We start from the raw sequence: 72,089 nt of genomic DNA on the forward strand, positions 1-72,089 counted from the left end.
AAGCATTCTAAAACCAAGGCACACTTTCCTATAGAAAGTAATGCAAAATGGATTAATCCGTTCCAAACTTTTAAAAACAACCTAAAACAGCAATTTAACATGAATTTTACCATCTAACGATACCATTGATCCATAAAATGAAAGCAATAAACAATGTACTGCGGTCACAAATCAATCAATCAGTAGCTGAACTGGGTTCCACACAGTCACAAAAGCAACAAAAAATTGCCTCAACAATGCAAAATAAATAGCAAAAACAGACAGACCTCAGCGTACCCCTCAAAATGGAAGTAAGGCACTGAAATCGGGAGTGTAACACTCAAAACAGAGCACGTTTGGCTTTGGAAAAAAGTTTGCAAACTTATTTACTTACTTCCGGGTCTGCAGTGCTTGGGTTCCAAGTTGCTTGAGTACCAAGGCGTTTGAGAACCATAGTACTACTGTAGTAGGACTGCATCCAGAGGTGTGTCTGCCAGGGAGATGCCCTTGCTCCTATCTGGAAATGATAGTCCAAAGCACCAGAAATGTCGCTCGGCAAAGTATGTGTCTTGGATGGTAAGACCCCATGGCAACAGCAGATTGCACTGCCCCACATTTGAGAACATAAGAAGAGGTTGGCTGGCTCGGACCAAAGATCTACCTAGTCCAGCAGCCTGTTCCCACAGATGCCAATGAGAAGTGCGCAAGTTGATCTTGCAGTCACACCTTTCAGACATGTGCCAATAGGACTGGCTCAAAGAGAAGTCCCAGTGCATATGATGTCTTGCTGGACAGACTACATGAACACTTTTCATCCCCATCATGTATGTCATGTGGATGCTCCTCAAGCCAATGCTTCCAAATTTACCAGCTCAAGAGGTTTATGGATAATGGCGGCAAAAATTATTTTGCTTTGAGACCTGTAATTCAGTAGAAGAGAGTGCTAAATAGAACAGGTAACACAATATGTTGTGGGAACTAGATAAGCTAATATAAAAGGATGGGCTTTCCCACTGGATAGTTCTCAGAGACACAAATTCTTGCTGTAGGGTTGTAATGGATGGGACCCCTTCCCATCTCATGCCGGCCCCGGAGCGTTGAGTATAATTGCCAAGTGCAAGTCAGACGTGAAGGAGCCACCGTCTCATCTGGGTCATTTTACCAGCTGGATTTACTACGTCGAAAGACACTCATTCAAAGTAAGGGTGCCTCCATTAAGATAACAGTGGTCCTAGATGACTCAGGAGGAGTCAGAAGTAAAAATTACTGATTTAGGAGGCTGGACTGGTGGTACTGCTATCTGCACAGAAAACATCTACTACATTGTTTAGATTGCTATCAACATATTCCTCAGTCAGCACTGCACTACCTTCCTTTCTCATTAGATGCAAAGGAAATACATCAGAGTGATTGCATTGTGGAATCGAGCCCATGGAATCTCCATCTCTGCACAAAGGTCTGATCTAACAAATCTGTGTCTGCAAATCAGTGTGTGTGTGTGTGTGTGGATTCTAACAAACAATCTGAGTCCACTAGATATTGGTCTCAGCTGTACTCCAAGGAAGGATTTATTATTATTATTATTTTTGAGATGGAGACATGAGACATACTGGCAGTGCCTGACAGTACTCACACCAGCACCAAGTGCTGGCACCTCTTTTTTTACTGCCCAAGTCTGCTATTTTCTGCTTTTATCAAAATATGGGTACCAGCACCTCCAGTGGCAGAGCTTCATGCTCCGGCACCGGAGGGGCTGAGAGCAGGCGGGGGTGGGCGCGTGTCCTGGGGGCATGGCACGCCACCTGCGTGTGGGTTGGGGGCAGCAGCGATGGCACACCACTGGAATCGCGCTGCCGGGGGCGGTGCACTTCCCCAGCTTTCCTGACATGCATTTGTCTGAATTTTCCTGTTGAGCCCATTTTTGTATAAAGTGTCATATAAATTTGTTAATTAAATTAATACCACCACCACCAGGACTGCCTGTTTCCAGTTTCATGACACAAAGAGAGAAATTAGGAAGCCCGTGCCTTGGAAACACTGTTATGGAAAGCAAATGGCGAAGTTTTCAAATATCTGCTTAATTTATTCTGTTGACAGAATCTGGATTTTTTTCAATTGGCAAGCGGGGAGGCAAGGGAATACAGAGTCTATGGCACCTAGGCTTGCCATATTTCAAAAAGTGAAAATCCAGACACAAAAACACACACATCAAAATGAAACTTTTGAGCTATTTTTAAGGGAAATTGCCAAAAACGGCAATGGGTTGCCATGCGTCTGGGTTTCCCTGGACATTTCCACCCAGACACTGCTATGTCTGGGAAATTCCATACATATGGCAACCCTAATGGCACCTTTAACCTCCCTGCGATGCATACAAATAACAGAAAACAATATAATGCAGTTTATAAACTATGCAGCACTAGAATGAAGTGTAGAAATGTAAGGCTATGTACACATTAGTGGCTTAAAACACAGGCTGCTTCCCCCTCCTGCTTTTCAAGTTGCATTTTTATGTTGCTGTTTACAATAGAGAGAGGGCATAAGTGTTTTTAACCCAATGCACATTGCCCAGTTTGTTTTTCCCCAGCTGTCACACACCCACACCATTTCTATTGCACAAAGCTGGCATCGTCACATGTGCACCAGATGTCTCCAGTACACACCTCAACTTAACCGTGGCTTACATTTTCAAATCAAATGGCAGCTGGCTCGAGGGGAAATGCAGTATTTCTCAAAGACCTACAGAATACATAGGGATTGTGGCTAAGGTCATGTGGGCTATGTGTACTCTGCTCGAAACACCAACAGTGGGAATGCACTGCACCTGGAGCAAAGGGTTGTGTGCGCACAGCCTAAGTCAGACTCTTGCACTGTGGAGGTGTGGAAATGCACGGGTGGAGTGGGGACACAGCATGTTCCTGGCCTCCATGTGCTCAAGGTGGTGTGTGTTTTTTTTGCACAGGGACCTATGTGAGTCCTACGCTGCAGAGGGAGGAGGAGGCAGTACAGTCATACCTCATGTTACGCTTGCTTCATGATACGTTTTTTGAGGTTGCGTCCTGCAGGAACCCAGAAGAACCGGAAAGGGTTACTTCCGGGTTTTGCCACTCTTGCATGCGCAGACCCACAAAATGATGTCACGCGCAAGTGCAGAAGCGGCGAATCGCAACCTGCGCGTGATGCGCCGCTGCAGGTTGCGTTCTGCTCATGTTGCGAACAGGCCTCCGGAATGGATCCTGTTCGCAACCAGAGGTACCACTGTATCAGGAAACAAGCAGAGAAGGCAGTGAGCTCTCCTTGCAGGCACAGATCTGCCACGCCTCCTAGCTATCTTGAGCCCTCTGTCTGAGACGACAACCTCACTGGGCCTCATGGGCTGGCTGGCCTTGAATATGAAGACACATTCTCCTCTGATTTTGTTAAATGTGAAGAAGTATGTTAACAGCAATATATCACCTTTCAAGACCAGAAAGCAATAATGGCCTGTACTTGATCAGAGAATAACAGAACTGTAGATGGTGTCCTGAGGGTCATCTAGCCCAACCCCCGGCAATGCAGGAATATAGGGATCCCATACGGGGATCAAACCTGCAGCCTTGGCATCATCAGTACCATGCTCTGACTAACTGAACCAGCCATTCACTCTAAAGCTGTACAATACAAAGCTGCCATCAAAACAGGATGGTGGAAAGTCTGCACAATAAGATCAGGGATAGAGAACCCGCATCCCTTCAGATGTTGCTGGACAACAGTTTCCATCATCGCTGACCTTTGGCCTCTATGGCTGGGGCTGATGGGAGTTGGAGTCCAACAAGATCTGGAAGGTACTAGGCTCCCTATCCCTGCAATCCCTCTAAAGATGCCTCCGCTCCATTATATAACTGCAATACTTAAACATTTACTGCTAGAGAAACGCTCGCAAAGCTTGGCCAAACCAGCAGTTGAGCAATTCCTCCCATCAGAGTGTTGTTTGGCCGAAGGATGGGGAAGACAATTTGCAGAGAGGATCAGAGGCCAGAGACAAATTCTGGAAGGAGGGAGAGGAAATGGGGCAGATAGTGGAAATCTGATGCAGTTCATCTTGCCCATAAACCATGGTGGTGGGTGGATAAGAGTCTGTTTCCCAATTCCGGGAGTTATTTTGGCACAGCAAGGTTCACATTCCAACTTCTGATGAAGAGTTATAAGATAAAGGAAAACGTACTGAGCGCATGTTTATCTCTAGGCAAAGTCCAAGAAAAGAAGTGCCAAGGGAAGGAAGGAAATGAAACACACAGCTGATGTTGGTTATGCAAAAAAAAAAAGGTATCAGACATGAGTAATACATGGAGGATATAAGGACCAGGTGTTTAAGTGAGGCAGAAGGAAAAACCCACAAGTTTCATCTACGTACATGAGTGTGAAACAAATACCAACTTGTCTTAAGCTAAATGTGGGAAACCGAAACACTGTGACCTCCCAGGAGACCCTCAAGGCTTGGTCCACACATTATGATAAAGAGGAGGAAGTGCTCTGCTTTGCTGTGCAGACAATACTACACCATATCAGAGGTACATTTCCAGGCTCAAAGGTCACAGGGGTTACTACTGTGCTGCCATGATCCAGAATTTCCCAATTCGTACGTTACCTTGACTTACGACAGAATCCATTTGGTAAGGACATAAGAAGAGCCCATCTACAGTCAAGCACCACAGGAGCCAAGCAGATGCCTGGAGAAAACCTGCAACAGTATTTGAGCACAAGAACCTTCTCCCCTCCAGTGTTTTCAAGCAACTGGCAATGACAGAAAGAGCTGCTGGGAGTGGAAGGACGGTGTGTGCCAACAGGCTTTCTCTCATTGAATTGTGAAACTGAATCGGGCACAAAGTCCTGTGGTTCGGACTGCCACAACAACAACCACAGTTTGCTGGAGATCTCTGGGCACTTCTAGAAGGTCAGTATTCTTGGGTGGGAATCTATCACATACCCTTTCTGAGTGGTTTTTATTATTATTATTGTTATTATTATTATTATTATTATTATTATTATTATTATCACCACCATCATTATGATTATCAACATCATTGTCCTCCACATACATCCCAAGACAATGTACAAAATATAACAAAGACAGACTAAAATATAATTAAAAGATTATAAAAACAGCTTTTTAAAAATTGCAGAACATTACACCCCACTCCATTAGCCACAAATGTATTAAGGCTGCTATTCTGTGCACACTTTCCTAGGAGTAACCATCATTTGACACAGTCAGACTCAGTTTCCATGCAGACACGCATAGGATTGGGCTGTAAACCTCAGACTGCTTTTTAAGTTTTGGGTTTCTAAAAAAGAGATTCATGACACCCTTTACCCCGCATGCTTCTCAGTAAAAATAGTATTTCCTTCCCATAACAGCTACGGGAAAGTCCTGCTTCCATTAGTGCACCAGGGCTGACACAGAAGCCAGATCTCCCCAGAGAAGGCTGGTGCTCTTCATAGGGGTAAAGGAGAAGCAACTACACCACTAGGTTTCATTCAGGTTTGGTCTACTTGTTATATCTGGTCCACATAAAACTGTCCATTTGGGCAATGTAAATTGTCAATGAAATTAGTTAACAAGGACACCCACCCACCCACGGTTAACGCTATATGTGAGTTCAACCCCCTGTGGTATAGAGGTAATGGGTGCTTTTCCTTTTTCTTTGTGTATTACAAAAACCAATGAGAGAGAGAGAGAGAGAGAGAGAGAGAGAGAGAGAGAGAGAGAGTTAGAGTTCAGCCCAGTTGGCATAGAGGCAATCCAAATTCAGAGATCCACTTTCTTCCTTATTTGCTACAACCAGGGAGCAGTTATTACAAATCTGCCCTCCTGTAAATGGGAGAAGGAGGCTTGTCGGGGGATTAAGGAAACAGTACAGTATTCCTTTTCTCCAGTGCATTTTGCCTTTTGAGTTCTCTCTCTCTCTCTCTCTCTCTCTCTCTCTCTCTCTCTCTCTCTCTCTCTCACACACACACACACACACACACACACACACACGAACCTTTTAATTGCTTTGCTGCCTGAAATTCCTCCAGGCTGATTGCGGCGAGATGGATTTTCAGCTACGGTATTTTAGACTTGGTGTGTGTGTGTTTAATACAATGTCCGAACAGTTGGCTTTTGCCTATATGCAGAAAAGCCACTGCGCTGGATTGTTAGGCTGAAAAACGTTCGGAACACGCACCTGACAGGAAAAAGCCATGGCACAAAACAAGGGAATTCTAGTTCGGCCCCCCTCTGCACCCCAGTCACTTCAGTGACCATGGGGAAATAAACAGGGCCAGGATGAGGACCCCAGCAGAACGGGCCGTCTTCTCCCCGCTTTCCTTCCAAGAGGGGGCTTCGAACCAACACCCACTCAGCAATGCTGTACTTGAGCGGGCGGACTCAGGCGACATCCCCGGCGCGGCGGCCCCGAGGTCGCCCTTGGCTGTCCCCGGCCGGCAGCAGGCTCCCCTTTACACCCCCAAACTCCGGGGCTAGCGAGCCTGGCAAGGAGGCACGCCCGCCTAGCAGCTGCCAGAAGCAGCCGGCATGGGCTCGGAAAAAGCGCACGGAGCCTGGCGCTTTTACGCATCCCCAGCACCCGCTCCTTTGCTGGCCACCGGGGCGGGAGGCGCGCCAGGGAGCCTCCGGCTGCAGCCAAGAGACAAATCACGTCCTTCCCGCACGCCCGAGCTTCCCTTTCTTTTGCTCGGTTACTGTACATCCACTCCACCTCCCCCCCTCTTTCTGCTGCAGTTCTGCTTTACCTTGAAGCCCAAGGCTGGGGCGGGGGTGTGGTGCATGCGCAGCTGGCTGCAGCTGCCTCCTTTCATTCATTAAAAAAAGGCAGCCCCAGCCTACCATCCATCCTTAACTCGCAACTAGTTCCCTTCCGGCCCCCCATTCATGAATGAGAGCGGAGCATGCGCTTTGGCCCTGCAATGCCCACCCATTCATAGAATTGAGAGGACGGGCATGCGCAGACGAGGGCCTTTCCCTCCCATTCATAAAATAGCCATTTTCCCAGGCAGCAGTTGTTGCAATAGCGAGGCGAAGCGGAGGGGGAAGCGGCGGCTGCTGCTGCTGCTGCTGCTGACAGCGCAGCACTTGTAAGTCGCTCCCGGAGAAGCCAGGGGTGCTCCGTGCCAAACTGCCCCCCTTGCACGCACAGCTCGCGAACTGTCTCGGATTTAGGATTAACTCGCCTGTTGAGAGATGATCTTGGCTGGATTATTTCAAGTAAGTAAGGAATTTCATCTTTGTGGATTTAAATGCACAGGGTGAAAGAGGGGGAAATAATAATGCCCCGTAGAGGAAACATTTTGCTCCCTTTCCTGGTTGACTTTTCCTGACCTTCTGCGAGGAAGGCGTGTGTCGCTCAGCCAAAATCGACCCACGTATCTCTCTCTCTCTCTTTTCTTTTTTAAAAATAAAGCCAAGTATCTCATATATATGCATATGAATGATATCTGTGATCTGATGATGATGATTGTACAATTTGGCTTGGCCATCGCCTGCTCTTCCCGTTGCCATCTGCATTTGGGCATTTAGATAAGGCATGAGTGGACGTTGTGATCCGCCTTAGAATTCTCTTCTTGTTAAATAAAAATAAAAATCTTTTAGCCGCCCCCGCTTTCCCGGTTGAGGGGGAGTTTGTCCCTTGCTCGTGTGTGCCAGAGTGGCGGCGAGGGAACCTTTCGCTGTGCCAGGGCTGGTGGAGCCCACGCGCCCCCGGCTTGACAAACGCAGCTGCCCCTGAGCGCCTTGCCGAAGGCGCTCTTCGCCTCCTTCCTCCTGCGCCTCAGCCTCGCCGGGCTGCGCAGTGGCTCCGGAGCCTCTCTCTCTCTCCATAATAGGGCACTTTAGAAAGGCGAGCCGCTGGAGTGTCGGCTCCTGGCTGCCTGACCTTTGCTCCCTCGCGTTTTATTTCATGCAACAGCCCTGCAACGACGACTACGCCTCTCTTCCTCCAACCCCACTCCCCACCGATCTTTTTTTGCTATTTTAAAGCCTCACTTCACCTTTCTGTCCATCTTGTGATGTTGAACTTGGAGAGAAACGGGGGATCAGATCTGGAATAAAACTGCGCAGGTTGGGTGCGCCAAGGGGCTCTCTCCTGGACTTGTGCGCAGCGAACCCGGAGTGTGTGTGTGTATGTGGAGGGGAGAAAAGGAGTATGAAGAAATAAAATAGCGCCTGGCTCTCTTGCTCAGGGCCTTCTCCCCCTATGGCGTAGTACAGATCTATAGGCGAGGCTGGCGTTTGTGCTGGAAGCAGCCGTGGCGTCACAGCGCCTGGCAAACCGAGAGGAGCCTAGAACCCTTCGCAGATTCTGGCCACCCAGGACCTCGAAGGCAGCAGCCCTGGTTGCTAGCGAGGAGGGCGAGCCGGCCGGTAGAGCTTGTCAGTGGGCGTGCAGAAGGGCATCACCGGGATGAATGCTACGGGGAGGGAGGAGAGGGGAGGAAATCAATCTCTTCTCCTCTCTTCTCCCCCTCCCCACCCTCATTTTTTTTCCTTGAGAGGAGAGCATGCAATGCATTGCAAGGGAGAGCCTGACGCGCCTGCAACCCAACCTTCCCATCGGGCCTGAAATGTCAATGTCAAAATCTCCTCTTGCTAAACTGAGGGGGGGGGGATAAAGGACGGTTTGCTCAGCTGATTTCCGCTCTGAGGTGATTTTGCTAGGGAGCCTCTTTTTGCAAGGGAAAGCCAGCTGTTTGCAGAGATTTCCGAGTGGGCTTCAAAGCTCCCCTTCCTCTCCCCCAACCCCTATCCTTCAGCCTTAATTAGCATGTTCAATATTTAACATAGCTTCCTTGATGTGTTTAAAAGTAGTGTCAGCTTGTGGACTGAATGGCTATGATCTCCACCACTGGCTTCCTTTTCACCAACCCACTTGTCTTCCAAACACACACTCTCTCTCTCACACACATATATATACCGGTATATGAATGGTAGAAATGGGTGTCTGGTGAGGGAGAGGCAGTTCTCAAGTTCTTGGAACCCTTCTGAGGATGTCTCCATTTGATAAATGCGCTGCTTTCTACAGCCTGCTGTGTCCCATTCATACTAGGAGCCCTAGTTTGATATTGACCCGTTAAATAAAAGCACCTTTTAAAAGGAATGTCTCCTTCCCTGGAAGAAAAAAACAAAGCTGTGGCTAATCTTTGAAAGCGTAAAAAACAAAAGTGTTTCTATTGAGTAATGACTAACTCTGTTTATGCAGGATGATGTTATCTTCGGAAGCCTGTTAGCATCGGGCTTCATAAAATGGCAGCAAGGAGCCTTTTTTCTTCCATTACAATATCTAGTTTTCCTCAAGTCTGGCTCAAATTGAGCATAAAATTCATTAGAGGTATTGAGAGCACCATTTACCAGGCCTGGATTCTTGTTAGATTTGCCTCTCGCTTTTGACAGATGGGAGTGTGGAGGTTGTGGAAACCTTAAAAGGCTGCTGGAGGTTTGATCCCAAACATACTTACTCAGAAGTAAGAACCACTGAGTTCAATGTGCCTGGTAAGCGTGCTTAGGATTGTGTACTTAGCACAGTCTCCTGTACTTTGGCATCTCAATAATTAAAAGTTTAAACAAAACGAAACCTCAGAGATGTTTGCCAATGTGAAATCAGGTATTGCTTGGTGCGTATATTAGAGGCCAACAAAAAAGGAGTTCCCAGAGATTTGGATATCCTGCCAAAAAAAAAAAGGTCTAGCCGTGTTTGAGCTGAAATAATGCACAGTTGGCCATGATTCTCCAAAAGAGTTGTTCAGTCACTTCAGGATTTCACAATCGCCAGCAACCATTTGATGTCTTGCGTTGAGCACTCAGGTGCCTTTTCTCAAGGACCTCATCCTTCTGGTCTTGCTTATTTGTTTAGTTTCTCTCCAAGAAGCCAAGGCTGCTGGGCACAAGGACCACTCGATTCCCTTGATTTAGCAGGGCTTGGAAAGGGCAAAAATGGTTGATGAAGAAATCTGATACTAGTTTGCTTTACTGTAGGGTGTTGTTTAGACCTGGTAAAATACGTGGGGTTGGAAGCAAACCTTTTAATGCATACCTGCTGATAGGTTTCAAGAAAGTGCTTTAATGTAGCTTTTTAACACTCTGGGACGTTTTGTGAAGGTGGATGCTCTATTTTCCTCCCAACCTCCCTTCCCCTTATCCCACAGTGCTTACATGTAATTTGAGTCTTGTTAACAGTGGCTCCTGTCCTACTGCTGGCCTGGTCAGTTCCTGAGAATCTGCTGCTTCCTTCCAGTGGAAGGTGAGCTGGGAAATCCTTCTGATGCCCTTTAGGGCTTTCCTGCTGTGTGATTCAGTTTTCTGCCCTTTTTATAGTCGTGTTTCAGCTTTCAAGCTCCTGTCCTCACAGTTGGAACTAGTAAAGCTAGAAGTGTCACCAGGCAACACATCACAGTGTAGTTCCAGGTAGACTTTTTGGTCCAATTCAGCAGGGGCCATTTCCTCTTTAAAGGTGCATTCCCCTGGCAACTGGAAAAACAATAACTGCATGCAGCAGTATAACTCATCAGAGCTGGGAGGGATCTTGAAGGTCATCCAGCCTAAACCCGTGCTCTGTGCAGCCTGCAACTACAGCATCTCTGACAGTTGACCTTCCTTAAAAACCTCCAGAAAAGGAGAGTCCACCACTACCAGAGGCAATCAGCTCTTGGCAAGAGGAGATTTCTCCTAAGCTTTCACCAAAATCTCTTCCTATTACCATTTCCATTCTAGTCCTGCCATCTGGGTTAGCAGAGTCTCCTCCATCTTCCGCATGCCAGCCCTCCAGGGATATAGAAATGGCTATCATGTCTCCCCTTAACCTTCTCTTTCCCCAGGCTAACTAGAGCCAGCTCTCCAACTGTTCCTCATAGGACACACAAAGTGCTGTGCAATGCAGGGAGATGGGATGTGCTTGGAAATCCAGCTGACCTTCAAGCAGGGCCCTTCTGCTTTGCTTCCAGAAGGTTTACCTGCTCAGGCATAGAAGGGAGACTACAGTCATGACCCTATCAAGAATTGTGGCTTATTGGAGTGACACCTGTTTGGTTGTGTGTGTGCGTTTTTAAAAAATGAACTCGCCATAGCATCTTTCTAGTTTGATTTTTCTCTGCAGCATGACAATTGCTTGACCCCTCTTGACAGGTAAGCTGTCTTCTGTTTTCATGACCGCACAAACAATTTGCACCCTGCATTTACTCAGAAAAGCAAAGAGCTTCTCTTCAGATTCTTTCCCTGTTGCCTTGTTCGTTTCCAGAAGTTCTTTTGTTCAAGAGGAATGAATACTTTCTTATTCCCTCTCGATTCCTGCCAGGCTTCTCTGGGACATTCAGCAAGAGCAGTTAAAAGTTCCACAGCTATTGTATGTTTGCTCCGTTCAGAAGGCTTCTGCTGCTCTTTCTTGACCTGTTCTTTTTTGGGGACAACTTACAAGTTCTCCAAGCTTCCCACGATTTACATTGCTTTACATTCAGAGGTACAGTGCACTCTGTTCCAAGGGCACAATCCACAATCCAACCACACTCAACGGGACTTGGAAGCCCTTAGCTGAATCATGCCTGCATGTGTTGTTCAAAACATAATTCTTGGCTAGTATCCTGCGAAATATGCTAGCTTCTTGCTATAGTTCGCTGTAAGGGGTGACTAAGATGGAAAAGCGTAGATAGGATGATGAGCCAGTGTGGTGTAGAGCTTAGAGCACTGGGCTAGAAAGACCCAGGTTCAAATCTGCACCCAGCAATGTCTTTCACATTGGGTCACTCACTGTCTCTGCATAATCTACCTCACAGGGTTGTTGTGAAGGTTAAACAGAGTGGGGGGGGAGAGCCATGTATGCCGTCTTGAGCTTCTTGGAGGAAAGGTGGGATATAAATGGAGTTAATAATAATAATAATTAATAATAATTAGACAGTCCACCCCTTTTTATTATGAATATGCAATAATGTCTCCTGAGCTTCTGGAAGAGGTTGAAGGGCTGGTTTCCAAAGAAATCAATCTTCTATGTGAATGTACACTCATTTTAGACTATACATCTAATGTCCCCCGCCATTCAATTGGCTCTCCTATCTGCTTGGAAATGAATCCCATTCTGTTGCACGGTATTTACCCCCAAGTATGGGTGCAAGGAAGTGCAGCCTTACTTCAGTACTTTGACCTTCCTGGAAGAAAAAGGTGGTAAGAAGAAATCCAGGGCAGTCCCAGAACAGTTTATATGGTGTTCAGAGTTCCATTTTGGTGAGCTGTTGAATGGAAGGTAACTGCGTGGAGTGGGTGGACTGATGTGTTCCTGGAGGAAGGTTCTTATTTCAAAAATCCATCTCAGACCATCGAGTGCTCCATCCATTCTGAGATGTTATCACAGCCTGATCTGCCTGAGATGTTCTCATTTGTACTTCCCCTGGCATAAGAGTGGGTGAATTTCCTCGTGATCTCTGAGCTTTGGTGCTCTCTGCCACGATTTAGAATTATACAACTCTAGAGTTAGAAGGGATCCCAAGGATCATCTAGTGTAGTATAACGTAAGTTAACCCTGCTGGATCAGGCCATTGTAGGCCCATCTAGTCCAGCATCCTGTTCTCACAGGGACTCATGGGAAACCTGCTAGCTGGGCCTGAGCACAAGTGCAGGCTCCACTCCTATAGTTTCCAACCACTGGTTTTCAGAAGGATTGCTGCCTCCAACCATAGAGGCAGATTTCCATGCATACAGAGCCATCCGTAGCCTTGGGCATTTCAGGACGACAGTCCTTTTTATTTCAATAGGCATCTCAAAGCAGTGCATAGCCTACTAGCTACCACTGTTGCACACTCAGTGTGTCTCAATAGTACACATATGCAGAAGACCCACGGAAACAAATTAAGACTCCAGGGCAGTGTGCCTGATGGGTTCCATCATTTTTGTAACTTTCCTATTGTCATCCCCCCTCCCCTTTTCCCCCTTTTGAGGTCTGGACGTCTGCAGAGGCTTTTTTATTTATTCCTAGCTCTCTTTCAGGGAACTCAAGGCATCAACACAATCTCTCCCATTTTATCCTCGCAACAGCCTTGTGGAGTAGATTCAGCTGAGAAGTAACAACTAGCCCAAGGTCACTCAGTGAGATTCATGGCTGAGCGCTTATCTGAACCCAGGTCTCCCATGTCCTAGCGCTACGTTGACTCTTGGCTAACGGTCCATTTGTAGTTTTAAACTTTTTAAAATTTAAAGCATTCCCCCCACCCACCCATAGCAGCCTCTGGAATACCAATAATAAGACAGACTTACAATTTAAATGGCATGTCACAAAAGGAAAAGGGGTTCGGAGGGAGGAAAAAACAGACTTAAGGGCTAGTCCTTTTTTTGTTAAGTTCTTGGAATGACCTGCTGGAACAGAAAGAGCTCAAGAAGAGGAGGTGCTGAAATTTGCTGGTTTATCAGGTGAGCTGGTGCAGCTCCTGCATCCCTATAGCCTGACCAGATGGCTGCTGCTAAGTGACAATTGATGGAGGAGCCTGACAATGTCAGTAGTGGTGGAACTCACTATCCTTCTGTTCTTATTGCACCCTGTGTTCATAGGCCTGGGAGCACCAAATACTTTAGCATTCTTGAAGCTAAGGAGGTGTGAACTAGACCCTTGCCTGTATGGGGGTGGGGGAGAGACCTCATGTAAGTCTTTCTAAAGGAAGTATAGGGTAAATAATGAAAAGGACTGTGGATTCTATCCTCTCACCCAACCCCACCCTTCCTCGCCTTATAGGCTAATGAAGAGTTACGTGTTTTTAATCAGAATATATTGTTGGCTCCCCCTGATTTTATTTGATGTATAGAACACAGGAAAAATACAAACAACTGATCTTCCCCAATCCCTCATTTCTTCAGAGAATATATTATTGGCTTTGGTGCAATTTGGAGAGGATTTAGGTCATCTGCGACTGACAAACCTAATATAGTAAAATATCCTGCTTTGTTCCCTTCCTACGGCACAGTAAATCTCGAGGCCATCAAATCACATTTTTCAGCAAGAAAATGTGGGTAAAATGGGAAAACAAGGATTTTAAACAGAACATCTTCTCCAAGTGCTACAGGTTTTGCGGGATGAAATCCAAACAGGCAGCTCTGTTCAAAAAATAGCAACTACCTTGGTTTTCGAACAGAATGCATTCCAGAAGTCCGTTCAACTTCTGAAACATTCAGAAACAAAGGCGTGGCTTCTGATTGGCTGCAGGAGTGTCCTGCAGCCAATCAGAAGTCACAGAAGTCATGCCGGACATTCAGCTTCCAAGGTAAAGTTTGCAAACCGGAACACCTGCTTCTGGGTTTGCGACATTTGAGTTCCAAGTTGTTCGTGAACTAAGCCATTTGAAAACCAAGGTACGACTTTATAACTAAGCAGTTTACAACTATGAAATCAATATATAATTAAAATACACAACAACAATTCTACCGGGTCACTAAAACATCCTTAATTAAGTTATACAACAAAACAAGCAATTAAAAAGCACGCCGGTCATAGTGGATATATTCTCACAAGGCATTTTGTTTTTGTTCTTTATTTGTTGTAACTGGTCTAATTCTGTTCTTTAAAGTTTATTTTTTAAGGAAAAAACATGGCCATTAAAACAGTTAAAACCAAAACCAAAAAACAGTTAAAGTAACAGAATCATTTCTGGACTCCTGTTTATAGTGCTACTTGTACTGATTTCATTTCTTAGGGACAGGATCCTTTCTCTTCTAGGTGTACTAGGATTCCATTTTCAATCAAGTTTCATTTTAAATCAGTGAGACTTGCATTGGAATACTTAAGGGCAGACAGATGTGGTCTGAAACACTTCTAGAATCTTGGGTTGCATTTCAAAAGGGGGCAAGCGTTGAACTTGACAAGCTCAGGCTGAAGCTGAGTGTGTGCTTGATTGAAATCCTGAGGTGAAAAAGTAAGTATAGATACCAGTGGCAAAGTCTGGAGAAGTGACTCAAGGTGCTAATGATTTAGATGGCGGCTGGTGTACTCTGTCCTTTCTTGCCCCATTGCACTGACGAACAATCCATTGACGACCCCCAAAGCAAGTTTGAATCACGGAATCCAAGTGCTAAAAATAGGTGGCCATGTGGTCCCTTGCAATAGCTATGCCATCCCTAAAGCTGCAGGAGTGGAGGCTTTAATATACCACTGCACTGTATGGCCCTGTTGAAGAACTCTTTTAAAACATTTCACTAGTTCTCAACTTGTGCTCTATACCTTTCAGTGTCGGAGACCTATGTGCCTAGCAGGGACACAGTTTTGTCTCCCGCATCACACACAGAGCCCAAGATCTCTGCCAGACCTTGCAAGGTGACCTAAAACACTCAGAACCTGCAAGCGATGTTAAATCTGCTTCCTCTGACTTACCAGATCAGCAAACAAATGTTTAGCTAGCAATAATGCAGTTTACAGTATGCCAGGATTTAGAATTCCTGAATAAAGCTGGGGGCTTCCAGCTGAGCTGAAACATGCAGGTGGTGAAAATGTCTAGTTTGTACTTTATATTGGAAAAGCTTATTCCACCTACATGAACATTTTATTTATCTTTTTTATTATCTTTAAAGTAGGACCTGTAATGTCTTCTATCTTATGCATCCCTTTCAGTCTTTGATGTTTCCCCACATCAGGCATGAACTGTTAGTGCCCATCTTAACACTAGATCATTGCACTCAATGTCCTGAAAGTATCTGATGTAGTTGCATCTCTTGAAGCTAAGCTGGTGCAGAATGTTCTTGAATGGGAAAAGAACACATGACTGACACCCCCTCACCCCCAAAACCACTCAGGTCAGTTTGGAGAGTTGAGTGGAATTCAGATGCAGCCTCATAAAACAATGCATTACATTTAAAATTTGAGTTGAAATGACACACCTTGTGGACAAATTTCAAGGATCTACGCTGAAAGTTGCTGAGCAAATGGAAAGACTTAATTTTAAGAAAATGGATGTATATTTGTTGCGTAGGGAGTAATTTGCTATTTTTTTCGTTGTGCATAGGTCTGCAATGCTTCTTAGTTCAGGGCCATTTCAAATGTGCAAGAATAGCATGAAGTTCAGTTCTCCAGAGTGCTGGTGGAGAATTGTATGTCTGAGCATTCAGTGCTTTAAAAAAAGCAGGACAAGATCTCTGCATGCAGAAAGCTAGCAAGTCAGGAAGAAGGCAAGGAGAAATGCACTCTGAGCTTTCCAAGTGAAGCAGAAAAAGGTTTTAGCGGGAAACATTCAAATACATATTCTCCCACTTGCCTTCTAAAGTGATATATTCTAGAATGAAGAATGACACAGAGTTGCTGCATATTTGAAATTTAGTTATAGATGACTGTTCTGAAAACCCAGTGTGCTGAGGTGGTGGTGAATAGATCTAACTATTTCAATATCTTGTCAGCCAGAGCTCTATCTGTAGTTCACCTATACATTTTGTTTCAAAAGCTATAAAATAAAATATATGTTTTCTGTCCCAGTTGAGGTTATACGCTCAACCTTTAAAATCTGGGCTGGTGATTCCATCAGCACCGAAATAAAGGGAACTGGTGGGCTTGCTTAACCTCACTCCTTTTATATATTTCTGTCAGCATTTGTACCATCAACAATCAAGGCTGAAAACTAGCTCCTCAATGGAAAAAAATCATGTTTCTAAGCTGCATAGCATAGTTCCCTAAGTTCTATTATGGCTAATACATTCTAACCTTCAGCAAATACTGCTGACATTGGGCCTTTGAGCAAAAAGAAAATGCAAATTTCCCTGAATCCATGCTTATTGACAGGTTTTGGTTGTGTGTGTGTGTTTTTAGATCTAGCATATTTTTTACCGGTTTCAGAAATTCCTAACTTTAAAAGATTAATTGACAACAAATGGGGTGGTGGTGGTTGTTTTTTAAAGGAAAATAATTATTATTATTATTATTATTATTAATAATAATAATAATAATAATATAATATCGGGTGCTTGACTTTTCCTCAAAATATTGTTAAAATCTGACATTGGCATGAAAGTCAATGCCACCAGAAGTCTAGAGATAACGTCTCTCTTGTTCTTGGACTTGCACAGCACGTGCTGTTATCAAGCTTCCAGTATAGTGAGAACTAACCCAGAAAATTAAAGTACAATATGTCCTGGCCATGGATGGAGGTTCCTCAGCTCAGTTTCATTTTAAACCTCTGCTCTGGCCCCATCTCAGAGTTGAGGAACCCTGCAGTCTAGAAGACTCCACCAAGTCACGCTGCTGTCGTGCAGGATTATTGTTCCTCACAGAAGCTCATGAAAATTACCGTATTTTTTGCTCTATAAGACTCACTTTTTCCCTCCTAAAAAGTAGGGAGAAATGTGTGTGCGTCTTATGGAGCGAATGCAGGCTGCACAGTGATCCCAGAAGCCAGAACAGCAAGAGGGATTGCTGCTTTCACTGCACAACGATCCCTCTTGCTGTTCTGGCTTCTGAGATTCAGAATATTTTTTTTTCTTGTTTTCCTCCTCCAAAAACTAGGTGCATCTTGTGGTCTGGTGCGTCTTATAGAGCGAAAAATACGGTAATTTTATTCTTAGGGTTTTTTCTCATATTCATACCGGTATGTCACAAAGGACTCCTCCAGATGTCCTTTTAATTGCACATTCATGAGGATTTGTGCTCCTGATGCACCTTCAAAAGTGTCAGGGTGGTCCCACGGTGTGGTTCCAGTCAGTGCGTACCCTGTAGCATCCTGCTGAAATTCCGTAACTCTTTATACAGCAAAGGTTCTGGCTTATTTTTGCTCCACATTTGTTGCACCGTAGCCCCTCCAGAGAGCAAGAATGTGCGGAGGAATCACAATCACCAGTCTGGAGGGCCCCTAAATTTGTAGGAGTTGTACTTGTTGATGATTAGCTAAGAATGTCATCTGTGCTTATTGCTGCTGCTACTGCAGCAGCATGGCCACCATTCTGTAGAGAGGCATAAAATTCCCTATCCAGGACCAAACTCAGGAGAAACTGCCAGTTTGTGGTAGAAACCTATTATGCTCAGCACTGATTGGCCAGTGCTTGCAGCATCACAAACCCACCAAACCCACTTGTTTTGGGTAGCTCTTTAAAATGTACTTTCTTCTTTTATAAAATAAAAAGGGCCAAATAAATGTTTAAATAAATTAATCCTACTATAATTTAAAAACAAAATAGCTGGAAAGCCTGGCTGAGGATTTTGGGAGAAGGGGTGAGGTAGACAACTGCGATCAACATCATAATTGCTGAAAAGCACATCTGCTCCAATGCATTTTGAAATGGAGAAGGGGGCAAAGGAGGAAGGCTGACTCCACAAGGCAAAAAAAAGATGAGCTCTGTTTTTAAAAGTTTATTGGTTTAACAGGGGTAGGCAACCTAAGGCCCTGGGGCTGAATGCGGCCCAATCGCTTTCTCAATCTGGTCCACAGACGGCCTGGGAATCAGCGTGTTTTTACATAAGTGGAATGTGTCCTTTTATTTAAAATGCATCTCTGGGTTATTTGTGGGGCATAGGAATTCGTTCATCCCCCCCCAAAAAAAATATAGTCTGGCCCCCCACGAGGTCTGAGGGACAGTGGACCGGCCCATGGCTAAAAAAGGTTGCTGACCCCTGGTTTAACTCTATGGACTGTGAGCCAAAATCGAGCCAAAGTAAAGCACTGCAAGTCCCACTGATTTCATGGGGAAGAGTGTTTAAGTACATGCTTTCCTATCTAAAATAAATGAGATTTTAAAAAGCATAGGGCTGCAATCCTAGATGCATGTGAGGCCCATTGAACCCCATGGGACTTATTTCTGAGTAGATTGCATATAGGATTTCACTGTTACTCTAAATGTGCTGTGTGTCTGTGTCTATATTTGGTCTTTTGAGTTATTTTTTTCTCTGTGCGTTACTTCTGATGAAGTGCACTGTGCCAGTCCTCACATTTTTTTCTGGGTTTCTGAAGCTCTAGTTTTCCTCCTCTAATTGTCTCTCTCTCAGTCCTTCTACGGATTTTAACAGCCTCCCCTCTCACCCTTAGCTAGGAATGGTTTTGGTCGGCTGCTTCTTTAAATTGTTCTTTTAAAAATATAATTAATAAATAATATAAAGGTCACAGTGAGGAAGTGGCAGCTCCACCAGAAAACAATGTGTACTCTCTAAATTTGAACCAAGCCATTTCCGCTCTTTGATTTAAGTTTAGTTGCTTCCTGTGGTTTCATGTCCTGCACTCCAGTTGAATCTCTGGATGGGCTCCAGTATAAATTGCACTCTTCCAATGAAATTAGAGACTAGCAATAGATGGGTCAGCTAGTAAACAGCATTTAAACCAAATACTATGCTGCTTGGTGTTTGGATGAAAAATAGTCTGAATATTTGAAAGGATTTTGTGCCCTCTACTCCAATTTTCAGCTAGGTCACTAAACTTTGTTTTCATCCACCCTCTCTGAAGTTAGTTTTTACCTTCTGTTACTTTTCTAGCCCTACGTCGGGGACTAGTAATAATGATTTTAGAAACTGAAACTAAGAAATCTGCTTTTAAGAAATTTGTATTCTGGTTACTGTTACTACTGGGAAGAGAAAGGTGAAAATGCAGAAAGCGTTGGCAGTTCAAAAACTTAATGCTAAATCACACCTTACAAAACTTGCACTCCCTTATGCACCACTCCCTGCTTCTCCTTCAGCACAGTCACAAGTAGGAGACCAGAAGCTTTTGCTCTTATTTTAGATTTACCATACTTTAGCTTTCAGGCTTCATGCAATCTCAGCTATGCCTTGTTGAAACAAGCCAACTTCAAACCATTGTTTATGAAGCTAACTTGCTTCAACAAAGCATAGTTAAAGCTAATCTCAGTTTAGGGTTTGGACATAGCAGTAAATTGTGGATAATCTATAATGGAAGTGGAAGTTTCCAATATGTGTTGGAGGAAAGGAGGGACAATATTGTGTGAAGATGCAGCTGTGTCCTAGTCAAATATTTACCGATCTGAAAGTAATGGATGCTTGAGGAATGTAAGTACCCATTATATAATTGCTCCAAATCTGTGCACCGTTCTGACTCTTAAGAGCAAATGGGCCAGAGCCGAAGTAAAAACGAGTTGCAAAATTGCTTATTGCTTCTGATCATTTGTTATACTTAAGTGAATATTTGGGGTGTGAGTTCATATGTGATTTCCACATATCAGAAGAAATGTTGAAAACTGCTGCTGTAAGCATTAGGGTGGTGTGTGTGTTCTTAGTTTTCTTTCCTGAGTGGATTAATAACCAACCTTTCTAACCCTAATGTTCAGGATGAGTGTATTTCATGATAAGATGGCAAAGCCTGACCAGGCTTTTAGGGAATTGTTTTATTTCATAGTTCACAAATTAAAGGTCGTCATCCCCCCATTTTGTATGGGTGCATATTTTAAATATCTGCTTTTAATTTGTTGGTCTGAAACTATTTGGCTCTCCAGGTAAAGAACGGAAAGAGTGTGACACCATCTAATTCTAGGCATGTGCAAAGACACCCCAACAGGTCTGAGTGTTCCTCTTTCTCCTTGACTAGTTAGGCATTTCAATGCCTGAAGTGGGGGAAAGTGGGTAGATAATGCTGTGTTTTTTAAAGCTAGTGTTTATAAACCCAGTTCCAGCAATGGGCAAGACTGAACAGTGTTCAGAATGAACATGTGATCTCTTTATGGACGGTCACTAGGCTTTTTGCTGGATTGGTTGCCTTGGTGTGTTTGCTTGCATGAGTGATTTGAGCGGGGGAGGGGGGAGAGACTTCACAAAGATAAGTAGTACATATCTAAAAGCAGGTGTATTCACTTATTTAAGATATTTCTGTACTGTTTTTCAGGTGGCCCTCACAAAATGGTTTACATGAAATGCTTGCAACAATAGGCATCAAAGTTCAGTAACATTCCATTTTTCGCCACGGCAGCAAACCCCAGGAGTGTCACTTGAGCTCTCGCAGCCATCCCTCCCAGAATGCCTCGCTCTGAGGAAGGACCTCCATGGCCCTTCTTGAAAAACGGGAGGAAGTGATGGAGGAAGAGAGCCTTGCTGGGCAGGTGGTGGTGGCAGTCGCAGCAGGGCCCTCTAGCGGAAGGCCTGGCCTTGCCCTTTGTGGTGGCAAGCATCGCTTGGAATGCCACCACAATACACGTAACATGGTCTATGTTACCATCGCTTCCACAGGGATGGCACTACAAAGAGTTACACTGCAACTGGCTCTTTGACCAGTGCTGGCATGGGAACAGCTGAAGCAATTAGGCTTCATTGGAACTGTGACAGCAACAGCTAATGTCTGAACTCTTCCCCCCCCTTCCTTCCTTTCTCCCTTTCCCTCAATCTCTTTCAGGACACTTAAAAGCCGCGTTTCTCGGTGCTGAAGGACAGCCTGAGCAATGGAGCCTCGGACGCCTCACAGCATTACTGGGGTTCCCAATTCCACCGTGGTGGTCCAGCCTCTCCTGGACAACCGCATCCCCTATGGCAGGCTGCAGCATCCTCTGACCATCCTTCCAATTGACCAAATGAAGACCACGCACCTGGAGAACGACTACATAGACAACCCCACCCTGGCCCAACTGGCTGCTCAGAAACATCCCCGGGGCCACCATGAGCCCGCCCACCCCCCGCGATGTGAGCAGGACATCACCCACCCGTGGATCTCTTTCAGTGGGCGGCCCAGTTCCATCAGCAGTAGCAGCAGCACATCTTCGGATCAGAGGCTTTTGGATCACATGGTTCCAGCCCCGGTAGCAGACCAGTCCTCCCCGAGGGCTGTCCGGATACAGCCCAAGGCGATTAATTGCAAGCCCTTGGACCTGAAGGGACCTGCTTCTCAGGAGATGGACAAGCACTTTTTGCTGTGCGAAGCCTGTGGGAAATGCAAATGCAAGGAGTGCGCCCTGCCCAGGACTTTGCCCTCCTGCTGGGTGTGCAACCAGGAGTGCCTGTGCTCGGCTCAGAACCTGGTCAACTACTCCACCTGCATGTGTCTGGTGAAGGGCGTCTTCTACCACTGTACCAATGAGGACGACGAGGGCTCTTGCGCAGACCACCCCTGCTCCTGCTCGCATTCGAACTGCTGCGCTCGCTGGTCTTTCATGAGCGCCCTCTCTCTGGTTCTGCCTTGCTTGCTGTGCTACCTGCCGGCCACCGGCTGCGTGAAGCTGTCGCAGCGATGCTACGACCAAGTGAGTCGGCCTGGATGCCGGTGCAAAAACACAAACAGTGTGATTTGCAAAGCATCACCTGAAGGGAAAGTTGGCAGCAGGCCAGGGAAGCCATTTTGATCTCTGGAGTGAGGAGGAGGGGCGGGTGGGGGTGAGAAGTGCCGAAAAACAACAGGAAAGGGAGTTTCATAACCTGCGTTGCGAGTGTAACGTGTCAGCCTTTTGCTTTCAACAAACGAAGGGAAATGTCTCTTTCCAGGAACTGAAGCACTTTGGGATTATTCAGGGGGTTGTGGAAGTGGTGATCTGTACTTATTATGCAGTAGGGATCTGAAGGATCTTTCTGAATATATTTTTTTTTGCAAAGCAAAGGCAGAAATCTACTATATAGGGCAATCTGAAGACTGCTTCTGTTCATTTCTTAGTCTTGGCTGCTTGCTAAGTCTACATACCACAAGAATAATTAACAGATGGGATTGGCAGGTACATCAACAGCTGAAACAGGGTTCTTATTCCTAGAAGGTGATATCCATTTCAGCCCCCTCCCCCACACTACTCCAACCTTTTATTTATTACCTGTAGACCACTGGCAATCGAGAGTTAATGTTCTCAACACTTTAGTAGGGACCCTGCCCAACCCCTCAATATCCCCCCCCCCGCCTTTTAAGGCAGTTATTGAAAAAGATCCTTCTATCCATTCCTTAAATCCTTTTCAGTCAGCCTCCATGGGCCGAAACGATAGAACTTGATAGGCAGAAATCAGCAAATGCTACTTTTTTACAGCACGGAGAGGATGTTGCCCTTAGCTGATTGATGCATATCAAGCTACAGTTGAGGCACAGATGGAAAAGTGGGCAACCCCACCAGTTTCCTCCTCTTAAGGCCATTTTATTCTTTGTTGCTCTCTCTCTTTTTTGTTGGCTTCATTGAGTGTATACAAAGACTGCATCTTGCCTAGGGACATGATCTGTCCCTCATTTAACATCAGTTGGGTGCTATTGGTGTGTGTGCCCCCCCCCCCAATGATTTTGCCAGTGACAGGAAGATCTCTGACCTGCAATCACTGATATGGAGATAATCCACTGCCTTCAGTAAGGCTACTCTTTGAGGTTTTGATTCTTGAAGTGCACAGGCAGCCCTGGCAGCTAAAATGCTGTTCTCTGAGCAAAGCTTCCAGTAACAGGAGTGCTTGAGAGACGAGGCCCCTTTTCAGCCACGTGTTTCAGATGCATTTGCTTCTGAGCACACATTTAACACCAATAAATTACTTTGCCTAATCAAATGGCACATTTAGGGTATCACACAACGAGATCTTGCTAAGGCGAAGAAAAGAAGAAAAAAAAGCTTTGAAGGCACCAATATCATAAACCCTTCAATGTCCAATTGTGGCAGCCCTCCTCTCCTTGAAATAAACTATGTTCAGCTTAATTGAGCTACACATTAGTACTTACAGCATATGAGCCTAAACCAGCCTTTGGCAACCTGGTGCCCTCCAGAAGTTGGCTGGGATTGATGGGTGTTGTGGTCCAACAACATGTGGAGGGCACCAGGTTGGTGAAAGCTAAGCTAAGAAATCACCTTATCCCTACATTACCCTTCTTCCACCTTGCACTCACAGGGCCAATGCAAACTGAGCACAATTCATTTGCATATATGTGGGATGGGTTCACACACACACAGTGTATCAGTGCAACCCCAAGCTCACATGAAAGGTGGATTTGGTTTTGGCCAAATGACATTTGCTCAGTATTTAAATTCTCACTTTTATTGCTGCTGCTCAACTTTTGTCTCCTGTAAAATAACATTATCTTAGTAAATACAGAGGAATTTCTTTTAAAAAGGAAAAGAATAAGTCTATTTTAGCATTAAGTACTTTTAGAGGAGCATGTGGAAGCTTAGAGGTGAATATTTGTTACAAACTGCCCATGATTTTCAGTAGCCGAGTTTTCCGCCTCATCTATACACTCAAGGTTAGGGTTATTGCACGAGGGACTGTTAAATTCCTGTTGGGAAGAGAACAGAAGCACCTCTATTCAAGACCAATGTTCCATTCCCTTAAAGTGGATTGATCCCATTCTATGGACAACCACAAGGTGCTAAACAGAAAACAGTTCACCAATATAATAAATCAAACTGAGTGGGTATTTGTTGCATGCAAAAAGCTGAACTTATGTCTCTGCTGGTTTTATTTTTCAACTTGGAATTCCTGTACTGGAGTGATTGTGTGAAAACTGCCTTGTTTTAATTAGGCAAGCAGTAGGCAAAACCACACTGTCATTCTCCAAGCAAATCAGATTTCTCATTTGAAATGAAACACACACTATACTGACCGTAGCAAACCATCGTTCCCCCCCCCCCATTTTGCTTTTACTCACTGGGGGTTGACTTCATTTTTTGAGAACTGTATATATTTATTGATTGGGAAATATTTTTAATCTTCCTTTTTATATTTATAATATGCTGGCTATGTATATAGTGTTTCACAGAAAAAGGGATGCTACACATACGTTGTCAAGATACTGATTTGTATAGTTTAGCCTTGCCAAGAACACACTGGGCACATCCACTGGGAGCATCTGCCCATAGAAGTGAATGGGAGAGGCATCAAGAATGGCTTTGCTGCCACTCCCATCCATTTCAATGCAGAGTGTTTCATAAGTTCCTGTTGGGTTGCACACAGTATGTTGTACATATATATTCTTGCACAAACTTGAGGCAACCATGCAATGGGGGAGTGGGGGAAAAGAAAGAGAAACTTAGCCAAAATACTGTTGAATGTATAAATCGCCGTAGCTTTTCAAGGGATGGTAAACCAGGCTCACAGAGTATAAGCAAGCTGGGCATCCAGCCTCAAACACAACACTCTCGGTTAATTATATGCTTTATTGTATCTTATGCTCCTGTTAATATGGGACAGCCCTGATCAGGCAACTACAGATTCTAGCTGGCTTGGCTGTCCATAGCAAGTAAGCAAACTGGTGGATCAGCACTTTGCCAATTTATTTATGTACATACCCACCCGGAACATTTCTATATTTCTTATACAATGTTGTTGTGTTGTTGTTTTTTTAAAAAAATGAAACCAGGCCTTTAATTTTTACTGTACATAGCTCTAAACCACTGAAATTTCTACATGGGCTACCCCCCCCCCCGCCATTTTAAACCTGTCAAGGCCAATCTGATGTAAGTGGATCAATGTGCTCTAAAAGGCTGTGAAAGGAAAGCCTACACAAATGTAGCAGAATGAAGCTCCTTGTATCGTCCAGCCCCCCCTCTGGTGTAGCAGTCAGTCAGCATGTTTCTCCGGCTCTTTCCTCGAGGCCTAGCAACAAAGTTGACAAGTTTCATACTGAGCATTGAAAGGTTTCCGGATTAGACCAGCCCAAAAGCCTGGACAACATTACACTGTTCCTTTTAGATGGACTTGGCTGCTGTGGTAGCAAAGGATCCCTCCCGCTTAAGCCAACACACTTTTCCTTTTACGTTTTTTAAAGGCCATCTTCCACTTTTAAGGTACACACACACCCTTTTTGACATTGCCTCCAGATTCAAAACACTAAGTATTCAAAAGGTTGGATAATATGGCTGCATACATTTGAAACTGAGTGAATGCTGCACTGGCTGCACCCCCCCCCCCCGGTCAAAACTTATCAGAAAATGAACCATCTTTCTTTTTAATTGTCCCAGCAGGTCAGGCTGGATCCTGGGGATGACCCCATCACTCAAGCGTTGTTGATCTTGTTGTTTTGCCTTCCTGAAAACTCTTTCTCATTGCTTTAGCAAAGTAAAATATCTATTTCCTCTTCTGACCCTAGTAAATGTCTGTCTTGCAGCACTGTGCACGTTTAGGTTTATTTTTGTTCAGTTTTGCAGAAAACAGTCAAGGTTCTTATTTACTTCTTCCATCAACTGAAAAAAAATATTGCCACAAACGTTTTCCTTTGTATAGAATATTTATTTTGAAGCTCTATTTTAATAGTATTTATTTTAGAAGTCTACTATTGTAAGAGTTCTTCTGTTTGTGAAGAAAAAACAAGTTAAACTGAATGTACTGATCTAGAAATTATATATAAAATATATATTGTTAAATATACAAAGGTCCTGTGACTTCTTTCTTGAAATACAGTTTTTGACTCTCAGTGGTGAAATGGCACATACTGGGCCACGGGTGGCAAGAGATATTCCCTGGAGACTTATGACCAGAATTCCTAATGTCATAGAAGACTTCTTTGTTTATAAACTAACTTGGTTTTGAAACTAAGAATCAGCAGCTCTGCGGAAGGGTACTTGCCGATTTGAATTCCCAACAAGGCATAGCCCAAAGGGTGTGCTCTGACATCACCCACCTATCTGAGCAATCTCAGTTGGAATACAACCACTGTGGAGCTGGTTATCTGAGGTGAACGATAAAATAGCACAAGAAATGGGCAAGAAGAGAAATCTTACAGGAGAACAGGCTGAGTTAAATGGCTTAGTTTGGGGTGAGGAGAGCACAACACTCAATAAAGACACATAGCGGCTCGTCTTGAGCCAGGTGTATGGCATAGGTCAGGGGTAGGCAACCTAAGGCCCGGGGGCCAGATGTGACCCAATTGCCTTCTCAATCCAGCCCATGGATGGTCCGGGAATCAGCGTGTTTTTACATGAGTAGAATGTTTGCTTTTATTTAAAATGCATCTCTGGGTTATTTGTGGGGCATAGGAATTCATTTATTTTATTCACAATATAGTCCGGCCCACCACATGGTCTGAGGAACGGTGGACTGGCCCATGGCTGAAAAAGGTTGCTGACCCCTGGCATAGGTCAAGAAAGGCCCCTATTGATGTCCCATTAAACTACATGGTAGTCTTGAACATTTCAGTTCAATATTCCCTACCAGACAAGCCATACTATCTTTGTACAGTGGTACCTCGGGTTAAGTACTTAATTCGCTCTGGAGGTCCATTCTTAACCTGAAACTGTTCTTAACCTGAAGCACCACTTTAGCTAATGGGGCCTCCTGTTGCTGCCGCGCCACCGGAGCACAATTTCTGTTCTCATCCTGAAGCAAAGTTCTTAACTTGAGGTACTATTTCTGGGTTAGCAGAGTCTGTAACCTGAAGCGTATGTAACCCGAGGTACCACTGTATATGTTCACATAGATAAATGATGGCTGGAATTCAGCATCATACGAAAGAGATCGTTACATCAGCACAAGCATATCTGCTTGACGGATGGAACTATTTCTCCCCACCCCTTGTGCTGCTTTGGGGTTTCCCCCCTGATACTTCCAAGCAGATTGGGGGGGGGCAAGGGGAGAACGGGGAAAGCCCCATTGGGCTAGAGGGACTCATCGTGCTGGTTTCTGCTAGTGCAACAATTGAATTGAATCCAGCCCATAATCCAAAAAGGAGTAGGTAAGCACATAGATTGCATCAGAAGAGGCTGCTTACAGTAGAGCAATGACTGGTAATTGAACTCTACCATGCATTTGGTTAGAAGGCTTTTTTCGAAGAGCTGCTTGGGCCCACACAAGGTGTTTGTTTCCTTTGCAAAAGTAGTTGTACTACTGTTGCAATTTTAGTACTGTGGCCAGTGCTTTTCAACAAAATCAGCCACCTCACTAGTTTATTAGCATTGGTAATAAACACTATGGTGTCTGTATTATTCCCCTGTAAGAGGTGGCCTACCATCACTTCTGTGCTTTTTTACCCAAAGTACATGTGCCCATATATGTAATCTAAATAATGTTTCCAAAACTCATTATGCCCACTAATACATGTCCAAAAAAAAAATAATTTTAAGGTAATAATAATTGAGAATGTGGGGAGAGAGGAAGAGAAACCCTTCTGAAATATCTCTCATTTTCTGAATCAATTAAATGAATGGCCGTGTTCTCTGTTATGGTTGTGTTGAGACACCAGTTTCCAAACTCCTTTTTTGTTTTAAAAATGGCCACCACCATTTCCACCTGGTAAACAAAAGTTGGTAAATAGTCCCATGAGGCCTTGTTTTAACAGACAAGACACATTACTCTTGCATGCTGTCCCTCCTACACACACCACCAAAATACTAAAGAATATGGAAGATTTAAACTGAATCGAGTGCAACCTTCCCGTTTGAAAGCATTAAATATTTGTGAACGGCTTCCTCAGAGACTGGTGTAACTGCTCAGCTGCTGCATCCACTGATCCCTGAAGATAGTGGTCAGGATGTTTTTTGAGTAAAACATTTCCAATCAGGTTTTTAAAATAGGTCTCAGCATCTCTCCAATCAACTGAGTAGCAGGACATCATCTTCCATTTAAACCTGCCCAAGTTTCTTCTCCTTACTGGATGCTGAGAGAAGCTTCTGGGAAATCACCTTGGGAGCCATTTGCATCCCTCTAAAGTGAACGAAAGAGTTCCAACATCTTTAAAAAGGAACGTTTCAAGCAAGCACAACAGGGTTACATCAAATTGGGTGGAGGAGAAAATAACTAGTATGCACATGGGGCAGGTACCCTTTGACCCGAATCTAATTCTCATCATCCTTTCTGGAGAAAATAGTAAGACAGAAAATGCCAGAAGCTAAAGAACAGGAGGAAAGGAGTCATAAGGACAAATCATTAGAAACATTACAAAAGCCAGCAGGAAAAATACCTTTTGGAAAATACTCTTATGAGTTTATCTTTGCTGTTTGAAAACAAAAACACCTCAAACTCTGGAAGAACAAGATGCTTTACTTTTTAATTCTTTTTTATTATTACATTTATAGTCTACTATTCATCCAAGAGGCTCATGGTGGTATACATGTTTCTCCCTCTTCCCATTTTAGCCTCACAATAACACAGTGAGGTAGGTTTGGCTGAGAGATGGTAACTGGACCTAGGTCACCCAGTGAGCTTCATAGCCAAATGGGGATTTGAACCCTGGTCTCCCAGGTCCTAGTCCAACAATCTATCCATTACACTTATGATACAGTATTTTAAAAATCACTTCTTTTAAAAGAAGCCACTAAATGGCTGTTCCTCTATATCTGCATGTAATGTTGCAGAGAACAAAATAACAAACAAGAATCACAGAAGAATTCCATTTCTTGTCAACAAGAGAGAGCAAATCCACACATTTCGTCCTCCACAAATGGACTGTACTGTTATTTATATGTTGCAAAGGTGTCCTTCTGTTTCTCAGAGAGCTCTGAACTGCATTTTAGCCTTACACAGCAAGAAACCCAGTCAGGCCAGTTAAGCAGAAAGGCGAACCACCAAGCCTCGCAGCTGAATGCTGCTTGGAACCAAAGCATTCCACACCACCGCATCCAGTGCTATGCTGTAACTGACCATCTTAAACGAGAAATGTTAATAACGCTAGAGGCATCCATTAAATTCAGGCTTATTTGCAGGAACAACTGATGCTCTCTTGTAGTGAAGGAACCAAGCAGGGCACCCTAAAATCTCAAACATCTGGACTGTCTGGGTATATTCTGAGGTGATTCCCACCCACCTCTGCAGCCTTCCCAGCTTCCCAACTTTCTCCCTAACACCCCCACATTACCATATCGAAACCGTAGGCCATGCCCTCACACCAAACTCATCTAGAAAGAAGAAGTTTGAAATGTACAGTCATGACAAATGGGATTAATATAAGCCAACAACTTTGTGACAGGGGCCAGAGGAGAAGCCCTAGGCCGCTTTGCCCCCTCTTTCCCATCTCCCCCCCCCCAGCAGTTTCTTATTCTCCCACTTTAATAAAACAATATCTACGTGGCCCAAGGCAGGTGCGATTTTCATAATTTATGGGTTTCGGAGACAGGAAGAGAGCTCCGGAGTTTTATTGTGCTTTGCTCACTAAATGGCATTCCGATTGTCTACATATCATTCTTTCAGGCTCTGCTATCTGGCAGGCGTACAGGCCCTTTTGGAACCCACCTGTGCCTGCTGCCCTCAGGCAAGGGATAATTATGAATACATCTGTATGTGCTAAGCAGGAGATGAATGAAAAATTCTCCTCATTTCCCCATGTCATTAGAAAAAAACTTCCTGCATTGACACCTCTATTAGCACTCAGCAACTACAGGCTTGAAATAAACCTTCCTCCGATTCTTCCATTTATAAAAATAAGGAAATCTGCCTTCCCATCCCTAGCTTCTCTCCTTGCATTGCTCCATGTGGACATGTGCAAATCCATCCCAGCAATTCCCAGCCTATCCATTGAAAGTCTTGAGATGCCATTTATATATTAGGAGAGTGACTCAGTGCTGTTACAAAACCTGGGGTGAGGCTGCAATCCTCTGCACACTAAATTGGAAGATGGCATGTAGTGAACAGCGCAATCGTGTGTGCATGTAAGTCCCATCGCATCCAGCGGGGATTACTCCTAAGTATGTGTGTATAGGATTTCAGCCTTACATTGCAATCCAACCTATGTCTATCAGTGTGGGTCACTGGATCTTAATCCCGGTTAAGTGCAGGACAGCAGACTCAACCACACATTCACTTCAAACAAACAGAAGTTACATTGTGAATGATAAATTTAGGAAATAAAAAAAAATTTATCAAAATCAGATTTCGAAATTCATCAACAGCTGAACAGAGCTCCTGCTTGTACAGTATGAAAATAACATTGCCAGCTAAATATGTAAACCTGAATCCCACTGAAGGTTTCTCATGTTAAAGTTTCAGAAACTTTTGAAATATGTGAACTTTCTTCTTTCTACCATTGGACTACTGCCAATTGAATCTTGCTGCTGCTTTCCTGAGATAGCTATTAAGCTAATAATGTCTCAACCAAGTTTAAACTGTTGTTTGTTTGTCTAAAAACAAACCTGCAAGTGTGCATTGTAGAAAGCCTAACAGGCAGCTTTCCCACAAAAGTAGGGTGATGGTAAAAGAGTGAAGAAATAAATGTACGTGCTAATACTCTCTCCCCTCAGCCTCAATCATATTTTTAAAAGCTGATGGTGGAGAGGTTTGTTCCCTGAAAAACGGAGGGAAACATTTCCCCTTACAAAAATGAACCAGAATGTTTTTTTAAAATGTAAGATTCATTCATGACAAAATACCAGCCGCATACACCAGTGGCCCATACTCACAGCAGAAGATCAATTTTATGGGGCCAGGTAGGTGTAGGTCATAATCTCATTTTAGAAATACCCCTGCAATATGCCAAGAACTGTGGCATAAGTTGTGACTGGTATCAATAGGAGCAGAAAATCTCTTTCAAGGTTGGCCTCATAAAGTTTTATTCAGTAAAGTTTTATTAGCTCTCAGCTTTAGAAAGTTACTACATCTGGTCACATCTGCATCTAATTTAAGTTAGTTTTAATCAAAGCGGCCCTTTCATTTAGCAACTTCCAGGATGAACAATCAATATATCCCAATGCCGTAACTGAATCTGCAAGAGTTGTCATTGCCCTGTAACAAAAATATAAAGCAGGCATAGCAGCACAGTTTTCTTGGACCCATTCAAAGATTGTTAAGTACTAGGATGAGATATTGACAGAAATTAAAACAAACAAGCATTATTGGATGCCAATGACCAAAATACCCTTGGCTTGTATTATTTGCATACTGTAAAGAACTGATACCTCAAGAAGAACTAGAAATAATTATTCCTCCATTAACTGACTAGCCATCTGTCAAGAATGGGAGAGGCCAGACCCCACGCCCACTACAGAAGAATGGTTAATAATAAGAATCTGTATGGTTAAGTTGATGATTTTTTTAGGGTTGGAGAAGGAAAACGACAGGAGAAAAACTATGCTGAGAAATGCAACCTGCTTATAGTATATTGGAATAACAAGGCACAGGGCACAATTAATCCATACCCATTATTAGGGGAAATATAGACAAAATGAATGCAAAGAAGCATAATGTCATTGTACAGTGTAGGACAATTATGAAAGGTAAAGGATCAATGGATGATTTATCAGTAGTGAGCAGTGATGCATTTTCGATCAACAGCCTGCTTACTACTACTACTACTACTACTACTACTACTACTACTATTTCTTGTATTATCTATTAAAGGGAGGCAATGTTGAAATAAGCTAAGCTACAGGCTATGTAGTATTGTTATTTTTAATATGTCAAATGTTAAATGCAAATATGTTAATAATGACAACAGCAGCAAAATAAAATCAGATTCCCTTTGCAACTGGGAACATTTCGTACTCCAGTGTTTTATACTAGGTGAGGCATTCAACTCCTGCCTTGCCCTGCAACAAGCTTCCCCGGATAAGGTCGCTGTGAGTGATGACTTTTACTCACTTTCGTACCCCCATCCCAAGTGTGTCAGGTTCTGAATGACAAGCCAAAACCATGAATGAAAAGAGTGGGCAAAACTGCAGCACAGGAAGCTTTCAATTAGCTTGGATTGAGTTTCATAGCTCGACTAACGTTTTTCTACAACATCAGCTTCCTGACTCAGCATTTCCTCTGTAAATAATTTATAGCCGAAAGAGCAAATGCCAGAATCCTGGCAGGGAGTGGAAGGAGGGGGACACAGTTAATGCTAGAAGGTAAGGAAGAGAGTCATTCTTCATGCTGGGCGCTGATGATGGCCTCCCCTCAGACAATGCAGGAGGGCCAATATATGTCACACAGAAAAAGAACCCAACCTTCTAGGAGCATCACCCAAATGGCTTGCCTAGAGATAAATTGCCCTTGCATTTTGCTTTACTTCCTAATGACAATAACCTCCTGCATGACACAGGGAACTGCCAAGCCTCTCCTGCCCCAAAGGGACCATAAAACTTTACAGATTTCAGTCAAATAATCTGGAGTAACAGCTACTGCTGAAGGCAAGCACCAATTGCTGCATTAAAAAGCAAATGTTTCTTCTTGTAAAACAAGTAAATCGTAAGTGCTGTGTGTGTGTGTGTGTGTGCGCGTGCGCTTTTTAAAGGTCAAGGCAGAATGTTCTAAAAAGGAATGCTAGTTGAAAAGTTTAGTTTACAGTTGCTTCTTTGCAAATTCAGATGAAGCAGAATCACTGGCTTCCGTTGATCAAGTCATCCTATACTATTTTTACACATCACTTGGGAAGACAGGCAAACTAATATCAGTGTACTGGAAGAAGCATAGATCACCAGTGTCGAAGCAATGATTCTTCAACATCAACTTCGTTGGACTGGTCATGTTGTGCGGATGCCTGATGATCGTCTTCCAAAGCAACTACTCTATTCCGAACTGAAAAATGTAAAGCGTAATGCTGGTGGTCAACAAAAGAGGTTTAAAGATTCTCTCAAGGCAAATCTTTAAAAATATAGCATAAACACCAACAATTGGGAAACATTGGCCTGCGAGCTCTCCAATTGGAGAACAGCCTTTACCAAAGGTGTCATGGACTTTGAAGATGCTCAAACTCAGGATGAAAGGGAGAAATGTGCTAAGAGGAAGGTACGCCTGGCAAACCCTCACCGTGATCAACTCCTGCCCAGAAACCTATGTCCCCACTGTGGAAGGATGTGTGGATCCAGAATTGGCCTCCACAGTCACTTACAGACTCACTGTTTAGACCGTGTTCATGGAAGACAATCTTACTCGGCTACAAGTGATCGCCAAAGAATACTATTTCCCTGATAGACTGCAGTAGATACTATAAACTTCACAATACTATTAGAAGAAAAGGACACTACCAATGAACACTCCTGCTAACACTCCTGTTTCTGAACACATTTCTGAACACACCCAGTGTACATCTTTAAGACAGGCCAGGTTTTTGAGGTGCTTTCCTTTTATTGTTGTTGAACTTCTGACCCTTGCCATACCCACCCATTCAGCTCCTCAGTGTTTTGATATCTCAGGATAATGCATAGCATATAAAGCCAGGTACTCAGAAACAGATATGCTCAGAATTAGCAGAACACTGGAAAGGTTTTGTCACTGTGCAGTACCAGTCTGACAGTTCACTAGCATCCTTTTTAAAAAAATACATAAATTAGTACATGTTTTAGTTTATACAGTGGTACCTCGGGATACATCCGCTTCAGGTTACATCCGCTTCAGGTTACAGACTCCGCTAACCCAGAAATAGTGCTTCAGGTTAAGAACTTTGCTTCAGGTTGAGAACAGAAATTGTGCTCAGGCGGCAGCGGGAGGCCCCCATTAGCTAAAGTTGTGCTTCAGGTTAAGAACAGTTTCAGGTTAAGTACAGACCTCTGGAACGAAATAAGTACTTAACCTGAGGTACCATTGTATTTTCAATGGTGGCAAGTGTTAGGGCCCTTGCACTGAATTTTTTTTGCATCGTTGGTGTTGGGCTACTGCCAGGAAAGAGGTCCACCTCCTACCATACTTTGTCCCTCCTCTGTTGTGACATGCTGCACATCATTAGCACATGAAAGTTGGGTTCCCCCAAAGCAGCAGGTCTACTTTGTTTTTTTCTTTTCTTTTTTTTTCTTTTTTTTTATTTTTTTTTTTCTTTATTTTTTTTTCTTTTTTTTTTTCACGCTAAAAAAAAAAAAAAAAAAAATCCTGCAGAGCCCTTTTCAACATATAACAAAGTTCCAGCAAGGTGCCTGCAATTGTATCCACTTCAGCTAGATAAGCTCAAAAATTACAAAAGTATCTGGAAGCTTGCAACAGTTCCGCAGTTTAAACAACTTTACCCGGCCACCCGGGAATTTGGGGTTAGAGTCTTCCCTTGCCCTTGGGGTGTCCGCTCCAGGTCAATTTTATGCTGTATTTATTCTTTAAAAGTAAAATTCAAATGTGCACGAAAGTCCCAATTTAAAGCTTCAAAGCTTCCCTGTTCACAGCGCTTTCCGCTCTTTAGACCGTCTGCTTTGATCTTGAAAGCAGTGTCGGAAGACGGACTTCCTCTTTCTCGTCTCCCGTTTTTAGCCAAATTTTCCGATTTAATTTGTAAAATCTTAGGTCCTTACTCACGGGTTTGATGTTTCAGCCCGATGTTTCTTGGAAGAAAGGTCAGCGCTCATCCGTGACAGCCGCGCGGCTTCGCCTCCGCAGAAAGAGCGATGAACCCACAGCACCGCTTCCCCTTCTTCACTCCGGAGCCCCTTACGGGGTTCCTTTTGTGATTTCGGGGTCGCTCCAGGTGCCCGCCGGGTCCCACGGCCACGGACTCACTCTGCCCGTGGTTTATCTTGATGGGTTGCCGCTGCGCCGTCGCGAGCAACCCTTTTCTGCGGTGCCCCTCTTCAGAGCTCGAAGAGGTCCGCCATCACGGTTTTGCGCCGCCTCCGGAAGTCTGCAGCAGGTCTACTTTGACAAAGCCTGGGCCGCTTCCACTTCAGATCAGATTTTGGCTGAGTCATAAACTGCCAACGGAAGCCCATGGACAGAGACAATTGCAGGAACCTGACAGCACCAAGATCCTGTGCATTCCATGGGAAGTGCAACTTTTAACTCTTCCAACCTGTCTGGCTGAGAGGAAGCAGGCAATAAATAACTGCGTAGCTGCGATGGAAAGGAAATAAGCTATTTATGTATATGTATTTTTTTAAAAAAAAATTGGATAAAATTGCTTCTTAATGATGTAAAATTCCCTGGTAAGTGAGCAGTGAGATGTTTGAACACATACAAACCTCTTCAGTAAGTACCTCAGGGAAGTTGTGTACCACACACCCTGTTGTGGCAGGAAGCTGAAGGGGGAGTCTTGTGAACTAGGGGACCGTACTTAACAGACATGTAGGCCTGGGGATGCAACCAAATCCAGCTGTTGTTCAGATCTTCTGACCCAGAACCGCAGCAATAGTACTGATTCCAAGGAACTACGGTGCATCAACATGAGGCCAGCACATGACAACAAAAGCATCAGCATGGGGGGGCCTATAAATAACAAAGGGAGCAGACTTTATTTGCACAGCAAATTAGCATCATATAAATGGCAGCAGGAGTTCTTCCTAATGCCACATGATACTTCCTTCCTTCCTTCCTTCCTTCCTTCCTTCCTTTCCAGTGAACAAAATACAAAGTTTTTGACAATATGGAGAGCATTCCTGAGCATGAAAATGAGAGGGTCAAACAGCCAGAGGATAAGACCCGACAGGAGTGCCAACTTGAATAAAATATTGGGGGCACAGGTAAGCTCCACCCTGCATAATAGATCACATTATGTGGCACACACATACACACCATTTGAATAGCAATGCCCATCAACTTTTGGGGGGGCAGCCCCCCTCAATTATTTTGGGGGGGCAAAGGCGCCTCAGCCCCTAGGGGTTGGGTCCTACTGGGAACAGAATTTCAAAGCAACTGCCTTTTAAAGCTTGTGGTCTTTGGGCAATGCATTAACATCATCACATGGTCAGAGAAAAATCACAGGTATAGTCAACTTCGTAGACAATCATCATGAGATTGTTCTTAGCTACAAGAATTAGCAGTTGCTTTCTTAATAGTGGTTGTCTCCACTTAGCTCTCTGTGAAGCTGCTCAATGCTCAACAGGTTTGAGGTTGGGGTTTTTTTGTTTGTTTGTTTTTACAATCAAGCAGTGTATAAATGTTAGGAAATTAATTAATTAATTTCTATTGGGTGAGATATGTCTGAAGCAGTAGTGTAAGGGTAGATTTTTGAAATGCATAAGCTGTGGGGAAATAGTTGTTGTTTAATTTGGCACCTTGTTTTAAACATTTTAACTGTTAGTGGTATTTTATTTGATCCTGCTGCAAACTGCCCTGAGTTCCTATGGGAAGAAGGGTGGTTTTTGAAATATAATAAGCAAACAATGCCGTACTTCTGTCCTTCTGTCCCTGAGTCAAGATACTTGGCTCCTTTTATTACATACCCCAGTGCGATCCTAGTGTTATGATACAGCTTTTACATTCTGAGATGGGGGAGGAGGATAGCACTCCCACTGGTTTTCTTTTGACATGCCTTGTTTTAAAGGGGAGGTGTGCATTCCATCTTCCATGGTAGAGAAGGGCTTCCTTGTGTAAGAATCCAAATCCACATTCACTGCACAGCCTGAATTTACCAGTGCATGAATGGATCCCAACCTCCAAAATAGCAAGCGTCTAGAAGAAACCTGACAACACAGGGAGGGCAACAGGATTCCCACCCCGATATAGACTATGCAAGGGCACTGGCCAATAAGAAAACTGTATACTGTATATATTTAGTATCTACTTCAGGTTTGCTGTGATCACAAATACATATGGGAGGGTTAACATTTGCAAAAGGTCACAAATGAATAATGTAGGCATGTGGGTGAGGGGTGGAGATGGAGTTATGCTACTCATCACTAGCCATGTATAGGACACTTTCCACTAGGACAAGGTGACCTTGACACTCACCCAGCCAAAATCACTATAACAAGCAGGGAGGGCAGGCCAACTGCAGGCAAGGGTGCAGAAGCTGCATTTTCTCATGATGAAATGCTGCTTTTTTGTTTTTGTTTTTTAAAAAATTATTGATTTTTACAAATAATTTCCAAAAATCATATAACATACTTTCTTATCTTATACAATGATTTGAACTTCCATCAACCACATTTATCACTTAATCTACATTTCTTAATTTCTCTATTACTTTTAATTGTCCTTAACTAATAACTCTCTTCATAATCTTCTCTGCAATATTTCTCATAATCCTCCTTACAAAACTTCTTGCAGTCCTACTAGCGTAATCTGTTTATTACAATTGCTTTTCAAATAGTTCAAATATTTACTCCAGTCCTCTGATAATCTCTGGTCCCACAGGTTTCAGATCCTTCCTGTGAAATGCGGCTTTTTGAGGGTTGAGAAAATGCAGCGTCCCCTCAAGAGAAGAACTGGCTGGGGTGGGTGGGTGGAGATCAAGCGAGCAACAGATGAGTGTTTATTGTCAGAGTTGCCATTTCGGAAGCACAGGGGGAGTCTGTCATATGATATGATGCTCCCGTAGCAATTAAATCTCTCGCCAGTTCATAGGTTTAAAACACAGGGTAGCTGTTGTTGTAAATCACATGAACAGCTGCATATGATGGTAGCAGACCCATGTCTGAATTTGGGTCACACCTAAATACCAACAAAGTGGTGGCATGAGAGAGGGTTAAGCAGTGGATCAGAGGGGGTTCTGAATTCTTTGCCTGCCCAGTGTTTTTACCTTTACAATAATTCTCCACAGGCTGCCTTTCCTCCAGCAGAACTGAATCCTGGTCTTGAAACCCACTCTTAAACCACTTTAACAGTCTTTACTTCCCCCAAAGAAACCTAGCCACAGACTTAGAGCCTTAGAAAAAGCATGTTAGCAAAGCCAGGCTCTGTTACACCAACCATGTGCCCAGCTCTGGAGGAGCAGGGTAATTTAGATGCTGTCATGCATGTGATGGAAAAGTGACCCACAGTCAGTGTGTCAGGATGTGGTGTAGTTAGAAACCTCCCTCGTTTCCACCGAGAGCTTTATTTTATTTTATTTTCATCGCGAGTGAATAGAGAACAGCCTTGACGCAGTCAACAACATCTCCCATGTGTGGGAACCACACACAACGTTGTCCTGACAAAATGAAGACATGGTCTAAAGTACACAAACATGCTCAAAAGAAGGAAAACCATGGCATTAAGGATAATAAACAACAAAGAGAGACCAGTGCTTATGAGTCATCAAGATCTTCCTGCCTCATCTTATAAACTGTGGGAATCCACAGTGGTACATCCTCTCCTTAAACCACCGAGGTGCTATTTTCCGCACATACCAAGTAATAGAAACCTGAAGGATGGGACTTGAGTGCTTTTGCAGAGGAGGAGGACGAGGAGGAGGAGGAGGAGGAGGAGGAGGAGGAGAAGGGAAAAATAACCGTATCTTGGTTCTTTCCTCCCTCCCCTTTCCTTAAATGGGAAACCAAGTCAGGAGGCCAGAATACTGCATGGCACATAAATAGCATCAACTTCCCCAGCCAGATGGGTAAGATCACAGTGTTCTTCCATCCCAGCGCAGTTTTCCAACAGCAAAGGGCTGAACAATAGGAAGGACATGAAATGCGAGGAAAGATTAAAGAGCTTGGGACATGTAGCCTTTGTCATAGCTTAGCATTCAACCATTGTTTATTGCGGAAAAACAGTTTCATCATCCATTACATCACTGAAGATAAGCACAAATGCTTAACCCTTTACAGTGAGGTCCCACCACCCAACTCTTGTGCTTTATTTCGTTTCAAGATAGTGAGGAAATGAATTCAAGTGGACTCTTGACACTTCCAATAGTGCCACTGCTTGGCAGTGCTGCCACTGCCAAGATTTCATGGCATTTTTGATGAAAAGGCAAACCTAGATGAGAGCTGTATGCAGCTATTGGATCAGGGATGGGGAATCTGTGGCCCTCAAAATGCCATTGGGCTATACATTGCATTGCTCTTCCACTGTCTTTATTTCTGCTGGCTGCTTTTATACTGCTCTTTGATATTGTGGTGTTTTCAAATTTCTGCTGTAATGTTTTTGTTTAAGTTCATTTGATCGTACAATCATTTTTGTGCAAGCTGCTCCAAGGAAGCTGTTGAAGGACTGGGTATAAATCCCTTAAGTAAACACAATATAAATAAATATTTCCCTCTGTCCATTCAGAAAGAATTTTGCACACTGTTACGTCCTGGTAGTCAAAATAATATGATGGCAACAATGTCCCCTCAAACAACTTCTGAATATTACATATTTTGAAGGAAATAAAAGAGTTGAAACCCCTGAAATGTCAACCGTAAGTGATATAATTTCATGTTTTCACTAACCATGCTTGAGCAGCTCCTTTCAACACCAATAACACCTCCCTTGTTCTTTAGGCCTGAAGCAGCCATGAAGCCAAGAGGCAATGCCTAGCACTTCTAAACGCACAGTTAAATGAGAGATGACAGGCTGTGATAATGGCAGAGACCTTGTTAGTGACTGGGATTCAACCAGCAGTTAAACATTCCAAGGTCTAATGCAAATTGTCCCCTCACCACACACACACACACACACACACACACACACACACACACACCCTCCAACTACCTGAGGTTCTTTTGCTGTCCTACTGTTATTTCACTAATTGCTTCAACAAATATTTTTCTACACATTCCAAATCAACTCAAATTCAGCCCTACATACATGTTCTAAGAACAAAAGCTCTGGCCCACTTCCCTTATTATTTTTCAAAGATATTGACATGCCTGTCCACGTTTTAGATTTGTACAAGTGTTAATGTTGGAATGATGTAATTGGATTTCCTGACCTACTTAAGCAGTGCAAAGCACTATATGTATGGCTAACAATGTAATTTTATGAGCATTTCATAGCACATGGAAATCTTAGGGTTAATTTTAAAGCAATCTTTCAAAGCTATCCAAAAATATTTCAGGATTGATATCATATTAGGATCAATTGTTCAATAATGTCTCTAGAACCAGCAGTTCTGGTCAGCTGGATCCAGCTGCCCTTTTAATTTCACACAGTGGTTAAGTCCAGCAAACATGCTTCTTAGAACTGGCTCTACGGAGTAATCAATGTCAATGGAAGAGTCAATGCCAATTATTGCAATCATTTCTGCTCTACCAAAGACCTTTTTGGACAATCGTGCCATAAACTCTAAATACACTTTGGCAACTGCCTAGGCATTGGAAAGCATGCAGTAACTAGAATTTGGCCTAGATATTGCTCCATTATCCCATCACCCAGTGATGTGATGGGCACCCCCAATATGTGCCCTTGTGATCCTCCTGTTTGTATCACTGTCTTGTTGTTCAATAAAGACACAGGGATGGAAGACAAGAGAAGGGAAATGGCATTTTCCCAGCATTTTTAAATTTATTTGCAATATTTATAGAATGAAGCCCAATACCTTAATTCTCTGTGCAAGTCACCACATAAAATAAAAATTAAATACAGGTCACCAAAGCTGTTTTATGACTGTATTTTTAACATTGTTCCAGTGTTAATAGCAATTGCCACATAAAAGAGTTTGGCAGAAAGAGAGAGAAAACCAGTCGATGGAATAAGTAAAAATAAGCACAATAAAAACAGTGGATCAACACTCAAGATTTTAAGATTGCAAATTTGAAAGGTCAAGGAGAATAAAAATGTCTTCACCTGGTGCCAAATGACCATAAAGAAGGTGCCAGGTGAGCTTCCCTGAGGAAGGCAGTCCACAGCTGGGGTGCCACCACTGAGAAGTCTCTGTCCCTGGTAGTCACCCACTTCATTTCACTTGGAAGGGAGATCTGGAGCAGATCCTCTGAAGAGGACCCTTAAGGTTTGGGCAGGTATATCCAGAAGGTGGAGATCTTCCAGGTCTTTAAGGGTTTTCAAGGTCAAAACCAGCATTTTTAACTGGGTCTGGAACAGGCTAGGACCATTATGTACTTTGCTGCAGCAGTACTGGAAAAGTGCACTTTTTCTGCAACTGATGTGGCAGATAGATAGTGGGAAGACTTCCTGCAGTAAGTGCTTATTTCTTGCATAATAAAACCAGGAAGGGTTCAAAGGCACCAAGATCCACTCAGTTGTGGGAACGCTCAGGAGGGCCCATAACTCAGTGGTAGAACATCTGCTTTAAATGCAGAAAATCCAGGTTCAATGCCCAGAATCTCCAGGTAGGGCTGAGAAAGATCCCTTCCCTGAAACCCTGGATTTAGACAACATGGTCCAACAGTCTAACCCCATATAAGGCAGCTCCCCTTGTTCCACTTAATAGCTATGCATTTTGTATTTATGTCTTCTTCTTTCCATTTGTAGGGGAAGTAGGTGGTTTGGGTATATCAAGAGGATGTTTTCCAAATGTCTGCCAATATAATTTACTGCTAAGTAGAAGGCCAGCTGGAATGTGCAGGAGAGAACAGAAAGGAGGTGGTTGACAAACACAAGAAAGAATGTTAACTAAGCCCAACCTGACCACTGAGTACACAGACAGCATTGCCCGAGGCAGGAAGCTATTGTCAGCAAATGAAGAACCACACCCACCCAAGTTACATGGACAGCCTGTGTCTGAGCACAGGAAACTCTCCTTAAGATCTGAAATGAAGAGGATGTCATTATCTCACAATGGAATGTCTGCTTCATTCTTCAGTGGTTAGTACATGAGTTGAAAGCCAATGTGCCTGTAAATCTTATTGTTGGATAGACTAGGGGCCGCCTGCTATTTGTCCTTAAGTATTTTGGTTGGCTGAATGGTATCAGTTTCTGGCTTCCCCTAAGCTCTTCAGATCCGATCTCATCCTGATATTTTTGGGTATCTCAGGCAGGGGTGGCAAACCCCTGACATGCTCTTCCGAAAGCATTTTTTTCTTTGCCTCCCCCGCAAGACCCCACCACTTTAGGAACCAGTGGCAAAAAGAAGAAAGATAAAACAGCAGAATCTTGTAAATTTATATATACATCATGGCACAAGGTTTCATGGGCTCAAACCCCCTTTCTCACTGCAAGACGTGGCACCTATGTCTCTGATTAAGTGGGTTTGACAAAAATGTATGCATAACGAATTTGTTAAGTCTTTATGGTGCCACACAAGACTCTTTGTTAGCTTTGCTGCAAACCTCTCTGCCCAACCCTGATGGGGATGCAAATGGCCTCCTCCCTGTTTATCAGATCGGTCAATGGATGAGTGGAAAGGGGGCAATATATGGGAATATATACGAAATAGATATGGGAAACCTCTTTGGCCTGGTGGGCCAGATCTTTATCTCACCCAGCCACAGGACAAGCATCTGGCAGCATAAGGATTCTTTAGATTCTAAAGAACTGGCTTTGAAACAACAAAGAATTGTTGTTAAATATGATTATTTGAGTGGACCCAAGAGCAGGAAAGATTGTGCTACCAGATACCACAAGCACAGGGGAAGCAGAAGGAACTGGTCACAAGAAACAACACCTTGAAGATGCACATGAATACTAGGCCTGGTCTGTTTATTCTTTTGTCCTCCTGCAGCCTGAGTGACATGCTTGCCCAGATGCAAAGTAGATGTAAAACACCCCTGTTGTGATATGGCTGGTTTTTACTAGGGTTGGGCTGTGGGGGTTTCCGCAGCATGAGTGCCTGAACAAGGTGGAGCAGAATGAGTCACAGGAAGCAGCTCACCTAACCGGCAGAAGCTGTAGCTGTTAAGTGACATAGTTGCCATATATCATCCTACCTGCATTACCAGAAAACAAATCTGTCCCAGTCTAGGAGATCTGATTAACATAAACAAATTATCACTGAGTGATTTAAGTAGCTCATTCAGTTGAGAAACACAGAGTGATGACTAAGCAGTCAGTTTGGTCACTACTTCCCATTTCCAACCTGGTGTCCTCCAAACATTTTGTACTACAGCTTCCAGCCACACCAGTCAGGGATGATGGGAGCTGTGATACAATGATGTCTGGAAAGCATCAGTCAGAGAATGAGATACTAGGCTATAGTACCACATCAGTTAAACATACCCACCAAAATCAATGTGCTAGATTATGGATTATTTCAGAAGATGTGCACTACATTTTGCAGGCTGTGTACTTGGCGACTGCTGCAGTTCCCCCCACTGTTGTGTTTGTTGAAAGTCTTCCTGCCTGAACAAAACCCATTTCAATAACGTGGAAGATTTAAATGGGAATTGTCAGAGGGATCCAGGACCAGAAACTCAGTTTGAAGAGCATCTAATAAGATTGGGCCCTGCAATTGCCAGTACTGTAGGTGATAATAAGTAAACATAAGAAACAGGCAACTTCCATCACTGATGTCTCCTGTGGAAGCCCTGTAAAAATAAAAGGGAGCTCCACAAATCCAGAATTGTACGCTGGCACAGCTTTTTTCCATTTTAAATTTTTTATTGATTTACAAATAAAAGATAAACAAAAAATAAGAAGAAAATAAAAAGAAAAAAAAATACACGTTACATATTTCACATCAAAAATTTCACATTTCCATCTCTTATAAGACTTCCTTCAGCTTGTCCGTAAATCATTCGTGGTAATAATTAAAATTACGCATTTCCTAGCTTGTATTGACAATATATATATATCTCTCTTCTATTCCCTTTAGTCAATAACTCTTCGTCTTTCACAATGCTTCTTTAAATCCCCTTAACGTTGTTTGTCCCTCACTTATATATTCCAGGTAATCTACATATTTTCCCCAATCCTTAATGAACTTTTGGTCTCTTAAATATCTAATCTTTCCTGTCAATTTATCCAACTCCGCGTAATCTAATAATTTTGCTCTCCACTCATCCACCGTTGGTATTTCCTGCTGTTTCCACTTCTGGGCTAGCATTACCCTTGCTGCTGTAACCGCGTAGTACACAAATTTACAATCCTTCTTTTGTATCTCGTTCCCTAGTATCCCCAATAGAAAGATTTCTGGTTTCTTTAAAAACGTATATTTTAGAATCTTCTTGAGTTCAATATATATTTTTTCCCAGAATTCTTTCACTTTTCTGCACTCCCACCACATGTGGTAAAAGGAGCCTTCCTTGTCTTTGCATTTCCAGCACTTATTACAAACCTTGTACATTTTCAATAATTTTATAGGTGTTATATACCACCTATAAAACATCTTCATGACATTTTCTTTTATTGTCGTACATGCTGTAAAGTTTAATCCATCTTTCCACAGTTTTTCCCAATCTTCAAATTGTATACTATGGCCCACATCTCTAGCCCAGTGAATCATAACGGACTTGACTTCCTCATCTACTAAATTCCAATCTAACAACATCTTATACATTTTAGATAAAATTTTCACATCATTGTCTATAATTTCCGTCTGAAATTTAGAGTCTTTATCCACATATCCTCTTTCTTTGCTGTCTTTTTTAAACATTGCATTTATTTGGAAATACTGTAGCCAATCAAATACTAGTTCTTTAACCTGCCCATAAGGTTTCAATCTCCATTTCCCACCTTCTTTAATTAATAGTTGGCTGTATGTTACCCAGTTACTTCTCATATTAATCTTTTTCACACTTAACACTTCAAGAGGTGATAACCAGTGTGGAACTTTAGGCTCCAACAGGTTTTTATACCTTTCCCATATTTCAATTAGTGGACCTCAATTCCTATAGTTTGAATTGAGCTAGCTAGAGAAGAAGGAATTCCCAGTGGGCTGTGTGCCAAATAGGGATAACCAACACAATCCTCAGGTGAAAAGGAACCAGAATAACAATAAATTCTGCTCTCCACCTTGAGGCAGGAGAGCTATATACACATCATGTCTTCACAAATTGTGCAGTGGCTACTCAGAAGAAAGGCCCATTGAGTTTCTCATTTTGCTCATGTAAGCATTTTATAGGATTGCAACCTGACATATTCTGTGGGCCAATCTTTTCCACACAGTGTGCTCAAGAGAAGCCGTGTGTGTGTGTGTGTGTGTGTGTGTGTGATGCAAGACATTTGCGGATGTTTCCACCACTACCCCAAAATCACCCCCATTACAGTGACAGCTGGAAATGCATTGCCACAAAAATCGCCACTGAGAAGCTGCAGCTGGAAACTCAACTCACATGCTCTATTGTCCATACAAATGCATTCCCAGGGACAACTGGGGTTATGAATATCTGAATGCCCTAAATATTCCAAATCACTAGAAACACTGCTAAGTCTATTCTAAATAATGCAAGTTCCCTGGTTATGTGAGTTTTATTAAGTGTAATCTGCTTTTAAGTAGCAGACAGTGCAGTAGTTAGCTGAGTCCAATGTTTCAAAGTCTTCCTATGTATTCATATTGCCCTAAAGGCAAGTGCATGGCACCGTCAAATCCAGCCTCTGCTTATTCAGTTAGACTGCTACTTTCCTAAAGCATCTGAGGCTTAACTGGAAGGTCTTTCATCTTGGCCTATACTGACAAGTGCAATCCCACTTAAGTATATGAAATAGATAAGATTCCAGCCTCAGGTGTAATGGCTATACCGTGACCACATCCACAACTATGTGTTGCACGTGCAATGTACTCCAATAAGCTATTTTTGAACAAACGCCCTGGGTGCCATAGAAAGGGGTCGAAAAATCACAAGTAACAATTTGGCTGTATTGGCGCATAGCACTAGGTCATAGTTTGTTCTGCAAACCATGAGTCATTTCACAGATGAGCAAACAAGTCCTAGGTTTCTCCTCCAAAACTTCATCTGTTTTCCAGCTGCTCTTCTCTTGCACATTTGTAGCTTGATAAGTGTCTGGTTAAGCAAGACTGTTGTGTCACATATAACTCTAAACCATACAGTGGTGCCCCGCAAGACGAATGCCTCGCAAGACGGAAAACCCGCTAGACGAAAGGGTTTTCCGTTTTGGAGGCGCTTCGCAAAACGAATTTCCCTATGGGCTTCCTTTGCAAGACGAAAGCCCATAGGGAAATCTCCGGGACAGCGGGGAAGCGCAGCGCGTCTTCCCCACTGTCCTCAGACCTCCTCCAAAGGCTGGCGGTGGGACGGAGAGACCTCCTCCCGCCGCCAGCCTTCGATAGGCTGCTCCGAAGGCTGGCGGTGGGGCGGAGAGACCTCCTCCCGCCGCCAGCCTTCGGAAGGCTGCTCTGAAGGCTGGCGGTGGGGCGGAGAGACCTCCTCCCCGCGCCAGCCTTCGGATGGCTGTCCTGAAGACTTGCGGTGGGAGGAGGGTTTTCCTTCCCACCGCCAACATTCAGAATGCTGTTCTGCATGTTGGCGGTGGGGAGGAAAAACCCTCCTCCCACCGCAAGCCCCAGGAACAGAGGAGAAGCGCTGTGCGCCTTCCCCTCTGTTCCCGTACCTGTCCTGAAGGCTTGAGGTGGGGAGAAAAGCCCTTCTCCACACCACCAGCCTGGCAAGCGGTCTCCATAGGAACGCATTAATTGATTTTCAATGCATTCCTATGGGAAACCGTGCTTCGCAAGACGAAAAACTCGCAAGAAGAAAAAACTTGCGGAACGAATTAATTTCGTCTTGCGAGGCACCACTGTAGTTAAAACAAGCTGTGGTTTATAATCCAAACCAACTATGGCCTCACATCATGGGTTTTGTTTTTTGCAGAAAACAAACCAAGGTTCAAATAAACCATAGTTAATAATAATAATAATAATAATAATAATAATAATAATAATTTTATTTATATCCCGCCCTCCCCAGCCGAAGCCAGGCTCAGAGCGGCTAACAACAGTAAAATGATAAAACATTCTAAAATCATTTCATTCTAAAATTAATTCCAGTCAAATTAATGGCAACCATTGGGCTAGATTTCTGTGAGGATTGCCAAAGGAGGGAGTCAGGCTGTGCCCTGGCCAAAGGCAGAGCGTTCCACCAGATCAGAGCCACAGCCGAAAAAGCCCTGGCTCTAGTTGAGGCCAGCCTAACCTCTCTGTGGCCTGGGACCTTCAAGATGTTTTTGTTTGAAGACCATAAGTTCCTCTGTGGGACATACTAGGAGGGACGGTCCCGTAGTTAAACTATTGGATCAGCATTAAGTGCAAACAAGGCCGTTAAACCACTTATGCATTCTTGAAGGTTCATTGCTGAATGTTAACATTTCTCACTAATTTTATTTATAAGGGCCGAAGCTCATCTGCACAGTACATGCTTTGCTTGCATTAAGCCCCGGTTCAAACCCCAGCATCCCTAGGTGGGGCAAGGAAAAACTTGTCTCTGAAATGCTGGAGAGCCACTGCCAGTCCGTGTTGGCAATACTGAGCTAGCCAAACCAGTCGTCTGGGCTCAGTGCAAGGTAGCTTCCTATGTCCTTGCTCTGGGAATGCCAAATGCCCACTGAAGAACAGGATGCACATCTTAGGGAACAAATCAATAACCACAGAGAACAGTTCCTTACGACTATTCTCCACATAAGGGCTCCATTCTCCTTTGTAAACCTTCTGAAAGGAAAACTGACTGAAAACTCAGAGCAGTCAGAACAGCACAGACTATGGGCCCAACCGGCAAAGAGCTCTGTAGCAACGGATTCAAGGAAAAGCAGAACCGCCTACTCTCGCCATCACCACAATGGCAAAGGAGAAACCACTTTACACATGCATTAGACCATTTTACCAATGTAATCAAACTTGAACTTGTGACCCTCAAGGCATGTCATAGTGTTTTCAAGTAGGCGGGCACTGTGTGCCTATGAGGATTTTGTTTTGTTTTTGAAAACAGAGAAACGGGGAGAGACAGTGTGGTGTGGTGGTTAGAGTGTTGGACCGGGATCTGGGAGACCAGGGTTCAAATCCCCACTCAGCCATGAAGCTCACTGGGTGACCTTGGGCCAGTCACCAGCTCTCAGCCTAACCTACCTCAAAGTGTTGCTGTGGGAATTACTAAAAAAAACCCAGAAAAACAGACTAAAACCTAATGTCCTGCTGAAGTCCGGGGGGGGGGTACTCTTGAACAAACATATCTATGATTACACTGAAAAAATGCAAAAGAGATAATCAAGGAGAAGACGGCAAAAAAATCAAAATGTTTGGACCAGTCAAGAGTAGCTCATCACTAGCCCTTTCCACAGGGCTACTCAGCAACAATGACTAAATAGTGACTCCCAGAGCATGAGATTGTTCCTGACACATCTGTCAATATGTTTCACTTGTGGTACAACTCGGGTACCTCCAGGATCCTAGCCTAAGATCTGACAGAAGAAGGGAGTATGAGTAGAAGAAACAGTTAAAGAAGAATTTATTATGGATGTGTACACACCATGCATCCTTCTCCCAAAAGATCTTGGGGACTGTAGTATACCCCTCACAGAGTTACAATTCCTAGCATGCTTTACAAACTACAAAATGTATGTGTTGTCCATAGCCATAGGATCATAGGTAAGTATCTCAGTTCAGGCATGGGCATTAAAAAAAATAATACAAATATGCATTTCTTTTAATGGTGCTTTTAAGGGGCAGAGTGCAAGCTCTCGTTACCAGGTTCTAAAAAAACCAAGCAGACACATTCTAAAACAGGACTAGTTAATCCAAAACGAGAGCAGAGCAATCCTCTGACCTTTGTGGTTAGATGCACTGCATGGCTTCTCCAGCCCACAGAGAATCTCCAGTCGTCTATGCAGGAAATAAAAGCCAGAAGTGAGAGGAAGTCTCCAAAGAGCCATAGAAGTTGAGGCAAAGGCTTCTTGAATGGCAAAAAGCAACCACATGCCTGGACAAGGATCCTCTCATATTTGGTGTGGTAGCATTATGTAAGTAGGTCAGGTGGACAACTCACATGAGATCAGACTTGATTACCTGTTTACAGAGGTTGAACAAAAGGTGAAAAGAAATATATAGACCCACCCTGCTGGTTCTGTCTTCCTATCTCCCTTTAGTTTCATCCACATTCATTCCCCCATGCAGACAACGTTCCCTTTTGCACTGACATTGGATGGGGGTCTCTTTAAAGCCAAGTCAAGAAGAATATGAAACTTAAGAGTGGATTTTCCAGTAGAGAATATTGGTTGACGAGATCAATATTGTTACACATACCCGAACTTCTGAGGGATTTCAGGGGTGGTTCCCTTCCGCTAGTTCCATGGGCTGGTTTCCTTGAAATGAAGGTCACATAAAACTGAGAGATGGACCATAAAGAAGGCTGATCGCCGAAGAATTTATGCTTTTGAATTATGGTGCTGGAGGAGACTCTTGAGAGTCCCATGGACTACAAGAAGATCAAACGTATCCATTCTTAAGGAAATCAGCCCTGAGTGCTCACTGGAAGGACAGATCGTGAAGCTAAGGCTCCAATACTTTGGCCACCTCATGAGAAGAGAAGACTCCCTGGAAAAGACCTTGATGTTGGGAAAGATTGAGGGCACAAGAAGAAGGGGACGACAGAAGATGAGATGGTTGGACAGTGTTCTTGAAGCTACAAACATGAGTTTGACCAAACTGCGGGAGGCAGTGGAAGACAGAAGTGCCTGGCGTGCTCTGGTCCATGGGGTCACGAAGATTCGGACACGACTAAATGACTAAACAACAACAACAAAACTGATATCATTTTTGTTCTACGTGGTTCTATTAACTCAAACATAGAGTAAGGTGGGAGGCTCACAGCATTAACAAATTAGTACCATGAACAATTTTAGCAGTCACCTTTTGGTGCGGAATTCCACCTGACAGCTATAAAATCACAGAAGTGGGAGGGGGACCCCAAAAACCAGTTCAGTCCACCTCATTTTACTGCTCCACCTTCCAAAGAGGTCTAGACTCCCCATACCATGTAAAAACAGCAACAACAAACAGTAAAACAACAGGTCCTGTAAGACACACACACACACACACACGGGGTACAGTAATACAAGATGGAAACATACATAACCGAAAACACAGTTAAGGTTCGGGAACTGTGCATCTTCTTTTGTTCCTTGCCCCAGGTGTAAGAAGGAGCCTAGAATGTGTGCTCAGAGACACATGATTAGCAGTAATGATCATGAAAAAAAAGCAATGACAGGGGTGTTTCCTGGTGTCGCTCATTACCATCATTCCAAGCAGAGACTCAGAGGTACTTGGTTCTAACGGAGCTTTAAAATAAGAGTTGAAAAAGCCAGCAGCACCGTCCATCTCATGTCACTATCTGCATAAGCCTTCATGTAAGGAGGTGATGGTTGATGGCAGCCTAGCAGTGCTCCTTATAAAAATTCCAACTGTGCAGTGCAGCAGCCAAAACCAAATGCTATTTAGAATGAGAAAAATGTTTGCTTTGTTTTACTGGGAGTCAGGCTACTTTCCCCCCAAACCTTCAGCTGGAAAGGAATGGAGAGGGTCGTGTTTTTCATTCAAACAGAATCTCCCTATCTATGTTTATCTATCCAGAATCATAGATTTGGAGAGTTGGAAGGGACCCAGGGGGTCATCTAATCCAACCTGCTGCAATGCAGGAAAATAACCAGAGACACATTTGAAAACTTGTTTTATTGTTAGGTTTTTGGGTTTTTAAAAGTTTATTATTGTTATTCCTTATAAAAGTGTCTATAGAGCGCCCCCACCAAACTAACTCCAGGCAGCACAAAGAAGTGAGAGCTAGTTACAGGAAGTAAAAATTGGCTTCTGTTCTGTAACACAGAAGAAGCCAGTAGCTCAGCTTTGAACCACTTCCTTTACCTAGTCACAATGCTCCAAGGAATTTCCACACTCTGGCGTGACTTCCATTTCTAATCTTGGGGGGAAAGAAATATTATCAGAACATTCTGCTGTCAAAAAAAAAAAGAACATTCTGCTGTCGTCTCAGCCTCATGGACTGTTTGGTCTGGCGTTCTTCAACTAAGCTAAAGGGTCTTGGTTTCCCCAGGGCAGGGATGGGGGAAACCCTTAACCAACCTACCCACCACCAAAAAACCCTAAACAAAACAGAAGAACAGAGGAAAGGTGAATGGCACTTTACAAGTGGCCTGAGCTGCAGTTGTAAATTTATACCAACTCCTTAGGGCTGCCACTTTTCTCCTCTCTCTGTGCCATTAATCTCAGCATTTTGGCCCCACACGTATCTGCATTTTGTAGAGCTGGAAAGAGCATCCAAAGTGATCCGAGGGCTGGAGCCACTCTCCAATGAGAAAAGGTTGCAGTGTTTGGGGATACCAAATTTAGAAGAAAAAATGTGAGTAAGGGGGAACATGGTAGAGGTTTATAGAAATATGTGTTACGTGGATAAAGTTGGATAGAGATCTATTTGTCTCCCTCTCTCAAGAATCCAGTGAAGCTGACTGACAGCCGATTCAAGACAAACAAACGTTAATACTTATTTACGGAAGGCAGTTTATCAATACAGGATAGTGCAATGGCCACTAGCTGTGATGTTTTTGTCTCATGGAGGACAAGACTACCAGTATGACAGCTATATGCAAGCTCCAAGATTAGAGGCTTTTTGACTCTGAATACCAGATGTTGGGGGAACAATGGTGGGAGAGGGCTATTGTCCTCCCGTCTAGCTTGTGGATTTCCCAGGTGTATCTGGCTGAGAGCTGTGTGAGCAGGAAGGTGGACTGAATAGGCATTCTTATGTACTTATCCCTGACAATCACCATCTCCTAAATTTCTTGGTGTCAAGAGCAGAGACTTATATAATGTGGCAAGCCTATGGCCAGAAGATTGTCTCCTGTTTGCTCTCTAGCATCTCCAGGGAGCAAAGACACCAATCTGTCACTCTGGAGAGCCACTGCTGCCAGTCAAAGGAGACAGGACTGAGCAGGATGGACCAACAGTTTCACTTGGCCCAAGGCATCCTATGCTTCCCTCTGGTTTCAGGTGCACATACACTAGCATTCCACCTTGGCCACTAGTACCCTTCTCTCATCAAGGGCACCAACTGCTGCTTGCCTGCACAGGCTACTGACACACCTTTAGGAGGTTGTCAACACCTTGTCTCATAGTCTGTTTCTCTGGTGCCTTGTTCATTTTTTCCATGGTAAGGAAATATTTTGCAGGTGGGACTTCTCCTAACAATGATGGGATCACTGGGATGAGTGAAGGCACACCTGCCCAAACCTTCTTTGGTAAGAAGTTGGCAACCACTGCCCTACGCCCCTGTTTTCCAGGTGTAAGGCTAAGAAAGAGGACGTGTTTTCAAGCAACAGTCATCTCCTGCTGCGCACAAATGCTAAAACATTCCTCATTCACCGAAATGATCCCTATGCATGGCCAACTACCTCAGTGAGATCATGGGTGAAATCGGAGGATGCTGCTTCTGAGGACATGATTGATACATAGATGGAAAACAGGTAAAGGGAGTAAAATCTAATCCAAATATTTACATCCTTCTGTATTAATAATTAGCCAAATGAAGCAAATGGCATATGAATTGATTACCCAGCATGCCTGCTGAACTATTCTTTTTTTTTTTAATAAAATTTTTATTGGCTTTTCAACATATATTATAAGACATTACAAACAACAAACACAAACAAACGAACATATAAACATGTATAATTTCATGAATTTTTTCTTGTACCCAATTTCAACGACTTCCCCATGCCTCCCTTTTCTGCATCCCTGTTTTAAACTTTTTCAGCAACCCCTGATCAAATTGCTTATAAATTCCTTTCTTTAACCCTTTTCTTTCCTCTTGTCCAATCATTTATCTCTGCAAATCTGCTATGCTTTACCCATGACATTTTAACACTCACTAATTTTACAACAATTTTTAAGATAAAGTTTAAATTTCTTCCAATCTTCCTCCGCCGTCTCTTTCCCTTGGTCATTGACCAATGAAATGTTACTCTTGGGCTGAACCTTTTCCTCCTTGCCTCATCATACGAAGAGATTCTTCCAATCTTCTTCCAATCGTCTCTTTCCCTTGGTCACGGATTCTGCCCGTCATCTCTGCCAGTCCCATGTAGTCAATCACCTTCGTCTGCCACTCTTCCAGCGTGGGTAGTTCTTGTGTCTTCCAATACTTTGCTAGTAGAACTCTTGCTGCTGTTGTAGCATACATAAAAAACGTCCTATCTTTCTTTGACACCAATTGGCCTACCATGCCCAGGAGAAAAGCCTCTGGTTTCTTATGAAAGGTACACTTAAGCACCTTCTTAATTTCATTATAAATCATTTCCCAGAAGGCCTTAATCCTTGGGCACGTCCACCAAAGGTGATAGAAAGTACCTTCAGTTTCATTACATTTCCAACATTTATTATTGGGCAAATGGTAGATTTTTGCTAGCTTGACTGGGGTCATGTACCACCTATAAATCATTTTCATAATATTCTCTTTTAGGGCATTACATGCCGTAAACTTCATTCCGGTGGTCCATAACTGTTCCCAGTCAGCAAACATAATATCATGTCCAATGTCCTGTGCCCATTTAATCATAGCTGATTTAACCGTTTCATCCTGTGTGTTCCATTTCAACAGCAAGTTGTACATTCTTGACAAATTCTTAGTATTGGGTTCTAACAATTCTGTTTCTAACTTTGACTTTTCCACCTGGAAGCCGATTTTCCTGTCCTGTTTAAATATTTCATTTATCTGGTAATAATGAAGCCAATCTCTTACTTTAGACTTCAGTTTCTCATAACTCTGTAATTTCACATTTCCACCTTCTTGCTCTATAATTTCCCAATATTTTGGCCATTTAGATTCCATATTAAGTTTTTTGACTTCCTTAGCCTCCATTGGTGACAACCACCTAGGGGTTTTATTTTCCAACAAATCTTTATAACGAATCCAAACATTATATAATGCTTTCCTAACAATATGGTTTTTGAAACCTTTGTGGGTTTTTACCTTGTCATACCATATATATGCATGCCAACCAAACCTGTTATTGAACCCTTCTAAATCCAAAATGTCTGTGTTCTCAAGAAGTAGCCAGTCTTTCAGCCAGCAAAAAGCTGCTGCTTCATAGTACAGTTTTGGCCTGCTGAACTATTCAGCATGCACATTCCTGTTTAAGTCTGAGTTCAGTCTCGAGTGATGTATAGGATCACAGAATCATAGAATTGGAAGGGACTATGAGTGTCATCTAGTCCAACCACCTGCAATGCAGGTATCTTTTGCCCTACATGGGACTCAAACCCATGACCCTGAAATTAAGAGTTTCATGGTTTATCTCATGCTTCTAGAGGGGATACTGATTTTGTAGTCTGTCTGCCCCTTGCATTAGGTAAGATTGCTTTCCTGGCTATGACCTCCTTTGGCCAGGAACACACACACATGTGGGAGCCAGGGTGGGAGCCAGAAAGCCCTGGCCGAGGTTTGTAGTGCCACCTGGTGTCTTGCTGACCCAGTGACCAGCATGTCTGTGTCTTACAGTGTATTGGGATTGTATTGACCTTAAAAGGAGTTGTGTTTCCTCTGGGCAGTGTTGACCCTATATGGTGTGGGTGGGTTTAAGCTTGGCCGGATGAGGTAACATGAGACACTGGGATGCAGCCATGCGGCTGGAGAGAACAAAGGGTAATAAAAACGGACTGGAGAGGAGAAGATGTCTGAAAGAGCTGCTCCATCAGTCCAAGGAAATAAGCTAGCTCTCTGCGTCTTTATTTTATGCTGAAAAGCGCCATTTGTAACGGCTGGCCCGACAAGTGGTGCCCCGTGTGAGGCTGAATAAAAGATACGACTGAGGTTTTTAAAAGAGAGCTAAAGAAGCAAGATTGAAGCAAACAGTCTGGGCAAGACTGTGAGAAGATTTTTGATCCAAGCAGTGGATATTCATCGACTTACCTCGCCTGGAAAAGGCTGCAAGCGCTATTCATCTACGGATCCAAGGTTAGTCGATCCCTTAAATATTGATTTTAGAAAAATGGGCAGCTCTTTGACTACTCCCCAACAGAAATTTTTAAAAGACTTAAAATTTCTCCTCTCCTGCAACAAATTGGAAGTTCCTGAGGGAGATTTGATACAGCTCATTCTGGCAATCGATGAACATTGCCCCTGGTTTCCTGCAGAAGGAACTTTGGAATTAAAACATTGGGACAATATTGGAACACATTTTCATGGGCTTCCCAGCATTGGTGTACGGAATTTAAATGCATGGTGCAAGGTTCGATATGCTATGGGTTCTTTATCACCAAAAAATATCTCCATAGCTGCATTGCCAACACAAGCTTCAGCTTCTTTAATTCAGCCTGCTATCCTGCCATGTGTTCCAGCCCTTGCTTTGCCTGCTGCAGCCCCAGATCCCAAACCTCCAGACTGCAGTTCCTCACCAGAAGACCCAAATCTGCAAAAATACCGTGGTCTGGCTGGAAATGATCCTGCTCTTTCAGCAGCAGCAAAAGCAGCTACCCCTTTGCAACGTGCAGTATTTGCCTGTTCCTTAACTCAGGATACTAAGGCATTCCCTGGTGTTCCAGCAGGAATTCAAGCCCAGCTTTTGGTTCCAGATGACATCAAGCCTTTGGCACGTACAGTTTTACCCCCATCAGCTCATGAATGGGAAATTGCCTGTGGTGCTTATGCTCCTGCTTTAGCGAAACAAGCAATGAGAAAAATCCCAGAACCTAGAGAATCATGTCCTTCCTTTATGGACAGGCTGATTACAGCAGTGAGTAGCCAAATTGAAAATCCTGAAGCCAAACAAATAATTATCAAACAATTGGCCTTTGAAAATGCCACTGAGGATTGTAAGGTTGCGTCGCGCCCGATAATACACCTTCCTGCCACTACGATGCTACGCATTTGTCAGTCTGTTGGTACAGCCACCCACAAGGCTCAATTGCTGGCAGCAGCACAAGATAAAAACCAACCTGTAGCCATCAATACAGCGTTTCCAGCATGGCAAACCAAGATCACTGATACCTCAGTGTGGGTAGAACAGTGGCCTCCACCAAAAGAAAAAACCGCAGCAATGGCACCATCTCGTTTCTGAACAGCTTATCTCTGAACAATTGACTTTTAGCTACATTGAACATTTCTATCCCACTGGATCCAGCAGACAGGAACAGTTTGCTTTTACATTGCCAGTATATAACAATTTGCAATCCACCCAGTGATATCAGTGGATTGTTCAGCCACAACAGCATGCGGAACTCCCCTACACTTTGCCAAAATTTTGTGAATGAAGCATTGAAACCTTTCCGCATGCGCCACCTAGAGGTGCTGAACACAAGCTGCATCTGGCAGTATTTGCTACACCATTGTTGCCAACAGGAAATTTATATGCTCAGATGGACAAGAAGAAGACTATCTGCATTATAGAATGCTTACATTTACCTCATACCCCTTTGAAGAACATTTATTCAGCAAATGAATCCACATCAGACAATTGTTATCAAAGGACGTTCACGTGCTATAACTTTGAGCAGTTTTGATGTTGCATCAATTTAGATGCCATTTTCACAGACTGAACAGCAGCATTTATTGATCACAAATGCTGCCATGCAAATTGTTTTGGCTGATTTTATAGGTCATCATTTTTAATCCTCCAAAGGATGATCGTTTGACATTTCTGACACAAGTCACTTATGTTTTGACAAACCCCTTGTCTCTCACACTTCTCCCCTCTGCATTAATCCTCTTCACAGATGGAACAAGAAGTATGGGGGTGGTGATGTGGGAGGAGGGAGGAAAATGGGAAAGTTTATTTACCTCTTCACAGTCTTCTGCCCAGCGAGCAGAGCTAGCGGCTGTGATTCTTGCCTTTCAATCCTTTTCTACTCATTCTTTCAATCTTATTGTGGATACTCAGTATGTATATCGCTTTTTGCTATTTTACCAATATCTTATATAACTCCTTCCTTGGATTCTGACTTGTTTTCCTTGTTTCTTGCCCTGTAGGCCTTACTTCAGCACAGAGAGTTCCTTATTATGTTGCACATCTTCGCTCCCACACATCACACCCAGGGTATTTAGCAGAGGGAAATTCAAGAGCAGATTCAGCTCTGAAGAACATTTCTGCCTTCTCTCTTTTCTGATCCTATACTATGTTATAACAACCTTCATCTCCCTGCAAAAGCATTGGCTAAGCAGTTTTCTATTCCTTTGGCCCAGCATATATTTCTAAAACATTTTCGGAATTTTGTATGTTGTGGAATGTGAAATTAACTCATGGTATACACTTTAACTCCATAGGGCAAGCGATAGTGGAAAGAGCGCACCTGATGTTCAAAACACTATTGCTAAAACTGCTTGGCGGCCGAAACACACCAACAGCAGACATTCCTTCAGCTGTTCACCAAGTTCTTTTTGTGTTTAACCATTCTTATATCCAAATACTAGGACCCATACTCCCGCGGAATTGCATTTTAGGAAGGAGGAGGCACTCCTTTGCCCCTTGGTGGTGTACAGACGCTTGCCTGATCCCGCATGGCATGGACCTGTCCCGCTGATCACGTGGGGACGAGGGTACGCGGCAGTGGACATCGAGGACAAGCCTTTATGGGTTTCAACTGCAGAAGTGCTTCCTAACCATTTGCCTTGCCATCCTTTGCTGCACCATTATACAAGGAAGAGAAGCAGACGACACGGTCCAGTTGAAACCACCATATTTCACCTTATTGGCTGGCAAGCAGCAGTTGCCTGAATCCTACACTGGCTGGCAGTATTCACGGCTCAGCCACTCTCGAACTAGAAGAACAGTGTTGTTGAATAAGACTTTTAGGGGTGAAATTATCATAAGATATAGAGGAATAATATTTTTGTAGAAGTTATGATTAAGTTTACTAGTTTATTGCATGCTTCTACATGTTGGGTATGTATGCCTGCCCCCAGTTATTTTCAAATTAAAGAGGGAAAGAATCATGGGGCATATATCCAAACTGTAAATATACATTGAAATTCATGTTTAATAGCTCTTGTTCTCTTACAGGAACATACAGTGACCAATCTCAGTGCTATAGAAGTGACACCAGTGCATGGCTAATAAACTAGAAAGGAAGCCTACCATGCAGCATGGAATCAGAATTCTTATATTCTTGGCTTCCAGATGGAAGTTGGCTTCGACATTTATTGATTATAGTGATTATTATAGTAGTTATTTGCATTATTTTGTGTTGCTATATACAATGTATTCATTCTTTTTTGTGTTGCTATATACAATGTATTCATTCTTAAATTCTGTATGTACTGCATGGTTCTCCAGTCCACGGCCCGCTTCCGGTGTCAAAAGAGTCGCTTATCACGCTCGACAAAGCCATTGGTACTGATATATATGATTATGCTTAAAATATAAAGAAAGAGGGCATGTGGGAGCCAGGGTGGGAGCCAGAAAGCCCTGGCCGAGGTTTGTAGTGCCACCTGGTGTCTTGCTGACCCAGTGACCAGCATGTCTGTGTCTTACAGTGTATTGGGATTGTATTGACCTTAAAAGGAGTTGTGTTTCCTCTGGGCAGTGTTGACCCTATATGGTGTGGGTGGGTTTAAGCTTGGCCGGATGAGGTAACATGAGACACTGGGATGCAGCCATGCGGCTGGAGAGAACAAAGGGTAATAAAAACGGACTGGAGAGGAGAAGATGTCTGAAAGAGCTGCTCCATCAGTCCAAGGAAATAAGCTAGCTCTCTGCGTCTTTATTTTATGCTGAAAAGCGCCATTTGTAACGGCTGGCCCGACACACACATTTCTCCTCAAGCACATTATTGAAACTGGGCCTACATTTGAGTAGTGTCACTCAGATGGGGAAACTGGGACATCCATCCTGGGCAAAGAATGAGGGATCATGTAATCCACTGACAATTATTAAAGAAGCATTAAACCATGCAATGTTTGCTTTCAGCTTCTAATCATTTGGCATGTTGTCCAGGGGACTGGTGGAAAGCCATCTATGATGAGCAGATCAGACACATGGTGCCCAACTGCACATTATGCACAGAACCTATTATGCATAGGTTGGAAATGGGACACGTCATGGGCATAGCTGGGGGAGCAGGAAGGGGCAACTGCCCCCCTAAATCAATAAAAATACATAGCAAACTGAGGTTTTGCCCCTCTAACCAAAGGCTACGCCCATGGGACACATGATTCTGACTACCTAGTGCTGATTCAACATTGCATATGAATGTATTGGAGATTATTCCACTTTGTCTGAGTTCACTGAGATTTTTCTCCACCAGCAGAGTGTTGTGACAGTGACCTGTTCCCCACTGTCAGTAATTATGCTGCCATGACTAGATACCACGATTATATTGAGATCATAATGCACTCTTTCCACTAACTTTGTCCACTATGGGAAATGGCATAGGTCTCCTCCAGAATGGTGCTTTTTTGTGGGTGTATTCTGCAATGTGCATGTATACTAGACTGCACATCATTTTGCTTTACTAGTTGTTCTGCTATGTTCTCCAGCACCATCTCATTATTGCCATCCAGAGGAGCCCTCTTACGCTCTAGTGCAACTAAAGCAGGCTAAAAACAAACAAACCAGGACATTTGTGGTATAAAGTTATAGGATTTCAGCAGTGAGTTGTGATTAGAAATGAAGCAGCATACTTGCCCTGCAACCTTTGTAGATGCAAATGGTATTGAAAGTCGGAGAGCGTACAACCACCCCAATACCACCAGGAGCACAAATCATCATGAATGTACCATACATCTGGAGAAGCCCACAGACAAGGTTTCCTGGATTCTCACTTCCTGCCACTAGGTTGATGACCTGCTTATTCCTTCTCTCTCCCCACTCCATCTCCTACCTGTTTTATTTTTTATCTTTTTACAAGTCATAACATACATTCCAAGACCCTCCCTGTGATGGGCCACTATCATGGAGAATGAACACACTCTTCCTTTTGACAATTCCTTTTGAGATGAGAAAAGGCGGGGAAACACAGCTCCGCAGCAACTTTCCCAGTCCCGCTGATGGCTCCCCAGTGTATTGGATCTCCTGGTTTTTTGGTAACAATACGCAGTTCTATTAGCCAGGGATTCTTTGGGCTGTTTATTTTCCATCTGCCCTTATGTTCCCCCACAAAATCCAGACCGGCCTCTGTTTTAAGTTTAGGCTTCGAAGATGTAAGCGCAGCAGATGAGCAAGCGCATGAAGCCAAGCGGAAACAACACAAGTGAAAACAAACACCATATGTTGGGGGGGGGTGCCTTCTTTCCTCCCAAGAAGTGGAAGGCTAGGACTGGTTCAGACAAACGCCTGGGGACAGGATGATTGCACGAAGTAACAAAAGCAGCATGTCTGAATGGACCGCTGGATGATGGGAGAGTTCCAGCTGCAAAGGCACAAGATGGCACATGATGTTGCCTTTACTGAGCAATGAGCAACCCTCACATGAACCAGCCATGTGAAACAGTCTGATGTTTTGATTGTGTTGACAAGGCTTCACAGCAATCTCGCAGAAGCTGGCAAGAAAGATGCCTGCTTCTAACAGTTCAGAAATAAGGGATTGGCTCTGCTGTTGGGCAGAGTGAGGCTCAGATGCTTGGGTGGGGGTAGGGGTGTCGCCCATTAGTCATCCCACCTGAGCCCTCTCCCCATACCATTGTATGGCCTGTCCTAAGCCGCCCTCCCACCTCATAACTAGCCTGATGCCCTCAGATGCAACAGGAGACATCTCCCCATTGCTAGTATTGAAGTAAGATTCTGCTGTGAAGTAAGATTCTGCAGATGAAGGGGTGAGAGAGCCATCTTTCCTTCACCTCAGGCAATATAATGTCTTGGACCAGCCCTGATGTCTCTTAGTCACATATTGTCAGAAGCAGGTGCCAGGAGCAGGTCAGCAATAACTCACACGGCTTCAGTGAAGTTAACTCTTTAGTCAAAGAAACAAGATAGCTCAGGAGGCCAGGCCTAGAGAACACGGCCACTTTTCCTGGTAGAACCTTCCCCTATGCAAGGACTGAAGGTCCCTACATTCCCACAGCTCCCTAAGTCTCCTCCTCCCCATCTCCCTTCCCCAGCAATCTGAGGCTCCTTGTCTGTCTTAGCTCCTCCCTCTTCATACTTCTTTGGGTTCTGGGAGACTGGAGGGGGAAGGGTAGCTGGTAGGAGCAGGAGCAGGAGACAGCCTGGCTTTCTCTCTAGTCTGATGTATCTCTGCCTCTTGCCCACCTCACTTCTCTCCATCCTCCTCTTTTGCCTCTGCTTCTGTCACAGACTCTTCCTGCTCACCAAACTTTGTTGCGTTTCAGCTTCCAACCCCTCCTCCTCCTCCCAGTCTGCTCCCTCTTCTCCCTCTGACTACCTATCATCATCCTACTACCAATCTCCTGGCATGAGCCTTCTTCCCTTGAGGGTTCCCCAGCTGATGCCTCCTACCAGTCCTCAGGATCCAGCCAGTCCATGACAGCTATGGTGCTAACACGTAGCAATCCCAGGCTGCTCCTGGGACCCCATCATATACATTTCCCACAATCCCCTAAAGTGAGATTCCATCAGAGACATGGTGGGATGTTAGAACAGGGCCTCACTGGAGGGCAATTTGCCAGTGGCTCATTCAGACCTGAAGCCAGGTGGCTGGTTGCTTGCTCAAAGGCAGCCAGAGAGGTTGTGGCCAATGTGGGGTTTCAGAATCACGCCTTTGCTGTCTGTGATGGGTGACATTTCATTCCCCAGACCCAAATGCAACGGTGTGCAGAAATGAAGACAATCACTTTTAGGGGAGGGCAGTGATGCACAAGAAACACAAAACAGCCCCGAGGTTGAGAGAATTTCTGTGTCAAACTAGTGTAGGAAAAATATTGCTATAAAATTAGTGAACACTTCTGGACTCATGCTGTTCTTCCCATCTGGTGGTTATTCACGCCAAAAATGGAAAGAAAGACGGAAATAATGCTCCCCCCCCATTTAAAAATCCTAATTTAATTCCAGCGATAGCTTGCATAAATGCACCATAACAGCTGCATGCGGTCTATGTTGCTAAATAATGCTTAATGGCTTCCATATTTGCTTACAGTTTCCATGTTCCCCACGGTCAGCAGTTTGTATCCATTATTCACATGCGGAGAGGAAAGGGGGAAATAGAGAACTCTAATGCTTCTGCAAACGCTTTTGTCTCTCAGGGTATATTGCAGTTACAATGTACAGGTAGAGCTTCTTCTAGCCAAGTGCTGGTCTGGGTAATAGCTCTAGGCAAGAGAACAGAAAGGAAATGCAATTTTTCTTTTGCTTGGAGCAGTACTGTAACCTGGAAATGCAGACAACCTTCCAGTTTTAGGACTGAGTGCCATAAAGCCAACTCAGTCCTATGCTGCCTGCTCACGGGGGAAAACATAACACATGGCCCATCATGTTGGATGAGATCATCTGCAGAAGCTCTGCTTCAGGTCCCCAAGTACCAGGAAGTCTGCTGAAGGGGGATTGGAGTCAAACTTTTCTTGGATGTTGTGCTGCAGCTGTGGAATGCCCTCCCTGGAGGAGCCCAGTTTATGACATCATAAACCACTGTAGAGAAATGGGAAATGGCACATTATTTCTATATTTACAAGTTGAGCCTAGGGTATTGTGGTCGGTATCAATCCAAACTGATATGCCTTCCAGTTCAAGGTTCCTCAAAGGTTATCCACAGCCACTGAATGCCAAAAGTCCTATCAGCACTTCCTGGTCATAGCCAACTTGGACTCTGGAGAGTTTCCAAGAAGGAAGGGAAAAATAAGGCCACTCTTGGAGCAGTGTGAACTCTAAGGTGCTACAGATCTTCACATACTGTAGTTTTAATTTGCACAGAATTGGGACTGAGTGGATCAGCACTAAGATATGTTGAACACTGTGAGTGCCATACTATATGTTAGACTTCTGGGAGCAAGACAGGAGCAGTGGCATACCGATATTAAATCAAGCCAACACCGCTGAAAAAGTATTGTGCATGGAAATTCTGTCTGTGATAGAAGGTGGCTCTTTCCAACATGCAAATCACCATCACTTGATTTTATGGTCATCAAGTGATAGCAACAGAGACAAAATGGGTTGTGTGCAATGAAGTCTTCTCATTAGCACAAGGACTTCTGCCTGCACAATGGGAATTCCTTTCCCTCGCCTTGCACCCCTCTCCCAATTTGTTGTGGAGGAGATTTGGAGGGATGCAGGAGGCACACAAGGACAGAAGAGGGAGAGGGAGACCCATTGAGCAGGCGGAAGTCCTTGTGCTAACAGGGCAGCTTCACTGGCTCCAACCCAATGTAAATACATTGATGCTTTTATCTATCCACCTTCACACACAGGCGAAAGGTAAGAAATGTTGCAGACTCAGTGACCTGATTCTATTTTACTGCTTGCTCGTTTCACACACAGATTTGTACCCCTCAGTTTCCAGCACATGCATAACAATATTTTAATGAGATGGTTCTGTTGCAAGGGTTCCCAAACTCTGATCCGTAGATCACCAGTGGTCTGCAAGCTCCATTCAGGGGTCCACAGTGTGTTTGTGGATTTGTGGCTGAAGATGGGAGATGGCACATCCACCCCATTAAATGTTGATATTGATTTTTACTTGTTACCTCTTTTATTTTACCTCTTGTTACCTCTTGTTACTTATTACCTCTTTTATTTCTTATATTGCATTTAACTATATTACAATTTGTATTTCATTGAATTCAAGTTACTGTACAATAAAATACAATATAGAAGAAATACAAGAAGAAATAAAAATACAAGTAAAAGTCATACGGCATCTAACATAGCACATTACCATCGCTATAGCAGGCAGAAAAATCACCGCGATCCACCAAGGCCCTCATTTTCAGGGGGTTGGGAGGGGGAAAGTTTGAGAACCACTGTTCTTCTGTGCAGTTTATTTGTGGATGTTCATATTTTAAGGCATATATAATTGGTTTTTATACTTGTAAACCACTTAGAAACCTAGTTTGGCATTAAGCGATACATAGAGAGAGAAATGGCTGAGGAACATTCTGTTGGTTAGGAGGAGAATATGCATTTGTTTTATGGTTTTATTCTTTTGTTCAGTTTGCTGCAAAAGAGATAATGCCTAGATGAATGAGGAGTGAATCTGGCCACCACAAGAATGACTCATGCTGGACTGTTTTTAAATTTAAACCTGGAACAGCAATTTTCTGTTGGGACAGATTTCAACTGTCATATTGTTGAGACGCTGTCTAAATGCTACATTTGCTAAGTTATTATTCTGAAGGATAATGGTTGGCATGTTGCCATGTGTAAATGTAGTCGGTCACATGCCATATGATGTGTAATATGGTAGCTATTTTTCCCCAGGACGTTTTAAAGAAAGAACAGCCTATGGCGATCTTGCAATGTCCTTTCTTTCACCAAGAACTCAGGTTTTAACATTCTAGATGAAACCTCTGAAGCTGTTTCATCCTTAACCTAAGGTTACCAGATTTTTTTCCAAGGAATCCGGGGACACTTTTCAAGTTCAATGGATTTTGTATGGGGACTGATGTGTAAATCTGGGGACTGTCCCCGGGAAGTGGGGACGTCTGATAACCTTACCTTAACCAATATGCCACCATTACAAGTTTAAAATCCAATCTTTGGTTCCTTATTATGTGACACGTGGTTTGCTGTTTGGGGGTTTGTTTTGCTTCAAATGCATTAAGGTGATTGGTGTTCTCCTACGGTTACAGTGCAATCTTTTAAATATATCCTTACATTGGTGGTTTTCAACCAGTGTGCCGTGGCACCCTGAGTGCCTTGAATGATGGTCAGGGGTGCAACACTGGCCTCTGTCCCTCTTTCCTTCCCTCCCTCCTCTGATGCCCTCTTGCCTCTCTGCCTTCCAAAGGCTTGCACAGCTGTTTATTGCGGCAGCCCTGGCTACAAGCTCCCCAGGAAAATGGTCCTCAGGCTGTGTTTCCCAGGTCCCTGAGGGGCAGTGTGAGGAGGCACCTCTCTTTGGGGCAGAGGGGCAGCTCAGAGACCAGGGGCAGCAGCTGTGGCTGCCCAGAGGACTCTCAAGGAGAGGGGAGAGGAGAGGAGGCTGAGGGAACACTCCACAAGGGAGGGTGTCCAAAAAAGGGTGAGAGGCTGCCAGCTCTGCAGGCAAGGGGTGACATAACTGGGCTCCTGAGCCCCACAGGAGTGCCGCAGAAAGAATGTAATTGGTCAAGGGAGCCATGGACTCAAAAAGGTTGAAAATCTCTGCCTTACATTATTTCATTTGGGGGGGGGATAAGACAACAAATCAGACACAGTCAAAAAAATTCAAATGCCCAGATCAGCTGTGAAATTAGGGATGTTAGGGATAATTAGGAAAGGGGTTGAAAACAGAACTTGCAATGGCATAATTTATGGTGCAACTCTGTATTGTTCTGGCTCCCTCAGCTAAAGAAAGGATATTGTGCTTTTGGAAAAGGTTTCACAAAGAGCAACCAAAATGAACAAGGTTCAGGGGATGCAGCAACTCCCATAATAACGTATTCCAACATGTTGATATTTTTTGTTTAGGAAAATAAAGCATGGGACATGAGAAAGGGGGCATGACAGAAATGTATATGTTTTTTGCATGGTATGGAAGAAGTGGATTGCTCTCCCATAATCCTGGAACCTGGAGCCATCCAATGAAACAGAATATTGGAAGATTCAGAACAGACAAATGAAAGTACTTCTTCACAGTTCATAGTTAAGCTCTGGAACCCACTCCCAGAATATGTAGTGATGGGCACCAACTTGGAGGGCTTTGAAAGAGGAACCTCTGCAATCTGCCTTGCAAAAATCTATGATGATTTTATATGGTATTTGGAAATATTTGGTATTTGGAAAATGCTTGAAAGGTGTTTGTGTGGGATGCAGCTTCAAGTCACATTAGGTGTGCACCTGAACAGTTGCCATGGGTGCCAGAGTGGTGTTCAGTTTCAGAATTTGTGGCTGACAGTACTGACAGGGAGTATTATCGTGCTTTTCATGAAGAGGAGGCTCCAACTATATTGCAAATGGCTGTTTAAAGTCCCTTCAGCTTAACATACAAACATAAGAAGAGACTGGCTGAATCAGGCCAAAGGCCCACCTAGACCAGCATCCTGTTCTCACAGTGATGCCTTTGGGAAGCTGGCAAACAGGATGTGAGTGCAACAGCTCTCTCTTCAGCTGTGATCCCCAGGAAATGGTATTAAGAGGCATACTGCTAATGATGGAGGCAGAAGATAGCCATTATGGCTGTTAGCCATTGATAGATTGGTCCTCTATGAACTTGTCCAATTCTCTTTTAAAGCCACCCAACTTGGTTTCTCTCACTGCCTCGTGTGGGAGTTTATTCCATAGTTTAACTATGCAGTATGTGGCATATATCTGTACAGTGGTACCTCAGGTTAAGTACTTAATTCATTGCGTAGGTTCATTCTTAACCTGAAACTGTTTTTAACCTGAAGCACCACTTTAGCTAATGGGGCCTCCCACTGCTGCCGCGCTGCTGGAGCACAATTTCTGTTCTCATCCTGAAGCAAAATTCTTAACCTGAGGTAATATTTCTGGGTTAGCGGAGTCTGTAACCTGAAGCGTATGTAACCTGAAGCATATGTAACCCGAGGTACCACTGTATCTTGATTTTCCAACCAGGAGCTCAAGCTTGTATACATTTTCTCCCCTTTATATTTGAAACAGACCTGTGAGGTAGGCTGCGTTAAGTTAATATATGGACATAAGTGCAGCAGTTCCTGTCAATAAATTGCCTGAGGAGAGGAGACAGGGGCCCAAGCCCCACAAAGTGTGCCATGCCCAGGAAACCCTCTTGACATCCCTGCCACGGGCAGCCTCACACAGATGTTTTCATTTGGCCCTGCTTCGGTTCTCCTTCTGCATAAAACCAGCTACTGAAGATACCTTATTCTGGCATTAGAATTGCCAAGTGCTCCTTTGGGTAGTGGCACAAATTGCTTTAAACACAAAGGAACACAAATCTTAAAAAGAGGGAAGGAGGCATCTTGCAGGAAGTTCATTTTCCTCTCCTGGAACATCCTAATGCACCCAGCCAAATATTCTTGGCTGTACATGCTTATTGTTTCAAATATGCATGAGGTAATTCATAGTAAATTCAGGAAGTTTGTGGCCATAAAGCACTCCTTCCTCTAGATCTCCGGCAGCTGGATAGGGATTGGGTAATGAATTGTTCTTGTCTGATAAATATCTCTGCTACACAACAAGCAAGGACAATGCGGGCTGCCAAAACAAGAAGACGAGCAAAACCCAGTTGTGAATGACATGTCCGTGTGCGCTTCGTGTCACCTTACTTTGCCAGAATCTCAGCTATGAGTCAACAGCAAGCGAGTTTTGAAAACCAAATAAATCCAAAATGGGCACTACTTGCTCATTCCTGCTCCGTGGGAGCAATTATTTAGATACTTCTTCCTCAGCAGACCGTACTCCGGAAAAAGGAGGCACATGGAAATGAACGCAGATGGATCCAGGCATGTGTGCACTGGAGGAAAACGACGACAACAGAATGAGAACAAAAACAATGAAGGGGGGAACATCCGTAACTCTAAGCGGAATTTCTTTTTCCAGTTCTGAAGAGAAATTCTTTAGCAGTGACATCACATTCACACCAATGGTCCCTAGTTACCACCCCCATTTTTTAAGTAGATGCCCCTGTTAAACTGAGTTTCTTTTCTTTGTTGTTTTTTTCCCTTTTGGGAAGAGTTTGGGGCTGCCTTTCCACTATTTTGTTCCTTGCTAAAATTGTCTTTCTTCAGGTTTCAGCTCATTCCCTTCAGGTTTCTGAAAAGCCCAAAACCAAATGCCATGAGACGCCTTTCACACAACAAGCGATTTATTTTTTAATTTAATTGAAACAAATTAAATTATGTAATTTTGCTGGCTCAGTTCCGTGTTATTTTTGTGCTGCTGGAATTTGTTAAACAGATTGGATATTGTTAACTTATGTTACAGGCTCTGCTTTTATTACTGTCAGCTGCCTTGGGTCTCCTTGGAGAAATAGACGGCGCAGAAATGTTCAGAGTAAAATAAATAATAAATAGAATTAAAGGAAATGGAATTAAAAGGCTTTTAAAAAGTTAATAGCAGGTGTATGTGTGTGATCAAAATCTGGATCCTGGAGGAAGGGAGGTGGGCTTTAATCGTCCATCCCCTGCTGTGGGGTGGTGCTATTGAAAGAAAAACTGTCAATGGCACAAATGGGCACTTAACTTCTGCAAGTAGCAGCTGGTGTGGGTCCCCAGTCTGGATCAAGTCCACCGCGAGAGGCAAAGAAGGATCACAAAATCCTGATCAGGACTGGTGGGGCCGTGTCTGCTATTTACTTTTGGAAAACCACCCATGCAATTGCTAATTGTGCCAATGGCATCTCATTTAGTTTAACCCTGCACGTCGGAGTGGGAGTGGGATACTTTCTGACTGCACTACACCAAGGGTGTAATTCTGCACATGGCTGGCCTCCATGGGATTCAAGCAGGCTACGTACCTATATGTGCAGCTTGCCATTTCACATACTACACTTAGGCAAAGTTCATGTTGAACTTTTATTTAAGGCAACTGAGGACGACTCAGAAACTTCAATTGATCCAAAATATAACAGACAGGTTACTGCCTGGGGTTCCTTTTAGATCGCTTATAATCCCTGTTTTAAAACAGCTTCCCCAGTCACCAGTTCATTTCTGGGCCCAAGTCAAGGTGCTCACATTAAGGGTTAAGTAGCTCCAGCCCCCCAAGATCCACAAAACCTCCTCCTTCCCTACAGACCCTCTTGGGTGTTAAGATTGGTAACATTGGAAGGTATGGCACAATATCCCAGGCTTTACATTCCTATGGCTGCAGTTCTTGAATGATTTATTAACAGAGTTGGCCCATCTTTGAAATGAGAGGCAGTAAACTGGAGCGCAGGAGCCAGTGTGAATGTACCTGTTAGATCTAAAGCCATTTTTGTTATGAATGCAGTCCTTTGAAATTTGTTTTGGTAGGACATTTGAGTTCACAAAGGCTTGCACAACATTGCACAATCTTTCTCTTCCCCCCCTCCCCGCCCCATTGAAAGCTGTCACGAATCCAACCTCCCACTTGAAAGCAGAACTGTTGAGCAACCACATGAGAAAAGAATGTTCTACGGGTCCCATTCACAAATTTCCTCCTTGTGTTATTTGAAAATATCGCTGCCAGTTCAAACAGCTAGATATAGAGCATGTAGTCATCTGTGTGCTGTGGTGGGTACATATCTAATGTGCAAGACCACAGGGATGATCAAGATTGCAGGACAAAACAAACAGGCCCATGAGATCATTATTCTAATCGTTAGCTTCCAATTCATAAAGTTTACGGTCTCAAAACACAAAACAAGCAAGCTAACTTTTTCTAACTGTCATATCAGTATTTCAGAAGGGTATATAAATCTCCTCACAATGTGACACACACAAAAAAGAACGTGATTTTCTTTCTTTCGTCTTTGGTTTTGACAGGGATGTAATCATTCATCCCTGCTTTTACAGTAATTATATTGCTTGCACTCAGCAATGCTATAGTGCTCTGTCAGGGAAGACATTTAACCATCTCTCTCTAAAAAAAAGTTTTAATGTATAACTCACAATGCAATCCTATGCTCAACTTACATCCATTGGGCAAGGATAGGATTGGTGGTGGTACCCAAAGATATGACAGCTGATCCACATCAGAGCAGCACTGGAGGTACCTAAGCCTTACACCAGTTAACCTTACAGTGGTTATGGGGGTGCAGGATAGCCCATGTGATACAGCCAGTTCTGTCCTCCAACAGAAGGGCACAGGGAAGGGGCTCTAAAGTAGTGGACCTCAACATCTACCTGAGACCATTGTCCAACTTTGCCTAATGGAAGGGGACACACACATACTTCAGGCATTATGCCCTACCAGCAATGGGGAAAGTAAGGACAAGTGCACTTGTTTCATACACCCACACTGTCCCATCACAGTGTATAAAACAGAGGCCTATCAAATTATGCACAGTGTGGGGAAAGTCTCCCCCCCCCCGCCTCCCATGATATTAGAACCCAGGGTCATCCAACACAATTGAATATTGGAAGTTTCAGGATGGATAAAAGATGTTCTTGCACACTGCACATAGATACGGGCACCAACTTGGGTGATTTTAAAAGAACATTAGATGAATTCATTGAAGATGAGGCCATCAATGGCTACTAGGAATGATGGCTATCTATTGATTGAGCAATGAATATGTGCACATATCCTGCTTGTGGACTTCTCATGAGCATCCTTTGCCACTATTGGAGTAGAATGCTGGACTAGATGGGCCTTTGGTCTGATCCTGCAGGACTTATGTTCTTATCTCTATACAGTGGTAACTCGGGTTACATACGCTTCAGGTTGCATACGCTTCAGGTTACAGACTCCGCTAACCCAGAAATATTACCTTGGGTTAAGAACTTTGCTTCAGGATGAGAACAGAAATCGTGCAGCAGCGGTGCAGCGGCAGCAGGAGGCCTCATTAGCTAAAGTGGTGCTTCAGGTTAAGAACAGTTTCAGGTTAAGAACAGACCTCCAGAATGAATTAAGTTCTTAACCCGAGCTACCACTGTATTACATCTCTGTGCTAGCAGTGAAACCTCATAGCTGGATTGTGATGCCCTTCCATAGAAAGTAATAGGATTATCAACGTATGCAATGCCTTGGTTACAATGAAATTTAGTCATGACTAACTTTAGCTTGTTGTTGTTGTTGTTTAGTCATTTAGTCGTGTCCGACTCTTCGTGACCCCATGGACCAGAGCATGCCAGGCACCTCTGTCTTCCACTGCCTCCCGCAGTTTGGTCAAACTCATGCTGGTAACCTCGAAAACACTATCCAACCATCTCTTCCTCTGTGGCCCCCTTCTCCTTGTGCCCTACATCTTTCACAACATCAGGGTCTTCTCCAGGAAGTCTTCTCTTCTCATGAGGTAGCCAAAGTACTGGAGCCTCAGCTTCACGATCTGTCCTTCCAGTGAGCACTCAGGGCTGATTTCCTTAAGAATTGATAGGTTTGATCTTCTTGCAGTCCATGGGACTCTCAAGAGTCTTCTCCAGCACCATAATTCAAAAGCATCAATTCTTCAGCGATCAGCCTTCTTTATGGTCCAGCTCTCACTTCCATACATCACTACTGGGAAAACCATAGCTTTAACTATACGGACCTTTGTTGGCAAGGTGACATTTCTACTTCTCAAGATGCTGTCTAGGCCTGTCATTGCCCTTCTCCCAAGAAGCAGGCGTCTTTTAATTTCGTGGCTGCTGTCACCATCTGCAGTGATCATGGAGCCCAAGAAAGTAAAATCTCTCACTGCCTCCATTTCTTCCCCTTCTATTTGCCAGGAGGTGATGGAACCAGTGACCATGATCTTCGTTTTTTTGATGTTGAGCTTCAGACCATATTTTGCGCTTTCCTCTTTCACCCTCATTAAAAGGTTCTTTAATTCCTCCTCACTTTCTGCCATCAAGGTTGTGTCATCTGAGGTTGTTGATATTTCTTCCAGCGATCTTAATTCCGACTTGGGATTCATCCAGCCCAGCCTTTCGCATGATGAATTCTGCATATAAGTTAAATAAGCAGGGAGACAAAATACAGCCTTGTCGTACTCCTTTCCCAATTTTGAACCAATCAGTTGTTCCATATCCAGTTCTAACTGTAGCTTCTTGTCCCACATAGAGATTTCTCAGGAGACAGATGAGGTGATCAGGCACTCCCATTTCTTTAAGAACTTGCCATAGTTTGCTGTGGTCGACACAGTCAAAGGCTTTTGAATAGTCAATGAAGCAGAAGTAGATGTCTTTCTGGAACTCTCTAGCTTTCTCCATAATCCAGCGCATGTTTGCAATTTAGTCTCTGGTTCCTCTGCCTCTTCTAAATCCAGCTTGCACTTCTGGGAGTTCTCGGTCCACATACTGCTTGAGCCTTCCTTGTAGAATTTTAAGCATAACCTTGCTAGTGTGTGAAATGAGTGCAATTGTAATACTA

The 72,089-nt window shown here is 43.6% G+C and overlaps 1 protein-coding gene across 3 annotated transcripts; it reads left to right on the forward strand.

Moving 5' to 3' along the window:
• Nucleotides 1–6,952: 6,952 nt before the first annotated feature.
• SPRY4 (sprouty RTK signaling antagonist 4) lies at nt 6,953–26,191 on the forward strand. 3 transcript variants are annotated; one of them, XM_053376706.1, is made up of 3 exons: nt 6,955–7,225; nt 21,283–22,123; nt 25,790–26,191. In XM_053376706.1, exons 2-3 carry the CDS (start codon nt 21,329–21,331, stop codon nt 25,880–25,882), a joined length of 888 nt encoding a protein of 295 aa, XP_053232681.1. In that variant the 5' UTR covers nt 6,955–7,225; nt 21,283–21,328; the 3' UTR covers nt 25,883–26,191. The 3 variants fall into 3 exon arrangements, with proteins under 3 accessions (XP_053232680.1, XP_053232681.1, XP_053232684.1); XM_053376709.1 differs by having other exon boundaries at nt 25,793–26,191; XM_053376705.1 differs by lacking the exon at nt 25,790–26,191 and having other exon boundaries at nt 6,953–7,225; nt 21,283–23,239.
• Nucleotides 26,192–72,089: the final 45,898 nt, after the last annotated feature.

Source organism: Podarcis raffonei, chromosome 2 (genome assembly GCF_027172205.1).
Source record: "Podarcis raffonei isolate rPodRaf1 chromosome 2, rPodRaf1.pri, whole genome shotgun sequence".
Taxonomy (NCBI): Eukaryota; Metazoa; Chordata; class Lepidosauria; order Squamata; family Lacertidae; genus Podarcis; species Podarcis raffonei.

Coding starts and splice junctions, on each gene's coding strand:
- SPRY4 (XM_053376705.1), top strand. CDS start 21,329: ATGGAGCCTCGGACGCCTCACAGCATTACTGGGGTTCCCAATTCCACC.